The sequence below is a fragment of the Coffea arabica genome, chromosome 1c (genome assembly GCF_036785885.1).
Source record: "Coffea arabica cultivar ET-39 chromosome 1c, Coffea Arabica ET-39 HiFi, whole genome shotgun sequence".
Taxonomy (NCBI): domain Eukaryota; kingdom Viridiplantae; phylum Streptophyta; class Magnoliopsida; order Gentianales; family Rubiaceae; genus Coffea; species Coffea arabica.
Window position 1 is genome coordinate 3,003,174 of NC_092310.1, and position 72,089 is coordinate 3,075,262.

The 72,089-nt window shown below is 37.2% G+C and overlaps 4 protein-coding genes, 1 non-coding gene and 2 pseudogenes across 5 annotated transcripts; 1 reads left to right on the top strand and 6 right to left on the bottom strand.

Moving 5' to 3' along the window:
- Positions 1–13,642: 13,642 nt before the first annotated feature.
- Positions 13,643–16,154, bottom strand: LOC113697561 (UDP-glycosyltransferase 74E2-like; annotated as a pseudogene).
- A 6,181-nt stretch (positions 16,155–22,335) lies between these two features.
- Positions 22,336–22,944, bottom strand: LOC140038317 (secreted RxLR effector protein 161-like). Its single transcript, XM_072083579.1, has one exon. It carries the CDS (start codon positions 22,942–22,944, stop codon positions 22,336–22,338), a length of 609 nt encoding a protein of 202 aa, XP_071939680.1.
- Positions 22,945–26,390: 3,446 nt separating this feature from the next.
- On the bottom strand, positions 26,391–28,321 carry LOC113736231 (uncharacterized; annotated as a pseudogene).
- Positions 28,322–31,916: 3,595 nt separating this feature from the next.
- LOC140038320 (uncharacterized) lies at positions 31,917–37,734 on the bottom strand. Its single transcript, XM_072083584.1, has 2 exons — positions 33,283–37,734; positions 31,917–32,891 (listed from the first exon to the last, which is right to left on the bottom strand). Exons 1-2 carry the CDS (start codon positions 37,732–37,734, stop codon positions 31,917–31,919), a joined length of 5,427 nt encoding a protein of 1,808 aa, XP_071939685.1.
- A 338-nt stretch (positions 37,735–38,072) lies between these two features.
- Positions 38,073–38,903, bottom strand: LOC140038321 (putative UPF0481 protein At3g02645). Its single transcript, XM_072083586.1, has one exon. The coding sequence runs from the start codon at positions 38,901–38,903 to the stop codon at positions 38,073–38,075; it is 831 nt and encodes a 276-aa protein (XP_071939687.1).
- A 29,754-nt stretch (positions 38,904–68,657) lies between these two features.
- LOC113743787 (small nucleolar RNA R71) lies at positions 68,658–68,764 on the bottom strand. The gene has a single exon (XR_003461204.1). It is a non-coding gene; the product is annotated as a small nucleolar RNA R71 (small nucleolar RNA).
- A 640-nt stretch (positions 68,765–69,404) lies between these two features.
- On the top strand, positions 69,405–70,691 carry LOC113736246 (uncharacterized). The gene has a single exon (XM_072083590.1). It carries the CDS (start codon positions 69,405–69,407, stop codon positions 70,689–70,691), a length of 1,287 nt encoding a protein of 428 aa, XP_071939691.1.
- The last annotated feature ends 1,398 nt before the right edge of the window (positions 70,692–72,089 follow it).

Below are 72,089 nucleotides of genomic sequence, written 5' to 3' on the forward strand. Positions count from 1 at the left end.
TTGTGAACGTGTGCACTTGGTCAAAGGAAACCGACAAACCATAGTTGGCTTTGCTTTTGTTTTCGGTGGAGTTGATTAGGTAGGGAAGGAATGTTTTCTTTTGTGAGCGTGGAGTGAAGTTTCGAATTGGCTTGTTTTTATGCAGGGGAGTGCCGCACATTTCCGCAGTCAGTTTTTCTTCTTCTCTTCCGTCTGTGAAGAGAAGTTTTTAGTTTTGGGGTGAAGATTTCTTGTGTGTCTTGTTTTCTTCCGTCTCTTCCATGAGACTATTTTTATTGTATTAGATTACAAAGAATACAATTCTTATTTTTAATTATTAGTAAGAGATAAATGTCTTTGAGTTCAATTGAATTGTGTGAAGATTTTCTTATGAGGCGTGGCTAATTTTCTCCTCTAGTCAAGGATCAACGCGAAGACGCAGTCCCAAATATCTGTGAGATCTAATTAATTTTACATGTTCCTTAATTTGTTAATATTTGCATGTTTTCTATTTTAATTTCCATGGGATTATTTTGTTAATTGGATATCAAGGGCCCGATGTGCAATTTGACTTATTAATCTCTTGTCAAATTAATCAATTAAATCCGTAATTGTTTAGTTGGTTAATATTAGTGACAACTAGTATTTTCACATACTAGGGGGACATGCAATCTGATTTAAATAACCCTCGTAGCGTGTTATTAATTTGGGTTAGGCTTTTCTAGTTTTTAATGCAATTAGGAAATTAATTCCTACGGTCGTACCTAGGAGTATTTTCTGGTTAGGGGTAATCAACGGTCGTACCTTGGTTATCAATAAATTAAGGAAAAGCTGGTCGTTAGAGCTTATCGACGACTATAACTAACCTGTTAATTAAATTAAGTGAACCTTCTTTGCATCAATGATCGGATGAATGGACTGTGTCTGCGTAGTTGTATCCTTGGTTAGAATTTATTTATCATTTATTTAATTGCTATTTACAATTGTATTAATTAATTATTTATTTTTGGTTAATTATTTTTAGTTAAATTGTTTAATTATTTATTTTTAATTTCATTTTGATAAAAATCCCCCGTGTCTCGAATTTAAAAAGAATCAAATTTTTTCCAGTCCCTGTGGATTCGACCCTACTTACTACTATACACAGAAAATTTATTTTTCTTAAGCAGGTATTTATTATTGCACAGGCACGACACCTGTCATGCACTGGACACTCACCAAGTATCAAAAGTCAAAGTTTGAGAAATTAGCTCTAAGACGCTTCGCCGGGAGTTCCCTCGAAGTCCTCTTGAGATCCTGAAGGTATGCAATAATGTATTGTATATCAAATTCCAGGCCATACAGTATTCGCGTAAAGAAAAGAAATAGTCAATTTTGACTCCAAAATTCAAGTTTCCAAAGTATTTTAGTTCATAAGAAACTGACTTTCAAATGAGGTCTCAAGTGATAGGTGAACTCAAGTTCACCATGAAAATACGTTTGAAATGCTCTAAGAGTTGTAAAAATGTAACCTAGGCCCTTAAAAGAACATTTAGGTCCAAATTGGAAATTTTCACTTTTCGAGTCATTCTTGGAAAAATCAGTCCGGAAATTCGGAAAGTCTAAAAATGGAAAATTTTACACCGTCAGAAACTTCATTTGAAACATAACAACTTTGTAGAAGGTCACTTTCCAAGAATCAAATCAGAAACAAGTCAATTTCTCCAAGAAAGTTTACTATTCATTGAAGATAGGTCAAAACAGTCCAAGTTTTTCCAATAATTTTGGAATTTTGCCAAAATCATAGAATGAAAACCAGCCTTTGAAATTTGATATGCAGGTAAAGTTCCAATCCAGGTTTCAAATAAAAAAAATGGAACTCGATTCCGATGTTCCCAGCTCAAGAAATAAAAGTTGAAGTTTCGCTAAAATTCCTGGACTGTTGGCCTTTCCAGAAATTTTCCAGATTTAATGCACTTCGCTAATTAGGCCATATCTCACTCGATTCTCAGTGAAATTGAAAACGGTTGGTGGCTTTAGAAACTACGTTTACAAGGCTATATTTGTGTAGGAGAAATCATTTCCAAAATCCAGACATAAGTGGTTCAAAATCAAGCAACAAAATGGATTTTCTGGCCAGTCTCGGATGAACAGTAATAAACAGGCAGCCAACTTTCAAGACTCGCCACGAATCGGTCGGGATGAACTAGAAAATTATCTTGGTACCATTTTAAAGCTCTAAGAGTCTACTTTCAAATGCCACAAACGGCACTCAATTTCAATCATCGAGAAAAACGTTATGATCTCCACAAGATCACTGGTCAGAAAATTTCTGGACCTAGTCCAGTTTTGCCTCTTTGCTCATAACTCAAAATTTATCCAACCAAATTGGCTAATTTTTTTTTGTAGACAACCACCCCACACATAACACAACATATATCACTCACATTTGTAGCCAAATTATGCACGAAAATATCCAAGCAAAACAGGGCAGCAAGTCCTTGAAATTTCGGACAGTACCTTCTCCAAATTTCTAACTTTCTTCCAACTTCATTCCATCAATCATTCAATATACATGTAACATAGCACAATATCAGCAACCACAACATGTTAATTCATCAAATCAGCCACCAATAAGCATCCTCAAGCCCTCAAGCATGTCATGAAATTGCAAGAAAATAATTACTCAACCAATCAACCCAAATTCTACCATAGGTTGCAAACCCATGCTACCTTTGCTCCATTTGAGCTATAATTTTGCAAGATTAAAGTGTGGGTGAGTGAGTTACCTCAAGAACTTAGTTGGACAGCTTTAGGGCAGAAATGTTGACCGAAATTCCTCCAAGAAAACCGATGAACAGCCCCCTCTTCCAAGCTAGGATCAGAGCCCTCTAATGGATGATGAAATTTGGAAGTGGATTGAAGCAAGTTTGTGAGGATTTTGGCTAGATTTTTTTCTTCCCTTTTTTTTTTCTTCCTATTTTCGGCCAAATAGAGAGTGAAGAGAGGAGAGAGAGTGAAATCAGATTTTGTAATGAAAGTAGAGAGAATTGGTGACTTAATGGTTAAGTCTAAGTGTCAACTCATGCTAGGTCCGTTAAGGGTCTTCGCGTGTCCAATTTTCGCGCTCGTTTGCAACTTTTGTGCACTAAACCTCTGAGGTAATTTTTCTAGTACATTAATAGGACATTACTAGTAGTCTCATGTTCTTAAAATCTCCAATTAATCAAATTAATGTGCCTATCGGGGCCTTTTCGGCACGCTCGCGTATAAAGGTCAAACTTAAGGATTTTCTCGTTTGAACTTGGAAATTCAACTTATTCGATTCTAAAACTCTACAATATGATAATCCAAGTATATATAACAATAAAAATCATGATAAGCAATTCATCTTGAATAAATTTGAGCATTAAAATAATATGCGCTTAAAGAACCAAGCGGTAAAATTTATTTTCGAGAAATTTGTGTACTTTAGTAAATTTTTTTTTAGGGTAACTCGAGTACGAAATATTTTTAAAATGACCAATTTAATAATATTTTGAAATAATAAAATTATGAGTTCTCACATCCTCTCCCCCTTAAGAGAATTTCGTCATCGAAATTCATACCTTAACTCGAAAACTCCAGATGTCTCTTTTGCATCCCGCTCTTATGAATTGTAAAATTTATTCCGCATTAAATATCATGTAAGTCTTATATTCTTAATCTGTTCATGACGAGCGAGATAACAATTCTTTCATGCGGTTCACAGATTCAATTGCCTTAAGAAATTTGTCAATTCAAGAACAAATGATGGTATACGCAATGAACTTTAAATATCTCGCAGATCAAATTCAATAAGATCTTAAAAGCACACAAGTTTTGTCCTACTGGACCTTAACCCTAGTAATCTTTCAAAATAGATAGTAAGAGCCCTCAAGAATCAATAACTTCAAAAATCATATCCGGTTCCATATACATGTATGCAAATATCGAAGTACTAAATGAAACCTTAAATTCAATAATATCTTATTGTAGTCCCCAAGTCATTTACGAGTATTATCACCAATTTTTAACTCAAATACAACTTAAAGACCCAAATCCATCAATGCTACTGGTGTATTAATTACTCCCAATGGCATAATTGAATTTCAAAGTGCTTGATAGGGTGTTAATTGTTAGTAATTTTATTGTTAATTTTCCCTTTTATTCTTGCCAAATATTGTTTTAATTATTAATATTTACTTATATTTGGTATTGGGACTTAATTTCAGGAACAAAGCAGAAAATTACCAAAAAGGAGGGACTTTATGGGAAAATGGAGACTTCTAAGGACCTTGGACTCTTGAATTGGTGGGGACCACAAGCTAGTGCAAGGCATTTAGTCATTTGGGCTTTTCAAAGAAAGCAACGTAGAGAGACTTGGAACAACAAGTACTTTGGAGGATTTGTCCACATGTGCGGGGACCACGGATAAGAAGCATGAGTCATTTGGACTCTAGGAAAAGAAACGTACAAGACTTTGAATTTGGAGTGGGGACCACTAGAGATAGCATTAGACTTCCTTTTGGCTTTAAAAAGGGAGAAACGTACGAGAGGTGGAGGAATCAATAGTTTTAGTTTAGGCTTTTAGCATAGTTTTAGTTTTCTTTTCTGAGCTCTTTCGCATGGTTGTTCTCCATTAATGGAGGACTAACCTCTTAATTCTAGTCAAGGGGACAACTGAAGATTTGGTTCAACAATTACTGTGAGATCTAATTTATTTTAATTGCTTCCTTAATTTATTTGTATTTATATGTTTCCTGCTTTTAATTGCTATAGCTCGTGTGAGTGATTGAATAGATGCGCAATATTTAATTATTCACATAGGCTATTTTGCTAAATAGGGATAATTGAATCCGTAATTGTTCGTTATCTTTATCTCAATAGCAACTGGCGTAATTGGGTTTATGTCAGGGGAGCATACGATCTAACTTAAACAAACCCTCGTAGCGTGTTTGTTAGTTAGGATTGGGCCTTTCTAATTATTAATGCAATCTAGAAATTAAATCCTATGGTCGTACCTAGGGTTGTTTTTGGGTTAGAGAAATAGTTAACGGTCGTACCTTAACTATCGAGAAATTAAGGAAAGGTTGGTTGTTTATCGCGTGCATGACAACTATAACTGGTCTATTAATAAATGTGGAATTATGTGTGAATCAATGATCAGTGCCTGAACCATTTCTGAAGTGTACCCTTGCCTAGAGTTTTCCCTTAACTATTTCTCTTAATCAATTATTTTCTGCAGTTAATTTATTTAGTTAGCATTTAATCCAAAACCCCCCATACTTTGAACTCTAGAAGAAACGAATTATCCCCAGTCCCTGTGGATTCGACCCTACTCACCGCTATATACAAAATCTGTATTTTTCTCGAGTAGGTATTTATTATTGCACAGGTTCGGCACCTGTCAATTTTTGGCGCCGCTGCCGAGGACTGGTGCCAGATTAATTTGTTTCTTTTTGAGTTTATCTTGCTTTCATTTTTTTTAATTTATTTTTCTCTTATTTTTTTTATTTTTTTATGGCTGCTAACATTCCATATTTTGATGATAGACTGGACTTTGTTCCTGAATGGGGTTATGAGACTCATGTTTTTCCTAATGATCAATGGGCTGTTGCAAATTGTGGAACTTATTTTGACTCAGGTTATTCAACTGACACATGCCCCGCATTTCAAGATAATCTAAGTGCTCTAATTGATATTTTTGGAGATTTTCCACCCCAATATCAAACGCAGTATGACCCTTATTCAAACGGGTATGATCAAGGATGGTGGGATAATTTCAATTTTGATTATGCGACCGGACCAATGGATTTTCAACAGCAAGAGTCTCAACAACCATCGTCCATGTCAGGTATGTCTTTTCAGGAATTGGGTGAATTATTTATTAATACATACCGATTCCAACAGGAGACACAAATGAGGAATGAGATGATGAACGATGCAATGAGTTATCTGGCAGATCAACTATGTCTATTGACATCCAGAATAAATCGATGGGCTTCTCAAATGGAAGAATTGCCCTCGAAAACCGTTGTTGATCTGGAAGAAAACGAGAGTGCAATTTGCTTGACTAGTGATGAGGAGATGCAAGAGTGTCAAAATGAGAAATCTGCAGATGCAGTTGAAAAAGAAGCCGAAAATGAAGAAATGGAACCCCAACCGCAACCCATTCAAGTGAATGAATCCAATGAACAATCTCCAAATGCGGTGACATCTTCTCCACTCCTTAATCAATATTTTCCTGACTCCTATTCTTCAATTCCTGTTACTGAAATTGATTTTATTATACCAGAAAATTTGAAATTTCATGACAGGAATAAGTTAAGAGTGGCAATGGAAAATATCTTGAACCGAAGAATGCATGTGATGGAGGAGTGAATGGAGAATGCAAATTATCGTTGACTTGTTTAGCACCATTTACTAGTCCATGGAAGCCCGCAATTCGTGTGCTCAAAGATTACTCCATCTATGAGGGTTACCAGGATCACATTGAAGATGAAGCATTGAAGCGAGCCACAAGATTTTATCCTCCATGAACAAGCATAGCATGTCTAGCCAAAGACATTAAAGAAATGCGCTTTTTGGGAGGCAACCCAATTGTTGATTTTGTTATTTTTGTGTTCAATTTCTTAAATATGTCGTTTCTCACTTGGGTACTAATCACTTTTGATGTTTTCCTCCACTATGGTCAGGACAGCAATCTTGGCGTGCCCACGCGGTGTTTGACGACCTAAAAAAAAATTTTTCAAAAATTCAAAATAAAAACATTTTCCGTTTTACACCTTCAGTTTTGATTCTCACAATTTGAATTTTGAAATTTGAGTGTGCAAAAAAAAAATAAAAAATAAAAAAATCCCAAAAACTATTTTTTTTTCTCTCTTTTCTTTTTCTTTCTTTTTTTCTTCTTTTTCTTTCTTCCTTTCTTTTCTTTCTTTCCTTTCCTTTTCTTCTTCTTCTCTGCCGTTCCTCTGTTTTCCACTTTTCCTTCTCTTCTTTTGTTCGTCCGCCACCGCCCGCCGCCTCGCCACCAACTCGCGCGCCTCCTCCTGAGCTCTGCCCGCGGCCGTCCACCCACAGCGCGGCTCCGCTACCATCGCGCGCAGCTCCTCCTGAGCTCGCGCGCCTCCAACGCCACCAGGAGCCGCCGCACTTCCACGACTCTCCACCGCCAGCAGCCACCTCCATCTTCCTTCATCACACGCCGCTGACCACCAACTCCCTCTCCTTTTGCGCGCGTCGCTGTCCACAGACACGCCACCCCCACCTCACTTCTCTCTCTCTCCCGCGGCCATCATCAGCTCCGCCTCACCTCACGCCAACCTCCAGCAGCTCCACCATCGCCACCTCCTTGCCGCGCGTCACCACCTGCCCAAAATTGGCAGGTGGAGGTATTCCAATTTCCACCTTGATTAGTATTTCTCTGGTCCTTAAATTGCTGGAATTTGCGTTTTTGTTTCTTAGGTGTCTTGATGGATACAAGCAGGAGGTGATTTGGGCATTTTCTGGGGCTAATTTTGGGTGGAATTCAATTTATTTGCTACCCCATTTGGGGGTGCTCTCTGGTATTGATTATATTGTTGAATATTGTTTGGGTTTTGACTATTTGAGATTTCTATTGCATCTGGGAGATAAAATTTGACGGCTCTTGTGCCAGTTCATTTGTTTGGGAATTGTTGGGGTTGATTTGGGAGGTAGTTTCCAATTGCTTGTCATTTTGATTTCTGCTCATTTTTGGTGCTACTTGGTGTGTTCGGATTTATTAGGTGCAGTGGGTTGGCCATTTGATTTAATTTTTTTTTTCCTGTACCTGCAGCGGAGGTACTGGTTGTGGTGTTGACTAAAATTTCTTATTCCTTTATGCTTGACTGCCTACTTGATTCTTGGGTTTTAGTGCTTAAATTGTTTCTCAAATTCTAAACGGTGGTTGCTAGAATTGCCTATTGCTTGGCCCAATTGCTAGGTTTGGTCGCATAAAGTGGGTAATTGAATGTCCAATTGGTGACATTTGTTGAGTTTCACTTGCTCCATTTGGTTAAATTCTTTGCTCTATTGGGGTCCCTGTTGGTATCACTTGAGTTCTGCTTTGTTAGTTTCTGTATCGTGCCCCTTGATCTTATTTTGACTGAATGGGAGACCCAGTGCATATTCATTCCATTTGCTGTGTTGTTAGGGTACTTTTCTAGCCTTTGGGGTGCCTTAGTTGTGCATTTTATTAATTGGGTTGACCATGTGGTTCCCTTCTTTCCTGTGCATGCACCAGTGGTATTGGTTGTGCTAATTTGCTTGCAATTTCTTATATCGATATGATTGAGCATCTGTGACTGAGTACCCTTCGATCTTGCTGCTTTGTTGGGATCGTTTGTGGTGTCAATTGAGTATCATTTGGTACTTTCTGCCTGGAGTCTATTGAGTTGCCTTTGTTTGGGTTTATTGCATTTAATTGGTGCATTGGATGGCTCCTGTGCCATTTCCGTTGCTTATTGAAGTAGGTGCCTCTATTTGCCTTGTGTGGGAGTATTTAGTCCTTATCAATTCAATTGCTAAGCCCATTGGAGCACTTGCAGCGATTTTGAGTTGCATTATTTCTGCATTGACTAACATTCGGACCACCATTGCTTATTGTTTGTAATAGCTGCTTTGTTGAGACTTTCGCCTATTTTGACTGCATTTGTTCATTCTCCTTGGTTGGCTGCTTGATTGAAAGCTCAGAGCTTGTGACTAAGTTGTTATTGCTTAAATTCTAACCTGCTATTACTAGACTTGCTGAATTTTAGGGGACATTTGTTGCGATTTTGGGTAGAATTGAGTTCATTTGTTGCGATTTGTTGATTTATTTAGACTCTATTACCGCTTCTAGTCTGTTTGATCGCCATATTCGTTGGAATTGACTGCGTTCAAGCACATTGTTGGACGTCCTCGGCCATTGATTGAAACTGCTGCATTGTCTGGAAATTTGCTGGTTTGATGTTCTCTGTGCACTCTAGTTCGCCTGGATCAAGACGCACGTCGGAGCTCTCCTCCCCTCTGCAATCTTTCACTGCCGCGCACTACCGTAGCACTATTTTCACTCCACCGTTCCCACCTATTCCATAGCTGCCCAAGACCTTCCACCACGTATTCAGGGAAGTGTAGTTGTCCTATTCGCTTTTCTTTACTTTATGATCTCCATTGAGGACAATGTCGGATTTAGGTGTGGGGGGAGAGCTGTAGTACAGCTGGTATTTCTGGTGTTCAGTTTTTAGTTTTTTTTTCCTTTATTTTCGTTGTTATTTGTTCTATTTTTTCGTTTATTTTCTTTTTTACTTTTACTAGTGATCAGTTTTATATGAATACCAAGTTTTGATACTGGATTGCTGTTTCTAATTCTGCTATTGCCAAGTTTTAGTAATAAAAGGATATCAAGTTGATGTAGTTGAGTTCAGGAACATCTCTTTGGTGAATATCAATACTTGCTTGACTTTTCCAATTTTTGGTTAACTCTTCTAGGCATAGGGAATGATTGTTGGCATTCTTCATGTGAATTGGTCCAATTATTAATTTTAGTTCTCCATGTTTGGAATTTGAGGCTGGCTGCTGTTATTTTTAGTTGTTGTGTTATATGATTGTAAATAAGAGTTGACTGTACTCCGCTAGTAGTTACTACTGAGTAACAGGGGATCTTCACCTAAAGTGTTGATTTTCGCGTCAAAAGGTAGTAGTTGCTATGAGTGCATGCTCTCGTAGCGATTGGAGCTGAGTAACCGGGCTCCTCCATCTATCAAATGTTGGAGTTCGCGTCAAAAGGCTCTAATGGCTAGAAACTAAGTCTTTTGTTATTATTGAAAAAGAAAAAAAATAGTAAAAAAAAAAAAAGAGAAAAATAGAAAAACGTGATAAAAAAAGGTGAAGGTTGTGTAAGTGTGTGTCTAAAGTCAGCTTACCGATCTATGGGTTAATGTTGAGATTTGGATTAATAGTTGGACCATTTGCTGATAAATGTGAGCAACCATTCCTTTTTCTTAGATTAGTTTGCTTTAAATTGGAGGAGTTGGTAGTTTAGATGCTAACCGGAGTGATTTTTCTTGGATCTTGACCTGTGTCGCTTGATATATGATTTTCTTGGTGTCTTGGCAATACGGTAGTTGGAGTAACAGCCATGGTCGAATTTTGGTGTTCAATTGTTGTTCTCATGCTTGAGGGCAAGCATGATTTAGGTGTGGGGAGAATTGATAGGGTGTTAATTGTTAGTAATTTTATTGTTAATTTTCCCTTTTATTCTTACCAAATATTGTTTTAATTATTAATATTTACTTATATTTGGTATTGGGACTTAATTTCAGAACAAAGCAGAAAATTACCAAAAAGGAGGGACTTTTATGGGAAAATGGAGACTTCTAAGGACCTTGGACTCTTGAATTGGTGGGGACCACAAGCTAGTGCAAGGCATTTAGTCATTTGGGCTTTTCAAAGAAAGCAACGTAGAGAGACTTGGAACAACAAGTACTTTGGAGGATTTGTCCACATGTGCGGGGACCACGGATAAGAAGCATGAGTCATTTGGACTCTAGGAAAAGAAACACAAGACTTTGAATTTGGTGTGGGGACCACTAGAGATAGCATTAGACTTCCTTTTGGCTTTAAAAAGGGAGAAACGTACGAGAGGTGGAGGAATCAATAGTTCTAGTTTAGGCTTTTAGCATAGTTTTAGTTTTCTTTTCTGAGCTCTTTCGCATGGTTGTTCTCCATTAATGGAGGACTAACCTCTTAATTCTAGTTAAGGGGACAACTGAAGATTTGGTTCAACAATTATTGTGAGATCTAATTTATTTTAATTGCTTCCTTAATTTATTGGTATTTATATGTTTCCTGCTTTTAATTGCTATAGCTCGTGTGAGTGATTGAATAGATGCGCAATATTTAATTATTCACATAGGCTATTTTGCTAAATAGAGATAATTGAATCCGTAATTGTTCGTTATCTTTATCTCAGTAGCAACTGGCGTAATTGGGTTTATGTCAGGGGAGCATACGATCTAACTTAAACAAACCCTCGTAGCGTGTTTGTTAGTTAGGATTGGGCCTTTCTAATTATTAATGCAATCTAGAAATTAAATCCTATGGTCGTACCTAGGGTTGTTTTTGGGTTAGAGAAATAGTTAACGGTCGTACCTTAACTATCGAGAAATTAAGGAAAGGTTGGTTGTTTATCGCGTGCATGACAACTATAACTGGTCTATTAATAAATGTGGAATTATGTGTGAATCAATGATCAGTGCCTGAACCATTTCTGAAGTGTACCCTTGCCTAGAGTTTTCCCTTAACTATTTCTCTTAATCAATTATTTTCTGCAGTTAATTTATTTAGTTAGCATTTAATCCAAAACCCCCCATACTTTGAACTCTAGAAGAAACGAATTATCCCCAGTCCCTGTGGATTCGACCCTACTCACCGCTATATGCAAAATCTGTATTTTTCTCGAGTAGGTATTTATTATTGCACAGGTCCGGCACCTGTCAGTGCTTACTTTTCTGATGAACTAGCCTTAATCACATCTTCCTCTAGAATCCTCAATTAGTTGTAGTCCTGTATTAAATCTAACTTGGAAAGTACTACTGTCTCTTGTAGATACTCAAATGATTCATTTATACAAGGTAAAAGATATTTATTCCTAATACCCACTTGATTCCAGCCTCGATATTATAGACATGGCCTTCTCACAAGGTTATAAGCGTAACAAAATTTAGATATACGAATAAGTCATGAAATTGATTAAATGCAAAGTAAACTTTCATTTGCTATAAAAGACCATAATAGTTTCATCAAGTTAGGATAAGTTTATCAAATCATTTCAAAAGAAAAAGGGAATAAACAAGATTGTACCAAAACATGCTAAGTCATCCATGTTCAAAGCAACAAAAAGATTTCATCCCTTACACAAAAGATTACAACCTTCAAAAGTCTCAGTATAGGCTAGGTTATAATCATAATCCCTGTCTTTAAGCAAAGTCAGATCCATCTTCACTTGTAGAGCTTCTAATACTTTGGTTCTTCTCATATCCATTAGTATTAACCACTCCCTCTAACACTCGACTGTTTTGCAGCAGGCTTAACTAGCTGCTGAGGAGTTCCTCGGGCAACTTTAAAACTTTATGCTCAAGACTCCCGCAGAGCAAGCATTTCCTTGTTTCCTCTAGCACATAGTCTCAGTGTGATTAAACTTGTCACAGTATCTACAAGTTACTCTAGAAGTTACGGCCTGATTAGCTTGAGAATTCTCCTTTTTCTTTTTCTTCTTTTCTCTCTGCTCCACAACAAATTCATGTTCACATGTCTCTTTACATTTCCCTTTTTCCATTATGGGAGTTTCCTTCACTACCCTTAACTTGGTTGCTAGAAATATATTGAGGTGAAACTTGAATAGTGGATCACATCCCCTCGAGCTTTTTTTTTTTTTTTTTTCTGAAGTTCTCCAATACGCCTTCGTGTTTCTTTTTCAATTCCAAGTTCTTGTTCCATAATTCCATCTTCTCTACAAACTCTTGTTTGCATCGTTCTTCCCAGAATTTAACTAATTTAGTTTGGAATTCCAACTCCTTGCAAAGAACTTCTATTTCTATACGCATCTCTTCCAAACTTTTCATTTCATCCATTTGCTTAATCCTAACTGTCAGCCTATCAACAACTCAAAGCATCTAAATGAGTAGCAAATCAAAACTTGAAACTTAACTATCCACAACCTATAAATTCTCATGCATCTAAGTCATCCAGGTCTATTTACTCTTACCTCTCCATGAATTTGATACTTAAGGAAATCCACACACACGAATAAAGTAATACCCTTTGATATAATGATATGTACTTCCATTCTAAGGTCTTCCTCACGTACATAGTGAAACCATAAATCATACGCCATATGAAACAAGTTCCAAACCCTGACTAAAAACTGTTACGCACTAGCAGGACCAGAATCCTTATCCTCAAAATTTTGTCTAAAACAAACCAATCATGACCTACAAGATAAAGTTGAGACTTTTGATGTATTTTGAATGTATCTGTGGCAAAATGCGATTCAAAATTTTCAAAATTAGCGTTAAAAATACAAATTTTCTTCATGATCCAAAACTAAATTTTCTTAGTAAGAGATTTCAAATAATGTTTAACCACAATCATCAATACATTTTTCAAATCATCAATACATGCTCTCACAGAACATGCCATATCCAACAACCACAATTCTTTACACGTTCGTATGTCCACTCACACAAGCTAGAACTACCCCATCCACGAGCACTGAACGGCTGTGGTACCTCCAAACAGTCCGTACTCAAGTCTCCCGGTGAGAGCAATTGATGAAAACTTACAGATAGGAATATTCATGAACCGGATTATCAATCCATTTAAAATTTCGTTAATCCTAATCGAATGTATTGGTTCTGTAAAATTGTATTCGATACCTTGATTCAGTTCAACCGGGTAATCAATGACCAATTAATTTATAGGATCGAATCAGATATGCAGGATAACCTAACCTTCTTCTTCTTATAGGGAAAGAAAGAATTAGATTAACAAATCAAGTAATACAACATTTTTTCAAATCAATAAGAGTACTTAATCCTGCAACTCTAAAAAATTATCAACAAAATAGAAAATCAACACATCAAATAATTAAAACACTGAATATTCCAAACATTTTATTTTCATTTTCTCTATATCTTGAAAGCTATCAATTTTTTGAATTTTGAAATAGTCTCACATTTCATCAACCAGGCATACAAATTGAGATAGGTTATACGGTACCCTACACGTCAAAATACATTTTATAGAATTCAATAATACTACCGCAGATGATTGCAAACTCCTGTGTTCACATTGTCTTGAACTTGCGTGCACTACTTGGGACAATATGTGCCATATCCTCTTTGCTACAGTCTACTTTCTAGATATCAATTGCACTGGAATACCACATTTCTACTGCAGTTGCTGACGGAAATCTCCTAACAAATGTGTAGTTACTCTTCGTAAAATTTCATGTGACAGTTACCTGGTTGCCGTCGATTATCTTTGAAGAAGACAAATCTACTTTATTATCTCTTCAAGTCTGAATCAATTTGGATAAGATAGATCTACTTTATTATCGCTTCAAGACTGAATCAATTTGGAAACAAAGTCTTTAATGTTTTTATCTGAACTTCCTCCCTCATCAAAGGCATGTCTCGCCAGATCCTTCCATTTATCTGCATTTTTCCTAATCTCTTGTCCTTTCTCCCCCTCCATCACTACGCTTATGCATTGACGAATGACATCTCTTCTAACAATTCCATTTTCATCTGACTGAGCTTTGATTCCCGTTTTCCAGATGTCCGTTACAAACTTGGCATTTGTGCTTTGATCTGTCCATCGTGGCATGACTACCATTGGGACTCCCAAACTTAAGGCCTCCAATGTTGAATTCCATCCACAATGCGTGATAAAGCACCCTATAGATTTGTGTGCTAAAACTTCAAGCTGAGGACACCATGAAATGACTAATCCTCTATCAGATGTTTCTTTAACAAGATCTTTTGGCAGCTTATTTGATTCTGATTCTCTAACCACCCATAGAAAATAGTAGTTGCTAGTTCTCAAACCCCATGCTACTTCTTCCATCTGCTCAGCATCAACTTCTGCTATACTTCCAAATGATATATAAACAACTGAACTGGTTGATCTTTCATTTAGCCATGGCATGCAAGCATTAGTCATTGGGTTAAAAAGACTGAGACCATACTGCTTGTCATCTTAAAGGCGCTTGTCAAGGTACATAGATGGAATAGTTGGTCCAATTGTCATTATTGGTAGGATCCTGGATGTCCAATCAATCACCTAAGCAATATATGAAACAAATTGATCAAAAATCTAGTTTTTTGTTTATATTCTTTCCTCTATAACTGAAAAAAAAAGCAAAAGAAATATGACGTAGGTAAGATATTGTGATACTACTTTTTTTTTTTTTTTTGGAGCAGTGGATGTCACTCATGCCATGTGGTTAGTGTACTATTATTGTCTCCATCTAATCGTGTGATACTCTCAGAAGTAAGATGGCAGGGAGGATAAATCTGGTGGCAAGGACTATCCAATGAGAACATAGATAGGCACATCCACATTGGAAATTTGGAAGCCTAGCTTCTTCAGGGTCATTAAGGAATTAGGTAGCAGTAATGTACAGGTAATATAGAGATAAATCCGGGCGTGCCTTTACCTCTTCCTCCAACTTGTAAAATGTGTTGTAGATGATCGAGTCAGCTTCATGAATGTTCTTCATTTGATCATGTGTAACCAGCTGAAAAATTGGCGGATATGAACCGTAACTAGAAATAAAAGAAGGCAGATCTGAAGCTGAAAGTGGTGGTAAGCCAGGAATTTCCACTTTAGACTCCTCCAGAGGAAGTTTCAAAAGGCCTGTGTAAACATGGTAGTAGATCTTGTTGACAGCACAAGATTGAGTGAAGAACACAGCCGCACGTAAGCCAAGACTCTTGGCCACACGCGGAGCCCAAGGAAGGACTGCATCATGAACAATACAGTCAACAGGACAACCCGAATCTTTAAGCTTCAAGATTAGCTCAGTTATAGTTTCTGAGCCAACCTTTTGAAACGTAGCGTAATATGTATCAACGGCAACTCCATTTTCTCCTTCATCAAATCCATCAGAGATGGTCTCCACTGTGATAGAACCGGAGACTTCGTGCAAGGTTTTGAACACGAATTTAGTTGTAGCAAGTGTAATTTTGGTGCCTTGATGTTGCAAACGCTTAGCAAACTGGAGCATAGGGTTTATATGTCCTTGCATGGGATATGGAAATATCAAGCAATGAGCTTTGTGAGTTTCCATTTGCTCTAACCACGAGACCAGAGTATGGATTCTCTAGAAATTCACAATCTTTGAGAGCTCGAATAATGGTGCTTGTTGCTGGAGTGAGGAGTGCTTGTAGCTTGCTTGCTACGAGTAAATATAACAATTAAATATAAGAATTGTTTCACCAATGTGGTAAGTGGGTATGGTAATCGTTTGTGGTTTGGAGTGCAATAATATGATTGAATCAAGCTTGCTTCCTTGTGCTTTAGGAGTAATTACACATTACCACTTTGAACCTTAACAATAAATCTTTGCTCCTTGAACGATTGTTGGGTCAAGTGACAAGAGCTCAATACCTCCAAAGTATGGTTATGGATTTTGAGTTTTGTGGATAGAGAAAACAACCTTAGAATCACCCTTTAAAAGGGATCCGACAATGCTTAATTCTAAATTAGTCAAGGCATAATGTGGTCATGGGACATTAGGAGATTAGGAGATATATGTCAAAAGTAAATAAATAAGCTCTTTGCTCCTATGAATTTTAGTCAGTGTCAGAAATTTTAACTCATTAAAACTTGTTCAATGCATACTCAGAAAAAAATTACAAAAATTTGAGCTTTTCTAATATTAGTATTTGGACACTTATTAGTGCACCTAAATTAAACAAAAAATTACTAAGTGAATGTACAAGCTCACGTCCATTTACAAACCCTTACAAAATGAAAGGAATGATTTCGCATTCCTCAAACATAGAACCTACCGCCTTATAAAGACAAAAGATAGTTACTTACTTTGGTTGCAGTGCTCTTTTATTTGCTTTGCCTTTCGTACGATAAAAGCCAAAATTTGATAGCCAAGTTGTCGTAAAGGATTAGATTTTTTGGCCCCAGAAAGCAGTCCCAGGAACTTTATTAAATGTGCGAAGAAACATGAATACAAAGGCATTGTCGGTTGGTTTGAGAAAAAGACAATGGATGATAAACCAAGCGAATCTTGTGAATTCATCAAATAACATTCAATCCCCTTTGGGGCTTGAATGTCTTATCAAATAAGAAGCTGTAGAGCTCCAAATGCCTTTCCTGACTGCAATACAGATGAATGGATTTTATAGACTAAAATAACCTCTTATCCAATTAAGCATTTAAAAGCAAATTAGGCTTATTTACAGATGGTACTGGTGTAGGTGAAAAAATATACATCTTTTAAGGAATAAAGAAAGACCAAATTATTTACACATGGCTGCTATGTAGGGTTCTTTGAAACGTAAGGACAAAGATTGAGCATACCTCAGAATTTTAGTATTGGAATAAGAGAAATGGCTTGAAAGCGTGTTACAATATTGCTTCCTTTGCAGTTGGAATTCACCCTATCATAATTGGTGTGCAGATTATCATCACAAATAACTTCTAAAATACAATGAAATCTAATTAACGATTGACAAATTTTTTTATTTTATTTTATGAAGAAACAGGAAGACCATGAGAGTCATTTTAACAAGAATCATCTTATGCTTTATAATTACATAACTGGTTTTTACAAGTATTTGTTTTGGAAACATTTTCTTCAAAGCTGCCACAAATTGAAGGTTTGTGATTGCATCGATCCCCTTTTTTCTCATCTAACAGAGCTCACAACGAAAAATATTTATTTATTTATTTTAATTTTTAAAATTTTTTCCTGTTTCTCTTGCCAATTCTCATTCAACAGCAAATTAAAGAACCAAACATCCAAAAAACAGGTAGGTTTTACATTAAACAACAAATTATGTCTTTGTACCTTCTTAGCTGACCACAAAACACACATCAATGTGACTATATATACCACATATCCACAAGTAACAACAATTGCAGATGGAAACCTGCAGATGTTGACTGCCAACGTCATTGGCTGCGCAAGTTGAGCTTAACAATACTTTGTATCATTGCAATCAGCAAAATAGTCAAGGATTTGATTAACAGGTACTGGAGGGCACTCATTAAAAGAATTTTATATATTAATTTTTTGATCAAAGTGAAATTAATTTCAAAAAAAGTGTTCAAATATTGCAGGTGCAATGGAGGTGGATGTGTGTATTTATATAATAAATTCTATATAATTTAGGCGTATTAATTAATACTCGAGAAAAATTTATAGTTAAGAAAGCGTGCTTAAGAATTGGTTCAGATTGCCCACTGAAACATACATCAAATGTGACCTCGAATTTGGGAGTTAAGTTTCTTAGATCTAGTGACCGTATTTGAAGGGAGAGGTGAATTCGTGAAAATTTATTTGTGCCACAGCCAAGTATATTTCTGCTGCAACCCCATTTGCTCCTTCAGCATATCCATCAGACATGGTCTCCACTGAGATAGAACCTGAGACTTCTTGCAAGGTTTTAAACAAGAATTTGGCTGTGACGAGTGTAATTTTGGTGTTTTAGCAAATTGGAGCATTGGGTTTATGTGGCCTTGGATGGAATGGGACAATATTAAGCAATGAGCTCTGTCAGTTTCCATGTATTGCTCAGTATAGACTGTTTGGAGGAACCACAACCTTTAAGAGCTCGTGAAGCGGGTACTTCTAGCTTGTCCGAGTGAACATAAGAATGTCTAAAGAAATGTGGTTGGGTGGATATGACATTTTCTGTGATATGAATCCAGTTATATTCTCTGTTTTGGACTTCTCTCTCTTTTTTTTTTTCCCTAAGATACTCCATTTTAGCAGCCCAAGAACAATGTGATCTGCATTCTACATTTCAAATATCAACAGTCAATAGCCAATGGATCGAAATCTTAAATAATAAATTAATTTGTCCTTTCACATTTTACCAAATGAACAGTAGTTAGGTAAGACATCTGTAATTCCGAAAGTTACACAAGAACAAAACGATGTAGTATCCGCATCCCACATCGGAAGAAAGCAAATGAAAAAGAATGGTTCAAGGACTTGGGCTCATGGGTTATCTTTGTAATTTGGGTTAACTATTTTGGATCAGTAGATTTCGGTCCAAAAGTTACTTAGGCCAGTCTTTGGACTCGAATCGTAACAGGTGATATCAGAGCGAATCTCGCGTATTTTTTGCTTGGAGAGAGCTTGAGCCAGCTAGCGGGGTAAGATTGTAACTACGCAAGGATGCAAAAGTCTTAGAGAACCCACCACCTCTAGAATCTGAGCATGACCAAGTGGACAATCTGGATTTTGACGGGTTTTGCAAGGATGCAAAAGTCTTAGAGAACCCGCCACCTCTAGAATCCGAGCATGACCAAGTGGATAGTTTGAATTTTGACGGGTTTTGCGAGGAGGCAAAAGTCCTAAAGAACTTGCTGGATTCTGTGCGGGGTTAAATGCTATGTCGGATGAGGGCCACCTCTAGAATTTGCATCCTCAAGGACCTGCGAGACTAAATGCCACGTCGAGCAGGGGCCACTTCTAAAATAAAAACATAACCAAATGGACAGTTTGGATTTTGACGGGCTTTGCGAGGACGCAAAAATTCTAAAGGTAGGAAGAATGAGGTATCTCACATCGATAAGAGAAAGAGAAAAAAGAATTGTTTAAGAACTTGGGTGCTTGGACTACATAGTAATTTGGGGTTAACCATTGTGGTCCAATAGATTTCGGTCCAAAAATTATTTTGGCTGGCCCTTGAACTCGGATCATTATAGTTGGTATCAGAGCGAATCTCACGTAGTCTTTGCGTGAGGTGAACTTGGGTCAACGAGTTATGATTCTGATTACGCAAGGAAGTGCAAGGAGCTAAGTGCTATGCAAGGTTAAGTGTCATGTTTGACGGGGGCCAACTCTAGAACCTACGAGACTAAGTGTCACGTCAGATAGGGGCCACCTCTAGAGCCCGTACGAACCACCTCTAGAGTCCAAATATGACCAAGTGGACAGTCTGAATTCTAACGGATATTGCAAGGATGCAAAGTGTTAAAGGTGGGGAGAATATAAATCGACATCCCACATGGGAAGAAAGCAAAGGAAAAAGAATGGTTTAAGGACTTGGGCTCATGGACTATCTTATAATTTGGGTTAACCATTTTGAGCCAGTGAATTTCGGTCCAAAATTACTTGGTCAGCTCTTGGGCCCGGATCATGTCACACGATGTCATAAACTTTCGGTTGCATTGATTTCTGGTGGAATAATTTTACTCATTGATAACTGTTTATTTGTAGCTTTTAAGAGATTATTCATTTATACATGCTTCTAAGTTTTCTTTGACGTATACATACGTAATTATGAGGTTTTATGTGGTTATTGTCAATTTATTACATTTTTTGGCTTGATATACATTCTCCAATGATTAATTCTTTCATGCATTTTCTTGATTGGAGTAAAAAAAAAATAGTTTGACAAAAGAAATCTTCTTTGGAATAAATCTCTTGAAAAATTACACCGCATATTCACCATATGGGGTAAAACAAAAAGGAACAAATCAAATTTATAGAGTTAATCTTTGGTGTATAAACAATTACACATACATATAAATGCAAAGAGATATCATGTGGAGTGATAACCGGTTCCTCGCTTTGCTGCGATCAATCTAATTCTTTGTACATTGATATCGTCAATTTTAGGTAAGTAATACAAATAAGAATAACACGGCAAGAAACTGGCAATGCATGATCTCTTACCTCACAATCCAAGAGAGATTGAGTTTTTTTTAGGTATAAACTTACTTATAAAAAAGTTTTTGGTTATATCATAAACACCATTTCTCAACCACTTTTTGTATATTTTCAATCACTTTTTTATTTGAAATATATAATATCACAAAAAATGCTATAGTATTATTCTAAATAATTTTTCTCAATGATCCACTATCCAAAAACACTCAGTGATTTTTTAATATCTCATTATTTTTGTTAAGAAAAAATCTCATTATTGCACGTGGTGCTAATTAAACCTTTGATTTGACAAACATATCTGAGTTTTTTTTTCCGTGATAATGCCATTCTTCATCATTTGGCTAACAAATTATAACAAACTTAAAGTCCAACTTCTTTTTATTTTGGTAGGAATAAGAGGAGTTTTAGTATATTTACATGGATTTATTTACTGCAACTCTTTCCATTGATCACCTAAAAAATATACAAAGCTCAAGGGGCTTAATTAAACCAAGGCCTATAGCAATAGATTGTTGATTGCACTCAAATCTCTGTTCTCGATCTAACTCTATGTATGACCTTCAATATTTACTTTATTGAAAGGAAAGATAGACCAAAACCATTTAAATGGTACCGTTCCCTAAAAAAAAAAAAGCATTGCTTTTTGGTCCTATATCGTTGGCATGCCAACGAATGTAATACTTTTTCTATCACAATTAACTAATTTGATCCCTTATCTAGATAAGTTACAGCCAATGTAATACTCTTAATGGCGAATTGGGAAACCTTACAGATCAAGTTATGTGCAATGCACATGCACCAAGAAAACACAAGGGAAAATCACCGAAATATTCTTTCATTCTAAAAGAAAAAAAAAAGAGTCTGGTTTTGATTGTTCAAATTTAAAATGGTGCGAAATGGTTCCTCATGGCTTCACTTATACAAGATGTACCCTTTTGGTCCCAAAACTCATTCAAGGGCAATTTTCTAACTAAAACTCGAATTATGTTATCAATTTATGATAAAATCATCAGCCAAATTACTGCTTTCGATCTACAACTCCAACCAAAAATTCTAAACAACAATATCATTGTTTCGCTCAAGACAATAGTTTTATGAAGTCATTGAGTAAAAGAAAAGGCGAACAAAAAAGGAGAAAGAAAACCTGTTGAAATCCGGATGACTTTATTTAAATTCAAAGTTACAGTTGGCTCATCTAAACAGAAGAACATTTTGTATAATCCCAAATATTGCGGTTTAGTCAGCCAACAATATTGTAGGGTCATCTAAGAGAAGTTGCTTTTCTGAGTCTCAATGTTAAAACCGATGCAGCGGAACGGAAAGAACAAACAAGAACAAGCAAGAACAAATTTGGAAGAAATCCAATTTTTTTTATTAGGGTTCGGAATGTATCAGATGTTTTTGTACATAATGGATATAAGGTATATATATACAACCAAATAACCAAAAACGGATTGGATCATTAGGCCCAAAAATCGAGACCCAAACTAAAACGGATACGATATCTAATATATACCGTAAACTCAGCGGGGGTCGAAGATCTGATTCATGGTATTTCAACAAATCTCAACCTTGACTTGAATCTTCTCGAAAACAGATGTAACAGACGCACTGATGAAGTGCCAAACGTACTCAAAGTCTTCTTTTACCATCAGAATTGTCTCTAAGTACCATTAGAATGCCCATAAGGGCTATCAGAAACTTAGGACATTTAGCAAATCCAAACAATGTTCGAACTTGTGATAAGGAACCGGCTTGGTGAACATATCAGCAGGATTGTCAGCAGTGCCAATTTTCTTCACCTTGATCCTTGTCTCAGATCTCAAGAAGTGATATCGGACATCAATGTGTTTAGTCCTCTCATGATGAACTTAATCCTTGGCTAGACATATTGCACTGAGACTATCACAATATATATTAGCCTGATCCTAATGTAGGCCAAGATCTCCAACCAGCCCCTTTAACCAAATTCCCTCTTTAGCAGCCTCCGTCAGTGCCATATACTCTGCCTCAGTAGTGGACAGAGTCACTGTAGGTTGTAGAGTTGCTTTCCAACTAACTACAAAACACCCAAGATTGAAAACATAATCAGTCATCGACATCCTACTATCAACATCTCCAGCATAATCAGAATTTGAATAGCCTGTAACCAAACACTCTGTATCACCTCTATAGATAAGACCAACATCAGATGTACCCCTCAAGTACCGAAAAATTCGCTTCACGGCCAGCCAGTGCTCCTTCCCAGGATTAGCCATAAATCTGCTAATAACACTGACTGCATATGCCAGATCAGGTCTAATGCAGACCATGGCATACATCCAACTACCCACTGCACTAGAATAGGGAACCTTAGCCATATACTCTATCTCGGCTTTTGACTGTGGTGCGAGTGTAACTGATAGTTGAGCATTCGCTGCACTCGGAGTATTCAAGGGCTTTGCTGTACACATGCCAAATCTAGATAGTACCTTCTCAATATAGCTCTTCTGTGATAAGAAAAACTTCTTCTGACTTCTATCCCTGAAAATCTCCATTCCCAGAATTTTCTATACTGCACCTAAGTCTTTCATCTCAAACTCTACACTGAGAAGACTTTTCAACTTCTATATATCAACTTTGTTCCTCGCAGGTATGAGCATATCATCTACATACAGAATCAAGTAGATCATCGAACCATCTTCAAGTTTGTTGTGATATACACAACAATAATACTGACTTCTGTTGTAGCCGAGCTCAATCACGAAGCCGTCAAATCTGTTGTACCACTACCTTGGGGATTGCTTTAATCCATACAAGGATTTCTTCAACTTGCATACATAATCTTCTTTTCTCATAACATGAAATCCATCTGGCTGAATCATATAAATCTCTTCATCTAACTCTCCATGTAGGAAAGCTGTCTTCACGTCTAGCTGCTCAAGTTCTAAGTCCTGATGTGCAACCATTGCTAGTAGCACCCTGATAGAAGTGTGTCTGACCACCGGTGAGAAAATCTCATTGTAGTCTACTCCTTCTCTTTGAGTGAACCCTTTTGCAACAACACGTGCTTTATACTTAATGCCCTCAGCTGGAGAAATTCCTTCCTTCCTTTTAAAGACCCATTTGCAAGCCATAACCTTTCTCTCTGCTGGCCGTTTGACCAATTCCCAAATGTCGTTCGTGTGTAACGATTCCATTTCATCACCCATTGCAGCAAGCCATTGAGCTGACTCACTGCCTGAAATAGCTTCTCTATAGGTAGAGGGCTCAGGAGAATCCACCTCCTCAGCAACCTGAAATGCATAACCTACAAAATCCCAATACCTGCTGGGAGCTCGTACTCCCACTCTCCTTGCACGATCATAAGCAATACCGTGCTGCTGAGTTTCTGATGCAGTATGGGATATAGATGCCAACTTTTCTGCTGATGTAGGTTCTGGAGACTCTATTTTTGCAGGAGGTTCAGTTTCAAAGGATAGCTGTTGATGATCACCAAATTACTGCTATGATTCAAAATCAATTTGAATGATTTGTAGCTCCACCTGTTTATCAACACCTGCATTTTCTTCAACAACAGTCTTCACAGGGGGGTTAAGTATAGAGTTTTCATAAAAAATTACACTTCTACTAAGTATAACTTTCTTTTCTGAGGGTGACCAGATTTTATACCCTTTAACCCCGTCTCTATATCCCGGAAATACTCCCTTTTTAGCCTTTAATTCTAGTTTGCCCTCACTGACATGATAATACGTAGTACAACCAAAAGCCTTCAAATTTGAGTAAGTAGGGGACATACCAGACCACACTTCATAAGATATCTTGCAGCCTATACCTGTATGAGGTGCACGATTGATCAAGAAGCAGGCTGTGCTCACTGCTTCCGCCCAGAACCCCCTTGGCAACTCAGCATTGAAAAGCATACACCGTGCTCTCTCTAAAAGTGTTTGATTCATGCATTCTGCTACACCGTTTTATTATGGTGTGTGTCGAACTGTGTGATGCCGAGCAATTTCTTCATCTTTGCAGAACTCATCAAACTCCTTCGAACAGAATTCCAGACTATTATCAGTTCTCAGCTTTTTGATCTTCTTTCCAATTTGATTCTCTACTAAGGCCTTCCACTGTTTGAAGTTCTTGAAAGCTTCACCTTTTTCCTTCATAACGATTACCCAAGTCATCCTTGAATAATCATCAATCATGGATAAAAAATACCGACAGCCTCCCAAAGACTCAACTCGTGAAGGACATCAACAGTCAGAATGGATATACTCAAGTGTGCCTTTTGTCATGTGAATTGCCTTCCTAAACTTTTTGCGATGTAGTTTACAGAAAGTACAATGTTCACAGAATCCAAGATCGGTGACCTTGTGGCCTTCTAGAAGATCATGTTTAGACAGAATCTGCATCCCCCTTTCGCTTATATGACCAAGTCTAATGTGCCACAGCTTAGTCATATCAGACCTGCGATCTTTATAAGAAGCAACAGCAGCAGCGGCAGAACCTGTTAGCGTAGAACCCTGTAAGATGTACAAGGTGCCATGCTTAACTCCTTTGAGAACCACTAATGAACCTTTACTGATGCACAACTCTCCACTTCCTCCGCTGAACCTGAAACCCTTACTGTCAAGAGTACTAAGTGATATCAGATTCTTTGTCATTTTGGGGACGTGCCTGACTTCATTAAATGTGGCAATTTTCTAGTATGTATCCTGATCTTAATCGAACCGATCCCAATAGCCTTGCAGACAGCGCTATTAGCCATCACAACATTCCTGCCATCTATCTGCTCATATGTTGTAAACCATTCCCTGTTTGGACATATGTGATAGGATGCCCCAGAATCAAGAACCCACACATCAGAGTGATGTGTTGGTTCGTTTGCAATTAGGGCCAGGTCTTCTTCTGAATTTTCCACTTCCTTTTCTACAACTGAAGCTGAAGCATGTTGTTTTTCCTGTTGCTTCTTCTTCTTGGGACAATCAGATTTCCAATGACTCTTTTCCTTGCAGTAGTTACAGACATCATCCGGCTTGGGACCTTTAGAGAACTGCTTCTTGTTTCCAAACTTCTTTTTTCCCAATTTTCCTTTACCACTGCTGACAACTAGCCCAGCAGCCTGATTATCTGTAACATTACCAGCTGCCTTATGGTGCAACTCTCTACTATGCAATGCTGATCTTACTTCTTCTAAAGTCACTGTATCTTTACCGCCAATAAAAGACTGAACAAAATTCTCATACGATAACGGTAGAGACACTAACAGAATCAACGCGGCATCCTCATCCTCAATTTTAACATCAATATTACGCAACTCAAGAAGAATCGTATTTAATTGATCTAAATGTTTTCGAAGAGGAGTACCTTCCTGCATACGCAGACCGAACAGACATTGCTTTAGGAGCAACTTGTTGATTAAAGACTTCGTCATATAGAGATTTTCAAGTTTAACCCACAAACCCGCAGCAGTTTCTTCACCGGCGACCTCAGTGATGACATCATCTGCCAGGCACAGCATGATTGTCGAGTGAGCCTTTTCCTCCAGACTCATCGACTCTTCATCAACGGAATCCGATTTCTTCTTCGTCAGCGGACTCCACAGACCCTGTTGCTTTGACAGAGCCCGCATCTTGATCTGCCACAAACTGAAACTATTTCTCCCGGTGACCTTGTCGATCTTGATGTTCAAAGCAGACATGTTGTTGCGTGATCTGAGCCCTAGGACAAACCTAGAGCTCTGATACCAATTTGTTAAAACCGATGCAGCGAAACGGAAAGAACAAACAACAACAAGCAAGAACAAATTTGGGGGAAATCAGGTTTTTTTTATTAGGCTTCGGAATATATCAGATGTTTTTGTACAGAATGGATATAAGGCATATATATACAACCAAATAACCAAAAACGGATTGGACCATTAGGCCAAAAAATCGAGACCCAAACTAAAACGGATACGAGACCCCCGAACAGGTCAGTGGGGGTCGAAGATCTGATTCAAGGCATTTCAACACTCAATATTATCATAATCATCCTCCAATGTTGTTAAAGATTGATAGTCAACTTTTCCAGATAGCATTTTGTACAATATCAAATAAAGACACACACCAAATAAGATCCCAATGGATTGTTCTTGAATGTGGAGGAAATTGTTGAAACTAAGGCTGGTAGCTCAATCGTTTATTCAGAATGTAATTGAGAATGGTTTTCAAACAAATTTTTGGTATGATGCATGGCATCCTGTGGGACGATTATTCTTGCAATTTTCAGAAAATCTACTACGCTGCTTTGGGTGCAACTCTCAAGATACAGTGGCCAGATGTATTGAAGATGGAAAATGGAAGTGGCCTCAAAGTAGGAAAATGTCAAAGGAAGTAGAACGGCTGAAGCAATTAATTCCTGAAAGTTTTGTTCCTATGTCAGATTACGAAGATCAAACTAGATGGACTGCAAGTGGCAATGGTGTTTTTTCTACTAAATCAGCTTTGAAGGCAATCAGATGTAGAAACCCAACTGTGGAATGGTACAAATTGGTTTGGGGTAAAAATCATATACCAAGATGCTCCTTTATCTGATGGCTACTTTGCAAAAGAAGATTGGCAACAGTGGACAGATTGAGGAAGTGGGGCTTGAAGGTGGAATCAACAACTTGTGTTTTTTGTGCAACAATTGAAGAAAGTATGGATCACCTATTCTTTGATTGCACAGCTACTCAAAGAATTTGGCAAAATGTGCAAAACATGTGTGGTGTATTTAGAAGTAAACTCTCTTGGGATTGTGAAATCGCTTGGCTTGCTCATTACTGGTCAAAGGATTCATTCTGCAATCAATTAGGAGGACGGCTTCAGCAGTAATAGTGTGTACCATTTGGAGAGTTCGAAATGAAATTAGATTCTATTAAAAGCAAAGATCGGACGTGGATATTCTTGATGCCATTATTAACACAGTCCATTATGCAGCCGTTTCTTGGGATAGGATCCTAAGACTAAGGAGAATTGGAGGATGTTGGTGGAGTGTGGGATCCCTACCAAAATTTTGATAGAGCATGTATTTGTGGAGTTCCAAGAATATACTGTAGGGAGGAGTGTAATAGTTATGTTAAGAGGATCTGTGTGTAATCTGATTTCCTGATATTAATAAAATATACGATTTACACAAAAAAAAAAAAAAAAAAAAAGACACACATCAAAAACTGTAACTCCAATTAGGTACCAGCTAGACTGAATGTTCACTAATGATTTAGCCCTTTCAAGGGCTTCATCATCTTGGCAACTGACAATATCGTGTCCATATTCCGAGTTTATAAAACAGCCTTTGGGAATATACTCTGGTGTGTAAAGCATGACTCCCATGACTATCATCCAAACTCCTTGAAACAAGACGCCAAGAGACCTTACGAAATTATTCAAGAAACTCTTTGGGTAACCTATGCCTAAAAGGGTAGTGAAAAAAAAAGACAAGTATGACAATTTGGTGAAACCAGTGGGACTGCCCTTCCACACCCATGTGATCAGTCGAGTGGAAATGGAAGAGGAGAAATTGTTGGCCCAAAGAAATGGCTCCTATCATTAGAGTTAGGCCATATTGAGCTGGGGGCTGGATTTTGTCAAGAATGAAGGAGAAAAGTGCATAGATAAAGAGAGACAAGGCTATGTTTGTGTGCTCAAAGTTGCAAGGATGGTCCGATGGGATGGTGCCATCAGAATCCAATGGTTGGTGCCTGGCAGGACCAACGAATAGTTCCATAAATATATAGGCAACGCAGCTTCCCATCAGGAAGAAAAGTTCCAAGTACCTAATTTTTGAAGTTGGAAACCATGGCAAAGATATGTAGGATTTTGGATGGAGAAAGTGAAGCCTAATATGATTAACTAAATGCCAGAGCCCAAACAGAAAGAAGCCTAATCAAGTGATCACATGTCCCACCAAACTGCCCATTGCTAGTGCCTTGTGTTTTGCTTGCTTGATTTGTATGTTTTGTTTTAGGAAATAAGGGTGCAAGGAGGTTACAGGGAAACCAGATTTCTATGTATTCAAAGTATGTTTACCATACTACATTATGAGCCTATATATAGGCTTACATACAAATTAAAATAAGAAAATTAGGTAATACGAGAAACCTCTTGCTAATCATGACAATCAAGTCAAATTTAATATGGATTAAAAATTTTACAGAAACAAATCAGATCAAATATTTATAATCTATAGGTAGGCTATTTTATTTTATGCTCTAACAGCACAAGATATATAAGAAGTGACCTTGATCACTCCTTCCACTAAAGGTTATTCTTTTTCGCACTATTCTTTGTGCCTGCACACAAATGGAAAAGAAAATAGAAAATAGAAAAGAAGCACTATACAAGCAGATATTAATTTTAAGCTCAAAAAATTCTCTCCCCCAGGTGGCAACGTGGCTGAACAGAATTTAATCATTTCTAGATCACAATTAGGCATTTCGATATGTCTTACCACATTGAGAGCTTATGCACTGTTAGAGATTCAGGCACTCAACAAGTTAAATGAAGATTTTTTGATCAGTTGATTCTTTGACTTAATGGCTCAATATATGTTAAGGTGATCAATTAGGTGGGAAGAATGGACAACGAGATGCTTCATATTTTACCCCGCTGACCATAGATTTGGCTTCGCCACTGCTACTGGCTAATGGTTGGAAAGCTAGATATGTTGAATACATTCTTTGCTAATTGTAGTATCTATCAGTCTCAGTATTTAATTACGAAAGGGAATAATTCAGTTTGAGGAACAACCAAATTCAGCAATCAAACGAAATTTTTTGTTGGGCGCTTTCATGATTTATTGAGCTTACCGACTTTCTCTTTCAAGTAACATTCGTTTTGGTTGGTATCAATGCAAAATCAAGTAATCATCATACGCAACCAACTGAATAACACCCTTAAGCGGGATTACCTTTGAGATGTCCTTCAAAATTTTCAAAGTTTCAGGAACAGGAAAATAGAAATGTTGTTTTAGAGTTTTGGCACAGCTTGTGTGATTGAAGAACGTTAAAATATGGTATGCTCCTTTAACAAAATTGAATATGGAGTCGCACAATTATTAAGAGTACTACGTATTCTTTGGGATGGTTTAAGGGTGAATTCAAACTTGCACTGTTAGGCACCGTTTGGATTGAGGGAATTGGAGGGAAAGCAAAGGAGAAGAATTGGAGGGATTTGATTTTTGTTGTTTGGTTTGACTTTGAGGAGAGAAAGGAAAGGATAAGAGCGAAAGACTCTAGTTATTTTATTGAGTTAGTTTCCACCCAAAAATGGGCAAAAACGGAGGAGATGAAACTAAATCAATTAAAATAATTAAAACTTTTTAAACGATAGTTTATTTTTTATCTTTTCCAGTGAATTAACACTTGCATGTCCACTTTGTGTTATCTGTTTCGGTTGCAACAGTTTTACTATTAGCTACATATTGTTATATTCATGGAAATTTTTTTATTGATTTTTTTTAAAAGTGAGACGTCTTGAAGACAATCCCTCACATCTTACCGCTCAACCCAATTCTCTCCTGTTATACTCTTGAAAATTGACCTTACAGTATCTAGTTAATCTCTCTATCAATTAAACTGAATTTTGGGACAAAATATTTAGGGTGAAAACAATGAGATAAGAAGAGCCCGATTTTTTTTTATGGGAATATTCTAAACTTTACAAGAGTGAAGGGAAAAGAGGAGGAATTGTCGGATCAAGAATTTTACAGATCATCTGACTAATGTCCCTACTAGTTAAATTGGATCTTAAGGATTCTGCGTGTGTGTGTGTCTATATATATATATATATATATATATATATATATATATATATGTGCATGTGTGTCTATACACACACTACTGTATATTCCTGTAAATTATGCAAATTGACACGCAACAACTAAAAATGTAAATAACGTGATTTATATTAATTAATTAAGCTTGGTTTAGTTTTTAATAGATAATTGATATATTCTTTAACAATGTGGGTATAATACTGTATGATGTTGGAAGAAATGTAATCTTAAACGTTGTATGATATGCTATGACATACACAGCACTGGAAGAGCTAGAAAAACTTTTCAGTGGGAATGCAAATTAAAATAAATTCTTTTAGTTCTATAAATAAAAGCGAATAATATTTTGTAATAAGTTATTAGCCAATTTTTGTATGTTGTTTTCTAAATACATTTCCAGCCATTTTTTACTCTTGAACTGACTTTTTCATCTTATTTATTAATCCATCTTCAAGGTTTCCCACTTTACAAAGCAGACTTAAGAAAAAAAGATCATTTTCAATTACGTTACCCAGAGAAACCGATGCCATAAGGCATGAAATGCAAGAAATTGCTTTCCCCGTCCACATGGAAGACAGTAGCATCACTTCACAAAAGTCTTATCAGTGAAGAATACAAATAAGATGCATCAAATGATATTCAAACAGAAAGAAAAAAAAGTGACTACAAATGTATTTAATAAATAATATAAGAGGATATTCGAGAACTAAACTGTTTAGGGCATTAGACTTGTAATAATCATTAAAACGATGATTCAAGTCTACTATTTGTTTGTTTGATAAGAACTGTTATCAAGTTACTTAAAAATACATATGCAAATTTTATTTATGTAAAATTATTAGGTGTAAACACAAAATTTTTGTAAATCTGAACACCTAAATTAAAAGTTTTTCCTTTAGACCCTGTTTGAAAACTCAATTTGATAGTTAAATTTAATAGATTCAGATTTTAACATATTAGACCGTTTGATAATAAAAAATTGGACATCTAAATTAATTATGTGGTACTAAATTTTCTAGGCAAAACTTGTTCCCAAAATTAAGTGATAAGTTATTCACTTATCATTGAATTTGATATGTACTTAAATGTATTAGATTTAATATTTAACAATTTAATAATTTAATGGATTCAAGTTTCAGACTTCAGATTTCAGATTTTAATTTTCAGATTTCAGTTTTATCCAACGCACCCTTCGCTTGTGGAGGCACATTTATAAATTAATAGAATACATTTAATATTTTTCTAAAAAGTCTATGTCTAATGTTGAAAATTTCATTTGTCGAGTGGGGCACAGGACAATGGAGCTATCACCGGAGAATAAATCAAACAGCTCCGCCCCGCCCTGTCTCCCATATGATATCTCGGAGTTATAATATTGTCTGATGATGGAAGATAAAAGATGAAGAACGCCCTGAGCCTTTTCACACACAAAGAAATAGTAAGCAAGCAAGCCCTGAAACAACGAAAATAGCTTCCCGTTGCACACAGTAGAAAGAGAATCAGATGAGGATGAATTTTCCAGCAACAACTATTTGTGCTGGGAGTTTCTTCAAAGATTAACGAACTTGACATGCAAGATTATTGGAATAGCAAATCGAAACAGCTTATTATTGATAATCAGCAGTAAATGACAAGGTAAAGGGAACAGCAGACTTGCAGAGACAGATGAATTTGGAACGGCTGAAACCTCAGGCAGGCCGGTTGGCCGGCTAGAACTCACCGTCTGGCCGCTCTTTTCTTAACTGGAATAGCGAAGAATTTTTCGGGCTGACATGAGTTCTTGACCTTGACTACCAGTACTGTTGAAGCTTAGAAATGATGAGGCATCTCTGAAAATTTTGCCGTCTGACAAAATAGGAAGACTGAAACGGCGGCAATCATAGATTTGGCAAAATGATTGGAAGAGAAGCAGCAGCACGATCAATGCTGGGACGAGTGGCTTCAAGAGATTAAAGAAAGGAACAATACGATTCTTTATCCAGATGCAGGTCTTCACAAAAGGGTTATTACTGAATTGTTCTCGGAGAGCATTGCCAAATTCATCAGCTGTAGACATTTCATTCTTGTCACCTCCGTTAGCGATGATGGATTTCCTCAAGTTAGCGAAGAGGCAGACGACTTCATCATTTTCCATTTCCCCTTTGACAATCTGAGCATTCCTTAGAATCTTCACGTCCTTCTCACCTCTTATCAATCCAGACAGGAGATAAATAAAATATTGAAATACTGACGAAAGATCGGGTGCTGAAGCTTCGAATGCCAATAGATTTCTTAACATCACCTCTGAATTTTTACCCAGTTTCAAGGTTGGGAGGAAGAATACATTCTCGGTGACATCATATACAGTACCTTGGATACCAGATGCCGGCAAAAGGCAAGTAAACGTTGTTTCACAAACGTCATGCAGTTGTGACACCGATGGAAGTAAGTTCCCTTGCAGCTTATCTTGATCAATACTAGTATTAGGACTTAAAATTTTCCGAGCATTTTCAGCCGTCGTGAGAATCAAGCCAACTTTTCCTGGCTCCTGAAGACCCACAGATTTCGAGCTTTTAAACACGGCCAACAATTCATCTACCCCCAGCTTAATAGTCTCTGTTAGCCTAGACAGAACATGTTGCGTGACTGCCCATATATGCTGTGCAGCTTTCACTTTGCCATCATAAGCCCGCTTGTATGTTGTAATGATATCACTGATTTTGATCAGAGTTAACTGGAGGTAGGGAAAAGTGACCGAGAGAATTGGGAAGGGAAGAAACAGAGAGGGAAGGTATATTGAAAGGGATTGAGAAAACTGAACTCGTTCTGTTTGATAGCGTGCCCCATCCGTCCTCTTTTAGGCTTATTTATACAAGCTTCTTCCTCTAGATCCTTCTGCGTTCTAACCTCCTAACTGAATGAGCATGCATGCAAGCATGCTATTTTTGGATGTCTAACAGAGTAACTAACTTCTGGATCGCTAACTAACTTCCTAATAAGGAAAGCATAGCAGATACATTTCTGCTAAAAGTATTTATAATATCTAGGGTCATTACAATACCTTCCCCTTAAGAATCCTAGTCACTAGGATTGAGCTGAAAATTTGGAAACTGTGATTGTATCACCGTGACATCCTCCCAAGTTGAGTCTTCAGTGCCTAGGTTCATCCACTTGATCAGCACTTGAGTCATCTTCTGTTTTTTTCTTATGATTTCACGAGTGGCCAGTACACTTTCTGGTGCAATCTTGATCTGTCCCTCAGCCGTAGTCAAAGGTAACTCCTGAGTTATAACATGATTCTTTGCAGATGGTTTGAGCAAGGAAACATGGAAGGTAGGATGTATCGCAGAGCCAGCCGGTAACTCTAGTTTGTAGGCTGCATTTCCAACTTTTTGAAGGACCTTATATGGCCCATAATACTTGGAAGATAACTTCAGATTCTTCCTGATTGCTACCGAAGTTTGTCTGTAAGGCTGCAATTTCAAGTATACCCAATCACCAACCTGGAAATTCCTTTCAATTCTGCCCTTATCCGCGAACTGCTTCATACGATTCTGAGCCCTGATGAGATTTCCCCTCAGCAATTCATTCCATTTCCTCCTATCTCCCAACCACTGTTCCACAGCAGCTACTGGAGTCTCTAAGGCATTCAGGCCTAATTGAGAGGGTGGATAACCGTACAGAGCCTGGAAAGGAGTCATTTTCAAGGCTGTGTGATGGTTGGTGTTGTACCACCATTCAGCAGCTGCTAATAAGAACTTCCATTTATGAGGTTGTTGGAAACATAAACACCTCAAGTATGTCTCAACGCACCTATTCAGCCTCTCCGTCTGCCCATCTGTCTGAGGGTGGTAGGCAGTGGAGTAGTGCAGCTCAGTACCTAGCTTCCCAAATAATTCCTTCCAGAACATGCTAGTAAACAGCCTATCCCTGTCTGATACAATGCTCAGGGGTAACCCATGCAATTTGTAGACATTATCAAAGTACATGTTAGCTACTGACTGTGCTGTATACTTAGGAGGTAATGGTAAGAGGTGGCAGTATTTGGTGAACCTGTCAATGACTACCAGCATTCCTTCATATCCCTGAGACTTGGGCAATCCTTCCACGAAGTCCATTGAAACATGCTGCCATGCCTGCTCGGGTACAGGAAGTGGTTGCAGTAGGCCTGGTGTTTTGCAATGTTCTACCTTGCTTCTTTTAAACACGTCACATTGCTGCACCCAACTTTCTACCTCCTTCTTCATTCCTGGCCAGAAAAATGGCCCTTTCAACCTCTGATAGGTTCCCAGGTTGCCTGAGTGCCCTCCTAGGTGCGAGTCATGAAGGCAAGTTATCAGCTTCTGTCTCAAGCTCCCTGATGCTCCAATGTAAACCCTGCCTTTATACCTGAGTAATCCCCCACTCAAAGAGTAATTGGGAAGAGAGTCAGGTGTAATGGTCAAGGCTTCGGTTAGCTTAGTTACGGCACTATCCCCCTGGTAACTCTCCAGGACTTCAGATAGCCATGCAGGTTTCATGACCGAGAGGCTGTGTGTAGAGCTGTCTTCTTCATAGCTTCTTCTAGACAGTGCATCAGCCACAAGAATTTCCTTACCTCTCTTGTACTGTATTTCATAATCCAGTCCCAGCAACTTAGTAAGCCACTTTTGCTGTAGGGGAGTGGTTATCTTCTGCTCTAGTAGGTACTTTAAGCTCTGGTGATCTGTCTTGATAATGAAATGATTCCCCAACAAATAATGCCTCCACCTGGATACAGCTGTGATAAGGGATAACAACTCCTTCTCATATATTGACAACCCCAAGTTTTTAGGCCCCAAGGCTTGACTGAGATAAGCAATAGGCCTTCCTTGCTGCATGAGTACAGCTCCTATAGCCTTATGACTAGCATCTGTTTCCAGAACAAATGGTAAGGAAAAATTAGGGAGTGCGAGGACAGGTGTGTTACTCATCAGTTGTTTGAGTTTTTGGAAAGCTAGTTCAGTATGTTCACTCCAGTGGAAGTTTACTTTCTTCAGCAACTCCGTAAGTGGCTTGGCAATGAGCCCATAACCTCTCACAAACCTCTTGTAATAGCCTGTGAGTCCCAAAAATCCTCTCAAAGCCTTCACTGATGTAGGTGCAGGCCAGTCCATCATGCTTTTGACTTTTGAGGGGTCAGCCTGTACTCCATTACTACTGATAATGTGTCCCAAATACTCCACTTGGGACTGTCCAAAGATGCATTTAGAAAGCTTGGCAAATAAGGAGCAAGATCTGAGTGTTTCTAGGACAGTTTTGAGGTGTGAAAGGTGAGTGTTTGGGTCAGGACTATACACAAGGATGTCATCAAAAAATACTAGCACAAATTTTCTCAAGTAAGGTTCGAATACATGGTTCATCAGGCTCTGAAAAGTTGCTGGTGCGTTAGTAAGGCCAAATGGCATGACTGTGAATTCATAAAGTCCAAGGTGAGTTTTGAAGGCTGTTTTTGGAATATCATCTAGGTACATTCTGATTTGATGGTAACCGGCTCTTAGGTCGATCTTAGTGAAGATCTTAGCACCATATAGCTCATCGAGCAAATCATCAATGATTGGTATTGGAAATTTATCTTTGATAGTCAAGTCATTTAATTGTCTGTAATCAACACAGAATCGCCAAGTTCCATCTTTTTTCTTAACTAACAGAACTGGAGATGCAAATGGACTATGGCTGAGCTGAATAATGCCACTACTAATCATGTCTTTTACCTGTTTCTCTATTTCATTTTTCTGGTTGTGAGGATACCTATAAGGTGCTAATTTGAATGGTTTGGCATTGGGTATTAAAGGAATTTGGTGGTCACAATCTCTGGAGGGAGGAAGGGATTTTGGCTCCCCAAATACATCTTTGTAGTCCGCAATTAGAGCATCTAGGGGCTGTTGAAAAGCAATATCCAACTGAGTTACAGAGTGTACCTGAGTTCCACTCATCTTCAGCCCACAGGCATGCTTCCAGATTTTGGTGCTTAGTCCTTCCTTCTCAGCATTATCTTTAGGAAGCTTAAGTACCGCCTCCTTCGACTCTCCTTGTAGCCAGATCCTTTCCCCTTCCTTATCAAATGTCATGTTCAACTGCCTGAAGTCAAAGGTGATGGGGCTGTGTGCAGCCATCCAATCCACTCCTATGATCATATCATAAGGTTCTATGTTAATGATAAACATGTCATGAGTGAATGGTTTACCTTGCATTTCCCAGTTCATGTTTGGAATCATCCTACTACAGGTCAAATACTCCCCATTAGCCACCTTGACCTTGAAGGGCTTGATTGACTGGACCATCTCTGGAAAGAGTTGAGCCACAGTATTTTTGACAAAGCTGTGAGTACTTCCCCCATCCACCAAGATTGACAGGGGGGTTCCTTTGAGCAGCCCCTGCAATTTGATGGTATTGTAAGTCATTTTCCCCGTCAGTGCATGTATTGCCATTTCCACTCCTCTGGCCGACTGAGCCCCTTGGTACTCAATTACCTCCCCTTCCTCCAGATCCTCAGGCCTATCTTCTACTGCGACCATCAAATGAATCTCCTTCTGCTTGCACTGGTGACCTGGACCAAACTTTTCTCCACACTTGTAGCAAAGGTGATGTTCCCTTCGGTACTGCAGCTCTTCTGGTGTGATTTTCTTGAAGTGTTGGGGTGTTTTTTTGACAGCATTGGCAATGACAGGTTTGGTAGGTGCCATAGTTTGCTGAGCAGCAGCCTGCGTGGAGTTTCCCCAACCCATGGCCCTTTGATGAGGTTTGTGCTTCCTGTGGTAGGCTTCAAAGGCATTCTCCTGTAGTCTGGCCAACTCAAAGGCTTTGGACAGTGTCCTAGGGTCGTGAGCTTTCACCATTGATCTCAATTCATCTGGCAATCCACTCAAAAAACAGGAAATGTAGTAGTTTTCTGGAAGGTGTGGGGCTCGAATCATTACCTCTGATAACAGCTCCTCAAATTTTTCTTGATATGCTAGGACTGTGGGAGAGAGTTGCAACTTGTTGAATTCCTCCACTGGATCCATCTGTCCTAAGGTTCCAAACCTTTTACACAGCTCTTCAGAAAACTCCATCCATTCCACCTTGTTACTCCTAGTAGATCTGAATCCTTGATACCACACTGCCGCCTTCTCCTCCAAGTGGAACTCTGCCAACTCCATCCATTGCTCCTTGGGAATGTGCAGAAGCTGGCAATATTTCTGCAGTTTCCTGATCCATTCCCTAGGATTGTTTCCCCTAAATGCTGGAATTTCCAATTTAGGCGTACTAGCGAAGAAGGCACTCCTAGTGTTCCTTTCTCCTTGATCTCTACTCCCCAGGTCGGAGCTTCTGGAGTAACTTCCTTCTGGAGATCCTAATATGCCTTTCTCTTGATTTCCACGGTTTAAGCTGGAGAGCTGCTGCGAGATGGCTGACATGAACGCATCTAGCTTATTGCCCAGCTCAGCACTCACTGCATCCAGCCTCTCCTCCATGCTTTGCTTGTCTGCCGCCAAGGATTCCAGAATTCCGTGAATCTTGCTTTCTTGCCTGCGGAGCTGTTCCTCCATCGTCTTCATCCTTGTTCCATCCGCCATTGTGATATGTCGATCTAAGCTTCCTAGTCCAAGGACCGGAAGCTCTGATACCACTTGTAATGATATCACTGATTTTGATCAGAGTTAACTGGAGGTAGGGAAAAGTGACCGAGAGAATTGGGAAGGGAAGAAACAGAGAGGGAAGGTATATTGAAAGGGATTGAGAAAACTGAACTCGTTCTGTTTGATAGCGTGCCCCATCCGTCCTCTTTTAGGCTTATTTATACAAGCTTCTTCCTCTAGATCCTTCTGCGTTCTAACCTCCTAACTGAATGAGCATGCATGCAAGCATGCTATTTTTGGATGTCTAACAGAGTAACTAACTTCTGGATCGCTAACTAACTTCCTAATAAGGAAAGCATAGCAGATACATTTCTGCTAAAAGTATTTATAATATCTAGGGTCATTACATATGTCTCCTCTTGTAGCTCTTCCAACTCTCTATCTACTCCTAAGCAGATATCGTACACATATTGCAGAATATGATTCCCTCTGGCTTTGAACATTGCATAATCAAGCTCCGAATTCGGGTCATACTCGATTTCAATTGGAGCTATGTCGTAGCATAAGCGACACAATGCTTCTCCAATATCTTTGCCCTGGGGAACAGGATACTTGTATTGGAGGACCTTAGGGATTTCCTCCATCAACAACGTGGGGATTTGGTTCTCCAGCATCACTATATCTCCAAGAAATGATTCATCTGAGGAAGAAGTAGAAGAAGAACAATGATCAGACCGTTTCTCCGAGTAGGCTTGAACGAGATGCAGCAAGAATATGGCGTCGATGATGACAATCCAAGCCAAACTCTCTCGATCCAGATCAATACTTCTGCTGTAACAGGAACGGATCTTTGCTTCAAAAGATATTGGACAATTCTCGACTATCCTAATAAATTCCTCAATGTCTTCGATTTTCAACAAATCTTTCACTGTATCTCGCTTTTTGTTGGTCATCAGTTGGAGATCAGGGCGAAGATGATGATAAGGTCCTAGGCCGACTTTCCGAGGAGCATAAGCGTCCGGCTTTGTGTCCGACAACCTCTTAGGAACCTCAAAAACGCTAGGCCCGATATCAGAGGGATGCCGGTACCGATCCTTTGTCTGTTCAGCCCAGCTCCTATGACTGCCATTGGAAGTGGAACTATTGCTACTGAAATTGGATGACATGTTCTCTCTCTTGGTTGTCAAGTTACTGTTAGCAACATGTATAGATCAAAATTCGGCACTAGTTAAAGAGGAAGTTTTATTATTTATAAGTAAGGTATTAAGTTTTTGCTTATTCTTAAGAAGACCACCACCTCGTTTAATTGTATGCTCGAACATCATGGTTTATAACAAAATTATGGAGAGCATAAACTGTGCTCCTTCTTTTATTTTTTATTTTTTCAATTCCTGAAACCAAAATCCTTTAACAATTCGCTTTGCAAACTAAACCATTTCATGCATCTTATACTATTTTTCTTTGTTGACAAACAATTCATCTATTATTTTTTGGTCAAGTAATTCATCTATTATATTAGTGCAATTTTTAATTCCATGATAATATATTAATGTAGAAACTTCTTTGGATTGGGAAAAGGTAGATTTTATTGTATAATATTGCGGATTAATTACTTAAATAATTTAATTATTAGATATGATTTTTTTAATTATTTACTAGTGAAACAGCAATAATAGACCATTCATATTATATTTTAGTAACACGCAATTTTCTGTACATCTATCTCTACCTCTTCATCTTCTTTTCTTTTTGTTACCACTACGATTTCCATGAAAGTATACAAAACATTACAAGATTTTTACTAGAATACGCATTTGATCCATTGAAATATATTGGGGCTGCAAGTATCCTTGAAAAGATGATAAAGTTTTTCCGAAAACCTAAGCGCTATTGGGCACTTGAGTTTTTTGCCAAGTTTGTCTGTTACAAGTTTTTTAAAAACTTTAGTTACAATAATATAAAAAAAAATTTCAAAGTCTTTAAACTATACACTTCAAAATATTAAAAAATTTACATATTTCAAAATTTTTTTAAAAACTTCTATAATAAATTAGAGTAAAGTTTTATACAAATACTCAAACAACTCACTTGCCAAATGGGACCCTAATTTTTGGATTTAGTGCAGTACTGGTGGCATCGGTGGAATGAAGAAATGACAGCAATTTGTTAACTTTTTTTTCATTTCAATTGCTAAAGACCCGGTTTAATTGAATATAGTATCCTACTTATATAGCGCCAAGCGCTCCTTATCTCAATTAGAGCTTGCCTAACCAAATGTTTTCAAGGTAAATTATGTACAACCCCCTTGTTGTTTTGTATAATGTTAGATGACCCTTTTAAAGTTTTAAATTGCCATATAACCCTTCTGTAGTTTTACGTAAAGTAAAAATGGACGGAATATACAATCAGTTATGGCAATTATACAAAATATGCCCCAAAAATGTGTGTGATGAAATCACAATATCTACCTAACCTCTATATTGTTTTCATAATCATCCACTTTGCCCCCTATGGTCTTTGCATTTATCCACGTAATTCCCGGATGGATTTATATAAGGTGATTAAGTCATTATTTGATTTAGTATTTAAGTATGGGTACTATTGAAATTTTAACTAATGATGTGATGGGGTGTTAATTGTCGGTTATTTTATTATTAATTTTCCCCTTGTCCCTGCCAAATATTGTCTTAATTATTAATATCTATTTATATTTGGTATCTGGACTTAATTTCAGGAAATGAAGCAGAAAATTACAAAAAAGGAGGGACTTTCTGAAGCAAATTACTTCACATGTGGGAGTCTTCTGCAAAGCTCCATCAACGTGGCCCACAAAAGGGAAGAAACGGATATTCATTTGCTCTTGCTGATGAGGAGTGGCTGGTACAAGGAGTCCTACTATCAATAGGAAACAAGGAGGAATTTCGGTAGAGCTCCAATTCTTTGGCTCTTTGACTCTCAATTCTGCGGGGACCACAGGGATAGCATTAGTCATCTTTCTTTTGGCTTTAAAAAGGGACAATCGTGCAGAGGCTTGGGGGGGGGGGGGGGGCTTAGTCTTTAGAATAGTTTTAGTCTTTTCTTTCTTTTTCTTTGTTAGGCGCATGCCTACTGTTCGACAATATTCCCCAACGGGAAAAACATCTCTTATTTCTCGTTTCCTAGTGAAAAATTTGATGCCTTTGCAATCAATTGATTTGCATAGAGATTTATTTATGCGGTGTGGCTAAACCTGTCGTCTAGTCGAAGGCCAACTTGAAGGCGCGGTTCCAAATATCTATGAGATCGAATTAATTTTATTTATTTCTTTTATTCATTGGTATTTGTACGTTTCCTGATTTAATTGCTTATGCTTGCTATGTTATTTGAATTTCAAAGGCCCGATATTCGAATTAACCTAGTGATCTAATGCCAAATTAATTGATTGAATCAGTAATTGTTCAATTGATTAATACCAGTGGTGACTAGCGTGATTGGTTTCATGTTAGGGAAACGTATGATCTAACTTAAACAAACCCTTGTAGCATGTTTGTTGGTTAGAGTTGGGCTTTTCTAATTATTAATGCAATCGGGTAATTAAACCCTACGGTTGTACCTAGGGTTATTTCTTGGTTAGAGAAATAGTTAACGGTCATACTTTAACTATCGAGAAATTAAGGAAAGGCTAGTTGTTCATCGCATGTATGATAACTATAACCAATCTAGTAATGAGTAATTGAATTATCTTTGCATCGATGATCAGTTAAATGGACCGTGTCTGAAAAGTTGCACTTTTGGTTAGAGTCGTATTAGTTATTGATTAATTCTTGTTTATTTCTATTAGTTGTTTCAGTAGTTAGTTAATTAGTCATTTTATACCAAAATCCCTCATGCGCTGAATTCTAGAAGAAACGAATTATCCCCAGTGTCTGTGGATTCGACCCTGCTCACCGTTATATACAAAATTTATATTTTTCTTGAGTAGGTAATTATTATTGCACAGGCTCGACACCCTGTCATGATATTACGTAGGTTATTTTTCCTCAAAATTTTACTTTACATAAGATCATAGAGAGATGAAGTGAATATTTTAAAACTTTAAGAGGATCATGTGGCAATAAATGAAATCACAGGAGTTATATGTAATTTACCCATGTTTTTTTTATCTAGGCAGGGTTGTATGTGACATGTAATATGGTATTAATTGCAATTTTAAACCTCTTGTTGTCACTTAGATGACTTTCATATTCTATATTAATTGCAATTTTAAACCTTAAAGGTTGGTATAAGATAGATAGTCAATAAACCATGGATAAAGGCGGGTCCACGTTCTATTTGTCATCATCTCCTCTATCAATTTCTTCCCCTCTATCATTGCTTGGACCTGATTCCGCAGGTTTACCAATTTTGGCCGATCATGGTCTTGAGTAACACTGTGAATTCAGTTCACTCATATTTCTGTATGGTTGGTAATGTATTCATACCTGTCCCTGTGTATGAGCATATCGACAGTGTAACGCATTAATTATTTCAGCAAATCACACCTTTATTTCTCTCTAGACACACTATTATAGCAGGAATAAAATATTGTATCAAAATTGAAATTGAGATGTTAAATGAACACTACGCATGTGAGATGTACCTGTTCTATTTTTATCTGAAATCTTTTGGTAAGATGTCGATGTAGATAATTTTCCCCTCATTTTCTGGTGCATACCTATTTGTTTACTTTTGTTTTTGGAAGAGATCTTTTGAATACTTAGAGGGAGTTTAATAACCCTATTAAGTGCTTAAAATTAATGGACCAAATACTTTTCAATTAAGCTTGTTGGATAACAGTATTTCTCTTACATTTGGATACAATTAAATCCGTTCATTAATTTTTTTTAACAAAATTGCAAGTAAAATAAGCCTTGTATCACGTTCTTTGCTGATTTATTAAATAAAATACCTTTTTTGGATAACGTGCAGAAAAAATTCAAATTTCATCAAGAACCTCAAGCCGGCAAGAATTAATTCTGGCCGCCCTTTTCTCTTAATCAGCTTGAATAGCCTAGAATTTTCTGGCCAGACATGAATTCAGGTTGACTGGTGTTCAAGCTCAGAAACGAAGCATGTCTCCCTTTGAGCAACCATCTGACCAAACAGAAAGATGAAAAAGCTGGCAATCAAAGATTTGGCTAAGCAACAAAAGCAGCACTTCAACAAATCCTGGGTGCTGATACCAAGCGATACAGCATTAATGGAGTTGAACTGCTGATTTTGGAGGAAAACTCCACATCTATAAATATCCAAAAATACATCAAATTGGTAACAACCTTTTCCCTCGACAAAGACATGACATTTCTCTCCTTTTATACAGCTTTCTTAGAAGTCATATACTAGAATTAGGATTTCCAAAGTTTTCTTAGAAGTATTAGGCTAATTTCTGGGATTTCCAAATTTTCATGCAATCATTTTGTTTTTAGTTCATATTTTCAGTAGTTTCATGTCTGTCTTTGTACAAATCAGCAAGACTAGTTTGAATGTTATTTCCATTTCCGAGCAATCTTCATGACTTTTCTAGCATATTTCATGTTTTATAATTCATTAGCTTTAGCCATTGGTCATTGTTTGTGTATTCTTTCCTTCTTAATCAGTTATTCTTGGCACAAATTTTTAAGTCCTTGAGACTGCTCAAGGCAGAATGACTAGCAATTGTCCTAGAAGTTAGCATAATACATGCATTCTCATTTCACCCAATCGGTTCATTCATAAGGTTTTCTTGATTTTCCTTCCACAAACTAGGTGACATGCTAGCGACCATCACTTCATTGGCAACAGCTTGTAGATAGGTAAAAATTGGTGCAAATAGTATCATAACACATTTATTCATATTTTTATTATTTTTTAGCAGGAAAGAGTAAGATTTAAGAAGGAAGGCATAGAAGGATTAAACAGTCAATAATATTTCATTATTATCCCATGAAAAGAAAATAAAGTAAAGATTAAAAGGAAGAGTGAGAAAATGTTGTATACTATTTTTCATAAATTGGAAGGATAAAGTGCAAAAAAAAAATTATTACTATTGTTGGAATTGAGTTTTATCCCACCAAACCCAACAACTATTATCATATAACCATGGAATTCTATGAACCTCTTATATTCGAACATCCAAACAACGTGCAGAGTAGAAAACAAAATGGATGAAAAATGAGTCTACATATCCCAAGAGTACTCAAACCTATGCATAACCACAATATGAACCAATATCCTATTAAACTAATTGAATATATTTTATTTTTTAAGTATCCTTGATTTCACTATTAGTTTTTGGTAGAAATCAAAATGAAATTTTAGTTTGTTCACACTAAGCATTATGGGACGGAATTATTATTATTGACCAATGGGATAAAACTAAGGTAGTCATCAATGGAAAAAAGTTTAAAATTTAAAATTTAATTGTCTTCATTTTGATAGTAGCATTGATTGAAGGAAACAAATAAGCTGAATTTGATTTTTCTTTACACTAAAATTTTCAAAATTTAGTAATAGTAACTTCTAATATATAATCAAGCCAAATAATAATTTACAAGACGTGATTGGAGAGAAATAATAGAAAATTATAAGTTGATTGATAAAAAAATTTAGAAAAGAATAATAAATACAAATGCATATAATGTGGAAAATAATAAATTAATTGAAAATTGTTATAAATAAGGAAGTCAAAAAGGAAAGAGAATAATTGTTTCAAAAAAAAAAGAAAAAGAATAAAAATATCAAAAACCATAAACATTAAATAGGTTCATGTACTAGAAAGATAGATATTCCACTTGGTAGAAGGTAAAAGTAGCTAAGTCAGCAACATTCTAAAATCAAATCTAAATACACACACACACACACATATATATATAGACACACACACACACATACACGTATATGATAATGCTCACTTATTGAGAGAGAAATGAAATTGAAAAAGTATTGGAATTAGATAAATAGGTGAATAGCTTTTTATTATATATACGGACGATAGAGTGTATCCTTTTCTAATTGTTCTTAATTAAAAAAATAAGGAACAGTTGTATATTCTAGTTTTTTTTTCTTTTCTTCCAGAAATGAATTTATGTTGCAAGAATCAAGCTTAATTAGCATTGATCCACACCAGCATAGGCATATACTTCATTAAATTAATGAGCAAGAATTAAAAATGTATTATTGAAGGAAAAGATAGAATTGCATTTAAATAAGCTTTATAGCTAGGAAATTGTGTAAGCACAACTGGCATGCAATGAGCATGTATACCATGCCGGCTAAATGAATATGTATAGGCATACTACCAAATATGGAAAAAAATAACGAGATATATTTATTTATTTATTTATCTATGGAAATTAAATCTAAATTCAATTAGAAATCATAACTTGTTACATCGGATCCTAATTGCTATTCTTAATCCTTTTCCCTTTTTTCACAAATAGCAAGTTAGAATGGGAAATAGTAACAAAGTTGTTAAGACTTACCATAATTTCAATGTTAGGCAAATAGTAAAGGCCAGAAATCTACAAAAATATAAATGGTAACAGATAATTCGAATTGGGCAACAATCCTGCAAATTGGTTACTTTGAAAGCTTATAAATTTACCTAGTCATGAGCTCCAATACACACTAATGACCTCAAAACTAGTTATGGATCGCCAATTCTGTATTGTGAATGCAATGAAGGTATTCTATTGCCTTATTCTATTATCAATGGTAAACTTTTGGGATGCCTCAAGCAAGAAGATTCTGGTGAAGAAAAAGCTGAGCCACCGAACGAGAGCCCTGTCAAGGCCATCAAGGTTGTCCCTCCTTGTGTAGATGGCACGTGAATGCTTCCTGATTCATTTCGGATTGGGCTTGCATTCATGTTCTTGTGTATGTACAATATATGTGTGTGTGTGTGTTTTATTTTTTGTGCACTTTTCTATTTTGGTCCTCTATTCACTTGTATAATTTATTGAAAATTTAAGTGTGGTTTTTATATTCTAAAGTTGTCACATTAGTAGCTTCATGTGGCCGAGCCCAGATGGTGATATTATTGACTGCATTCATATTTATGATCAGCCAGCATTTGATCATCCTTTGCTCAAAAACCATACTATTCTGGTGAGCATTTTTGTTCTACTTAAAAGCAATACAAATGAAAATTCTGGTGAGCATTTTTGTTCACCTTAAAAGAAATACAAAGGAAAATTCTCTAGAATTATATGTAAACATTTGAATACGTTTGGTAATTGTTTTATTTGATGAAAGCAAAATGTATCTGTTTGGATGTTGCAGACGAAGGCTAGTTTTCACCCAGAGAAAGGTATTATTGGTGAGAATGATGCTTTCGATTTTGAAGACCATGGGGAGGATGATAAAATCACTCAGTTATGGGGTGAATTCTTAGTTCATGATGAAAAAAAAAAAAAAAAAGGCATTCTACAACTGGGGCGGTTTTTGGAGACAGTTCTACAAATGGGGTCTTCGCATTCCGGGAATGCGAGGTCAGTGAGCTCGCATTTGCGAAATGCGAGCTTAGTGCCAGCTCACTGAGCTTGCATTCCGCTAATGCGAGCTCACTGACCTCATATTCGCGGAATGCGAGCTCAGTGCGACCACCGAGCGTGAAGACCCTATTTCGAAAAAAAAAAAAGAGAAAAGTGAGTCAAAGAAGCAGAACGCAATATCGAAACATAGCTGTCGAACAGCAAAACAAAGAAAACAGAGCTGGGTTCTGCACATCAAAGCATCCAAAGACCGGAGCTGGCCACCATTTATCCTATTTTGTGCTGCCCAAACGCCGGACGGCAGAAATAGGAGGAGCGGCGCCACCATCTCTGTTGTTCTGCTCCGCCGGAAGCCACGCCTCCTTCTCTTTGTGCCTCACTGAAGCAAGCCCTCCAGATTGCAGCCGGTTTGTAGAGCTTCTTCAACCACCAGATTGCCGACCCATTTGCTCCTTTGACCACCCACTGCCGCCCCATTGCCGATCCAAAATTTGCCAGCCTTGTCGTCCCATTGCGACTCTCAAACAGCATAAAGGTAAGTCTTTTCCATTTGCAATGCCTCACTTATAGCATTTTAAGTTTAATTAATACTTGAATCCAACGGCAAGTTCAGATTTGTTGTGAAATTTGGGTTTAAATTTGATGTGGGTTGTGCTTATTTTTGCAATTTTTGTGGTGGATTTGAGGATATACGTTACATTTTTCGAATTCTTGCAATTTTTCTGTTTCCAATTTGTTGCAGTTTATTTGCAGTTTCTGCAATTAGTGCAGAAAAAGCATGATCCGAGCTCGGATCCGACTCTACCCAGATGGATCCGACCTTGGATCCTTTGAGGATCAAAGGCGAAATTGGGTGATACGACCTCAGATCCATAGTTGTTCACTCAGATCCGAGGGCTCGTCTGATCATCTGTTCAGACGGATCCGAACCCTGTTGGATCCGAGGGATGCCAGAAATTATCCGAGCTCGGATCTGTTCGCGGACATAGCAGATCCTATGCTCTATTAAGAGATGCGAGGTAACTGACCCCGCATTTCATAAATGCGAGGTCTGGTTTTCTTTTTGTTTTTTTTTTGGATTTCGTTGTTCGAAAATTCGAGGAGAGTTCGCATTTAGGAAATGCGAACTCACGGAGCTCTCATTTGCTGAATGCGAAGACCCTTTGGACGGAATCCCATGCTAAAAATGCCCCATTTGTAGAATTTTGTTAAAATTCATCATAATTTTAGAAAATTCTCTTTCATCATAATTTTTTTAAAAATGTCTATTTTTTTGTGTTGAAGAAGATAAAACAAAAAAAAAGAAAAAAGGGGCAAGTTCCATTTAAAATAGAAAATGGGTTCTAATTAAGGGAATTAAACATGAGATGCAAATGAGAAACGAATTTCTCTAGGGCAGCTATTGGTAAATCGTACATTAGAGTTGTGTTCCTAGAGAAGATTTTAGAAAAATAAGGGCCTTGAACTAAAATGGAAAAATAAATTTTGCTAAAATTACAATATATGTTAGCGTGACCCAAAATTTGATGCCGAGCATTGAAGTTGTTTTGGATGCATTTCCGTTGCTTTAACAGTCTTAGCATGCCATTTAATTATTTTTTATATACATTTAGACACTATTGTCGTACTTTAACAAGTGTATATAAATATATTTGCCCAAGTACTTATTTTTCACTAATGTAGTTATCAAAGCCATTTACAATAATTAGTACTTTAATACGCCCTGTATAATTTGAAATGATAATAATTACAATAATTAGTACTTTAATATGTCTTGTGTAATTTAAAATGATAATAATTAATCATCTCTGACTAGTTTAATGTACAAAATAATTCTCTAAAATGCTAAGCACATAGTAGACAAAGTCTCTAATACTCAATGTGGGGGCAAGGGTTATGTACCAAATTTGGGTGGCAAGTGCCCACTTTTCAGTTTTTGTTTTTAAAATCTATTTCGCAGCTATTATTTTTGGTCGAAACACTATCTACATTAGACATTGTATGTTTTACAATTGGAGTTTAGAAATTTTATTGACATTATGTAGTTTATAGATTGGAGATTCTGAATTTCATGGATATTTGGATTGTTTGACAGGGAGTTTTAGCCCATTTATAGGGGAGACTCTATCGAATTTTTTGTAGAGTTTTCTTTGTGAGGGCAACTGACTATTACAAATACATGTCGCAACTTCTGTTTTTTTAAATGGTTTTTTGTTGTAAATTATTTCTTCATATAGGTACATACAAGGTTGGTGACACAAGCTTGGGAGGTTTAGAGGCTGGAGTTGGTACCTCTAAGATCCTGACCACAGAAGTTGGCTAGATTCGAATTTGATACAAGTCATTCGGTAATATATTTTATATTACAACTTTTGAATTTTTGACGTCGAATTAAAATAGTATGTTTTGTTAAACTTCTGGATGTAGAAGAGGGCGTTAGAACACGTTAACGGATTTATTTTAAGTCGAATCGATGGATTTAAAGTTAAATCTAATCTTGTAGTCTGTATTTACAATATATGCATGTCGAGGTTAGGGAAATAACAGATAATGCTGTCAAGTGGCCTTTGGATATAGCCAAAAAAATCTTATTGTGTTGTTGATGAAAATAGCATACGTATATGAACATAGATCTTGTATAGCTATATGGATGTGGAGCCCAAAAATTGATTAAATATTCTTCCAAATCGCATGTCAATCAACTCTCTTTTGCAATTCGTAGGCGGCTCATAGTTGTTAGGGTTCTAATTATAGGGGACATATATATTATACAGTGTGGTGTTGATCGATTACAACTTAATATAGACCATGTTTGTATCATTGGTACAGTGAGTTTTAGCCTACTTATAGGGGAGACCTTGTCAATTTTTTTTCAATATCTTTGTCAGTTTTTGAATATTTATAGCAATTTCTGTAGGGGAGACTTTGCCGACATTTTTAAAAATTTTTTGTAATCCTCGTTAACTAACTATTAGTAATTGGGATGCAAATAACTTATATGAAATGGTTTGCATATTGAGCAATTGTTGCTTCATATAGGTGCATACAAGGTTGGTGACACAAGCTTAGGAGGCGTAGAGACCTGGGTTGGGAAGTCCGTCGTCCAAACCACAGAAGTCCATCTTTCGAATTCGATACAAGCCATTTGGTATTAATTTTTAATTTACAACTACATATTATGGACGTCGAAACAATGAAATAGTATAGTTTGTTAAAGCTCTTCCTAACCACGAAGGCGTTAATGAAATTAAATGGATTTATTTGAAGACGAATTGATGGACTAAAAATACTTTAATACGTCTTGTGCAATTTGAAATGACAGTAATTTGGATTGTTTGACAGGGAGTTTTAGCCCATTTATAGGGGAGACTATGTCGAAATTTTTGTAGATCTTTCTTTGTGAGGGCAACTGACTATTAGGTAATTTATTTTATATTACAACTACCATTTCTTTGTGAGGGCTACATTCGGATTTGATACAAGCCATTAGGTAATTTATTTTATATTACAACTATTGGATCTTTGCCGTCAAATTGAAATAGTATAGTTTGTTAAATTTTGTTTCAGTAGAAAAGGGCGTTAGAATATGAAATACGGATTTATTTTAAGGCGAATTGATGGATTTAAAGTCAATGACCAACCTTGTAGTATTTTTTGTAATTGGCAAAATCTATAATGCTAAAAAAATGGCAAAATCTGCTACAGGGAAAAACATTAATTTTCTAAGGTTCATTGCTAGAATATCACATCATTGTGAATGTGGATCTTGTTATGCGGTGTGAATGTGGAGCCCAAATATATATAACTTCCCGTACTTTTCTTATACTTGTACTTTGAAAATTATAGGGTCTCTTGACAATATGTAGTGTGACAAATGTCATTACAACTTCATATAAACCCTGTTTGGATTGGTTGACAGGGAGTTTTAGTCTATTTTGTGGATTGGTTGGCAGGGAGTTTTAGTCTATTTTTTGGGGAGACTCTGTCCAAATTTTTTAAAAATTTCGTTGGGAGTTTTAGGCTATTCCTATCATTATTTATAGCATATTTCATACCTGTTTTTAATTTTTTTTCATAAGCATCTGGATCGAAATTAGTCTATTTAATAGTTCCAATTTCGACATAGAGTCCACCCTCTTGAAATTTGTTTGGACCCTTGAACCACTAATTCTAATTTATTGTCCCCAAAATAGGGATTCATTTCACAAACATGTCTGTAGAAAGATCTCTGCGGGTAAACCTATAATGGGGAGGAGAAATACATTACAAGGGTGACTTTGTTTGTTATTTGTCCCGTACTTTCAACCGGACATTTACTTTGAGACATAGAATTGGATACGGGGAGTTGGTTGACAGAATTTACCACTATATTGGGGTCGATAAAGGGATGTTCAAGCTGAAATTGTTTCTTCGTCAACCGTTGGAGAGTTCCAAATATACTGTTTCCGCAGTGGTGGATGATGAAACTCTAAATGTAATGTATGATCTTTGGATCGAAAGAGTTTCATACATGGCGGAGATTTATATCGAGAAGGAAGAAATCGTCCAAATGCCTGTAGTTAATAGCGTATTCACTGGACCAATAGGTAATGTTGGTCCAATGATGTCGCTTGTACATGAATTCATGGATCCAACAAAGTTTAACTTCGGTTCTAGTTCAATCGTTCCAGAGATTTCATCGGCATCTCACTATATGCATGATGATCGATCTATGAATTCATTAGAACCAATGCTCACATCAAGGTCCATGGGTGCCCAGGAATATTTTCATGGCCTAGATTCGATTCCAAGTTTTGGAGATCCAGGGCCATCATGCCATATTTCTCCACATGGGATCGAGTCTAACCCTGGTCAAGGTTGTCGCAGTGCAGCTGAAGATGATGTATATGCTAGTGGGCATGATAGGCTCCTTGCCTCTGAAGAAGATGATCCGGAAGAAGATGACCCGAAAGTTGATGCGGAAGAGGTTGAAGAGTCGAAGTCGCAAGATGTGTCTGGTAGTGACTCGGATGATGAGCATGAAGGTGGGAGTTTAAGAGTAAACCTCGATACCCAACGACCCTTTGTTGGATATCGGGTTGCCAACACAGAATGCAGAGATATCAGACGCAATAGCACAGCTGGCAGCTCTGCATATGTTCCAAGAAGAATGTCATTTTTCTCCGATCTTGGGAGCATAGATGATGATGATATAGAAGAGGAGGATGGATTGGAGCGTATTGTCGCATTCATTGAGGAGAATAATAATATACGTCTCCATATGAGATTTGAGAGTAAGCAACAGCTCAGCCGGGCAGTTAGGATGTGGTCCATCAATCACAATAGGGAGTTCAGAGTTATTGAGAGTAAGAGTAACACGTGGTTTGCTAAATGCAAATCATCAATTGAAAGAACTCCTTCCACTTTAACCGCGCCATCGTATCCACCATGCGACTGGTGTGTTAGAGCCGTAAAGAAAAAGACTCATGGAATGTGGCAAATTACAAAATGGGTCAATGACCATAACTGCTTGGGCGACATGATTAGAAATAACAATACAAGCCTGACGGCTTCCGTTATTTCAAGGCACATACTTCATAGCATTGAAGATGATCCTGGATTAAAGGTCAAGAACATACTAAGTTTCGTTAAAGAAAACTTGAAGGTTGATGTGTCTTACAAAAAAGCCTGGTATGCCAGACGTAAAACAATTGAACTTGTGTTTGGATCTTGGGAGGTGAATTTTACCGAACTACCACAGTATCTCGATGCCCTGGTGCAATCCAATTCAGGCACCGTGGTGGAGTGATCATATCATTCGGATAGTTCGGATCGAGTTAAGACTTTTAAGTATGTATTCTGGACATTTGGACCGGCTATTGAAGCATTCCACATGTGCAGGCCGATTATATGCGTTGATGGCACTCATTTGCGTGGCGAATATAAGGGCAAACTCCTTGTTGCAGTCACTCAAGATGCGAACAACAAGATTCTGCCAATTGTTTATGCCATAGTGGATGAGAAAACGATTTCCAATTGGTCGTGGTTCATGGAACAATTAAGATATAATGTGGCACTTAATCGACATCCTATCTGTGTCATTTCCGATCGCCACAATGGTATCATCTATACCATGACACACTTTGACTATTAGGAGGAACCTTTGGCCTACCATAGATTTTGCCTGCAACATGTTAGGAGCAATTTGATGACACTTCAAAGGTTTACACCTTAAAAAGTTGTGTTGGGTAATGGGAAGGGCAAGACAATTACGCAAGTGGCGGATGTTCAGAAGAGAACTACGAAGCATGTTTCCAGATGCTTGGAATTATTTGTCTGCCATTAGTCCAGAAAAGTGGTGCCTAACACACGACGATGGCCGTCATTGGGGTATTCTAACTACCAACATATCCCAAAACTATAATAATGTCTTGCGCTGGGCACGCCATTTGCCAATTCGTGCATGCATTGATATGACATTTCATCGGACAGTTGCGTTATTTAAGACGAGAAGGGAAGATGCTTCACATTGTCACAATCCTTTTCCCCCAAAGATATGGCGGCGTTTTAAGAATGCTGAGTTGAAGGCAGGTGCCCACAGAGTCATTGAGTTCGATGGCCCATCGGGCGTATACAAGGTTATTACAGGCCGGCGTGTCGACGGTAAAAAAGGCAATACGCAAACCATCAGATTTTTTGATAAGACATGCTCTTGTGGAAAGTGGCAGAATTACAGGTTTCCTTGTTCACATGCTTTGGCGGTGTGCAGGAATAGAGGTGACAATCTGGAATTGCTTGTGGATCAGCAGTTTACAAAAACAAGGTGGGCCGTGCAGTATTCAGGGAAGTTTAATCCACTGCTGCATCAAGATACTTAGCTCCATCTTGGGTGGGAACTGCAGGCAAACAGAAGCAAATTTGTTGCACATCGGGCAGGGCGGGTTTGAGCTAGCAGAATTCTGAATGAGATGGATGAAAGGGATCCAGACAAACCAAGAAGATGTCGAAATTGTCATCAAATGGATCACAATAGGAGAAATTATCCGAATTATAGGTCTTGATTTGATCAAGTTCCTAGAAATTGGAAACTCATGTCAGTGCACTCGAGTTTGGGCGTAGGGTTCATTCTAGTTCATTTGTGTTTGATTCATGATTTATTTTAAACAATTACATTAGTGACTTTCATTGTTCATTTGTCAAATGCATGTTTCGCTCTTGACTATGATAAGTATTGAATTAACCAGTTTAAACGTGCAGCCCAACAGTTTTATTCATTTATCGCTAAATCTCCTATCCATTGATTTGTTGACATATCTGTTAAAAGAATGCTCGGATGACGTGTTATATGTGTTAATGCTCTTGCATATACAGGATATGGTATTTTGATGTTTGATTGACAGGGAGTTATGGCCGCTTTATAAGGGAGACTCTGCCAAATTTTTTTTAAAACTTTTAAAATATAACTACAAATAGATTGCTGCAGTATATGAATACATAGAGGGATAACAAATGTTTCTCAAAAAAAAAAATTGATAGGCATGGAGTTTTAGTCGATTTATAAGGGATATATGGTCAAAATTTTCTCAAAAAAAAGTCTTGAGTGCGATTTATAGGTCAAAATTCTATACATAAACTTTTGGATTTTACTTATGCATAACTATTGTATTTAATCGATGCAGATATTTGCTTGGGATTATGGCCGACACTCCTATCCCTGCAAGCTTACATCCAGGACCATATGTGCACGACATTATATCGGCGGAAACTGTACACCGGGCACATTCCATTTTTCATGGACATATTGAGGGCAATCAGTTAGATGTCAGACGGTGTGATAGAGGATTTTGGGAGTATACGCCTATTCCTAATCGGATTTGTCGTTATATTGCCTTGATTGGATTTGAAGGGGTGCTTGATAGTGGATATCAGATGGTTGATCATTCTTTGATCACAAGTTTAGTGGAGAGATGGCGGCCCGAGACGCATACATTCCATTTACCGGTTAGAGAGGCTACCGTGACATTACAGGATATAGAGGTGTTGTGGGGGTTGCAAATCGATGGTCCACCGGTTATAGGGATAGACACATACCGCAGCATTCAGGAGTGGGGAGCCATTTGTGAGGAGTTCATTGGATTTTCTCCTGCAGTTGGATACTTTGATGGACAGAGGCTAAAATTGAGATGTTTAGCAAGAGGCTTGGATACAGAGTTGCCACCCGATGCTTCAGATGTCAAATGTAGGCAGCGTGTGCGCATCTACCTCTTACTGATATTAGGTGGACATTTATGGTCCGATGAGTCCGGCAACAAAGTTCCTTTGATGTATCTTCCATTACTGCGGGACTTGAAAACTGTTGCGCAATATAGTTGGGGTAGTGCATGTTTGGCGACTCTCTATCGGTCACTTTGTGATGCCACGAATCCTGCCAAATCGGCTATTACTGGTCCATTAGTTTTGCCACAGGTATATTGCACCCAATAATGATATGTCTTCGATTTTTTACATATTATCATTTTGTAATTTTAACATTGATTCTAATTTTCCAACAGCTCTGGATTTGGGAACATATACCAACCATGCGTCCGGACCGAATCGTGTTGTTGGGGCATTACCCTGATCCATATGGAGGTAGGTGCGCGTTTCACCCTTATTTCGGTTGTTTAATGACATTTGTTAACGAAACAACTTTAATTTGTTCTAAACATGTTCCTACTTTATTAAATATAGGTGGAATAATGACTTGGACGTACACAGAGTTGTTAGGCATGTTGTGCCCGCATTCCGAGATCAGTTGACAGGCCTGCGTCCTGAAGAGGTATTGTACATATGTCCGGACAATAGAAATATTTGAAAATCATGCCAGTAGTCTTGTCATAATATTTCTTGTCAACTGAAAGCATAAGTTTGCCAGATTGCACTTTGTAAATGGAAGTTGAGTTTGTTGGCAGGAAGTTAACCGAGAGTGGATATAGGGGAGATTCTGTCGAAATTTTTTTAGTAATTAAAAATTTTTTTAATTGACCGGAGACTAGCACTTTTTTCATAAAATTGTCCAATTTGAATATTGGGAAGTTGTATTATTTTTTAATAGAAAAAATGAACCCACTTTGATTTTATATTATTTTCAGTTCATATGGCAGCCATGTTCGGAGGACGTTCTCGCTTCTCTTCCTGCGTATTGTACTGCAGGTCGGGACATTTGAAGATCCGTAACGTATCTTATTTGTTGGGATGTAATTGAGCCGCACCTCCCTCATCGGATTATGTGGCAGTTTGGGTTTCATCAGTCCCTGCCTGATATGAGGTTGACAGATAATCAGGCAGCTCTACATACTCTAGATCGTCGTGGTAGGATGAATCAAGACTGGAGCACCACGCATAGACAATATATTGATATTTGAACTGATCGACGTGTGCATGTACAAGATGGCACTGTAATTGAAGATACTACATATCCATCAGATGAGTATGTTCAGTGGTATCGGGAGCGGACGGTGGTTTATATTTCAAATCCGAGTCGATTTTCCACTTTCCCAGAGGGCTTTTAGGGTGATAGCGCTAGGGCACAATATCTTGTAAGTTTATTTCCAATCCACTTTTAATAATTACTTTGAGTTTGCTCACTTTTTAAACTATTTTTTACCACAATATCTCCTTCTTATTCTATATTTGTTTCTCCAGAGCGATGCCATGTCTCACATGTATTTCATGGCACAGGACTCTCTTGCAGTTAGTGACGAACAACACAGCAGATATTTTCAAGAGTTGAGGGACTTTGCATCCACATCTTTGCATCATGTAGGAGAGTCACGCCGACTTGCATTTCGCCCTCCACACGTACCACAGGAGATCCTATTATATGCTGATCCATGTCGTGTTCAGCGAGCTCCTAGAAATACCCATGGAAGTCAGCATGACGGTGGATGACGTCGTAGACTCCGATCACCAGAACCCGCCATACAAACTGGATTCCATAGAGGTTCGATGGCTACTGAAGACCAAGTTGGCACATCTATTTTTGTCACACCTCAAACCGAAGTCATGCATGAGAGAGGTGTATCGATTGGGCATTCTAGGTCCCCTGTGACTTTTTCAGAGTTTACGACCGATAGGGACTCACATCGGCTTACTTATGAGCAATGTGAAGGAGGTGAAGGCACAAGCACTCAAATTCAAGATGCTACACTGTTGACACATATTACTCAAGTCCATACAGTAGTGCCAAACCAACCACGTCGAAGTCAAAGAATACCCAAACCAACAACATGTGATAATCATGAAAAACTTGGGCAGCATTGATGGCACGCTACTTATATCGTTATTGTATAAATAACCTAACTTATGGATTGCATACTTTTTTTGTGTCGAAATTGTATATATTCTAAAATTTCACGAATATGAGTGGAACAATGCCATCACGCGTATCTTATTTCTCACTTTATATGAGTACTCTTTTAAACAAAACCAAAAAAAACGGCTACATATGTAAACCAAAAAAGGTAAACTATACTAACATCTCCTCTAGTTCATACACGGTAAGTTAGTTACATGTCGGAACTTCTCGGTAAAAAAATTAAACATACTATTTATAATATATTTATCAATTGTTATTTTTACCTTTTGTTATTCATAGTTTCCCCATTAAATATAGGGAACAAACTTTAATATTCTCATATGGGCAAGTTAAAAATAAGATTCCAATTTTGTTCATGAAAATTAAGCCCTAACTTATTAACAATTTAATTTTATTTTATATTGACCTTGAAAATAAAGAAGCAAGATGTGTAGTTATTTCCTTAGTATAGTTGTATTATAATAAAATTATTGGTTCACCACATGGTAGATTGGCTCGGAAATTTCGACCCATGGGGAGAAAATCGCTCCCTAATGTTCTAAAATGATTCAATTTTTTTGAGTCGAGCCAACGACTATAAACGAAACTGCTTGTTGGGAGGTAACCCAGTAATAATATTATAGTTGTGTTTTATGTGTTTCTTACATTTTGGTGTGATTTAATTGACTAATTAGATATATTTCACTTGTTTACAGGCGGTACCGGAGTTTCATCATTATTTTGGTGATACAATTGAGGAACAAGTGTAAAAAGGGAGGTTTTCTTACCAAATTGTGCTTTAAGTGTTTAGAATTCCCGAGCATACATACAATGTTGCATTTTCAGTATATTCAAGTGAGTTTTGGTGATAACATGTTTATACATGCTCATGGACTCATTTGATGTGCATGTAATGCCCAAAAGTTCCATTTTTATGTAAAAATGCAAAAATGATCAAAGAACCTCACCCCTCGATTTGCAATGTAGATGTGTTTGATGTGTTTTAAGAGATTGGATATTGTACTTTTGGTATATTACATGTGCGTGGGACGTTAGAATTGATAAAACGTTTTTCCAACGCGTGTTTTGGAATTGGCCGGAAAAAGGGAGAAAAAGATTGAAAAATTGCAGTTTCTGCAATTAGTGCAGAGAAATACAGATCCGAGCTCGGATCATAAGTGCCCAAACGGATCCGACCGCAGATCCATTGATCCGAGCTCGGATCCAAAAAATTTCATATATATCCGAGGGCTCGTCTGTGCTTCTGGCGGTGCGGATCCGAACCATGTCGGATATGAGGGCTTTCAGTAACGAACCGAGCTCGGATCGGTTCGCGGATATAACAGAAACGAAGCCTCGTTTCTGCACTTTTCAAAATTTTCTTCCCTCTTTTCACCGAACCCTAACCCTCTCGCTCTAATCTTCCATTTCATCCGTTCATTCCCTAATCTTTCACCTCAAAATCATTTTCCAACATCTTGTGATCATAAACTCTCAAAGATTTCATTTGAAAAACATCAATTTTTGGGGATTTCAGGTGTTAAAATCGAAAGGAGGGCCGAACTGAAATCTTCAAATTTGGAGCGAATTTGGACTGTTTTCTTCCTCATTTTTCAACAATATCTTCTTCTATCATCACTCTACACATTTGAGGTAACAATTTGCAACTTCCTTTGAGATTTTATATTTCCTATTTTTGCATTTTTCTAGTTTTTGGCCATATTGTGATAAATGCATATTTGTTGAAATTTCTTGTTATAAATGTGCTACATTGTACTAGAATATGTTGTTACTACTATTTTTATGCTTAGTATGGAAAAAGTTGTGTATTTGGTGATATTTTTGGTATATTTTTTTAATTTATTAGGCTAATGGCAATTTGGTTCTTTAGGCTTGTGAATGTTGGTTTCCATTGAATATATAAACTTGTTTTGAGGAGTATAAGTCACTGTTGTACCAATTAAAAATGATATGCGATTAATAGAACCAATTCCATTGGGTAAAAGAGTGTGTTTATGATTAATTTTAGCACATTCAAAAAAAATTTTTTTTACTTGAAATCTCTTATCTCTTTTAGTTCAATTGTAATTGTTTTGGTAAATTTGGAGCTCATTCGTATGCACTTTATTAAGAATGGGTATAGTCAATTGTGGTGTGATTCGTGGATAAAGTTATGAATATATCGGCTTGTTCATTTTTGAAATAATGGTTGAGGTTCAAATGATCGAACTCTTTGATGAGATTCTACCTGAAAATATGCATTTGAGTTTGAAATGAGTTAAATAGGATCTTTGGTTGTTTTTTTGGTACATGTTGGCAGGGAGTTTAGCCATTTTATAAGGGGAAATTCTGCTGAAATTTTCTTAAATTCTATGTGAGCAAGTTTATATTGTTCTAATGAACGTTCATCTTGTTTTTATACAGAAACTATGGCTCGCACAAGGAGGGCTCGTATTCGTACTCCTACACCATCTTCAAGCGAAGAATGCACTCCCTCGCATGAAGAGTCGCCTGAGGAAGAATCTCCTTCGCCTGAGCCACCACCTCGGTCTCGCCGGAAGACCGCATCCACTAGCCGCGACGAGACGCTTCCAGATTATGACACCACTAGATTCACGTCACTCGAGAATTAACAGTGGTACGAAGCAGGCTTAGATAAGGAAATTATCATTGAAAAGCACCTGACACCGGAGGTGGATGCACACTACCACATCTCTATGGCATTCAAGAAACTCGGATGGGAAAACATCTTTCAATTGCCCAAGCACTACTACCCCAATCTGGTCCGGGAGTTCTACGCCAATGTAGAAAACAAATAGAGTCACAATGGCAACCTCATCGTCTCCTGGGTTCGAAGAAAGAGAGTGGCTCTTAACCGGGATACAGTAGCCAAAATCGTCAAACTCAAAGACGAAGGAGTGGATGTTAAATTGAATAAGGAATTCAAGGCACGCGACCCTTGGCAGGTGGGAGAAGCGGTAGCACGTCTAAAGGGTCAATATAGGGAGCGAGGAAGTTCAAAGAAGATCACCGTATATGCCGACTCCTTCGAGCATAGGTACCACTTGATCTTCTATCTCTTCGCCTTCAATGTGGTACCCAAGAGGAGTGGAAAACGGGAGCTCCGCAATAGTGACCTCTACTTCTTAGATAAGATGATGCATGGTGTGGGTGGGCAGTTGACTGGTATTCCTTTGCCCAGCATCATCATCAGTTACATGTGGACCACAGCTCGCATGAGGGCTGGCGAAACTTGCTTTGGATTCCCTCGACTGCTATCCCTCATTTTTGAAAAGCTCAAGGTTCCTCTTGGAACCGAGCGAGCCATTGTCACTAGGTCCGCCGACAAGGTCAGTGCCTCGATACTCAAATCCTTGAGTATCTCTACAGATTTTGGAGCTGCTCTGGTTCGAGACACTGGAGAAGCTTTGACTTCTGCTCAGCCCTCACCTCACACTCAGCAGGAACCAGAAGCTCAAGAGATAGGGGCACAGCAGACTCTTCCTCCACCCGTTTCACGACCACCACCTCCGCCGCGATCCAAGTGGCAAGAGCTCCTCAATGCCATCTGCTGTATGGAGACACGAGTCGTTGAGCGCATTGACCAGACCGAGAGGATGATGACAGAGTGACTCGACAGACATGATCGCCATCTTCGTGCGATCGAGGATCATTTCCATATCCGCCGGTCACCTACTCCGACGCCTTAGCAGGAGGAGGGGCATATTGGTACATCACAGGGTCCTCATTTCCATGAGGACCCTGTAGACCCTCGTTCTGAGCAGCTATGAAGATCTTTAGTTGATTACATCTTTTGTTGCTATATTTTTCTTTTATTGTGTTCGGTTTAAACTTTGTAGTTTTCATATTGGATTCTCTTGTGCTACGCATGGTTTTTTGTACTCTTTTGTTTCATTGTGAAGAGAATTTGGATGATCGTGAGAATTAATGGATTCAAATTGAATCACCACTTATTTTGAGGGAAGTTTCAGTTTCTATTACCTTCTTCACAATGAGGACATTGTTAAATTTAAGTGTGGGGAAGGGATTACTTTATCTTATGGGGATTGTGTCTTGAAATGCATGATTTGAGTTGTCTATGACTTAAAAATGTTGAAATTTTATTTGGAAATGTTGTATTGTGGTTAATTTTCTTGAAATTGAGGTTGTTGACAGGGAGTTTTGTCCATTTTTATGGGGAAATTCTGTAAAAAATTTTTAAAATATTTTCCAATATTTCAAGTTAATGGCCAAAATGTTCAATTCTGAGTAATTGTGAGTGGATTAATAAGTGGATTAAATGAGTGGATTAATGCATTAATTTTATGAAATTGTGAAGGATATCGATATATGAAGTTCATGCACGAGCTGACAGAAGTGTAAGGATTGTCCAGAGGATAAAGTACACAAGAAATTAGGAGCAAAAATGAAGAAAAAAGGAAAGAAGCGAAAAAACTGAAAATTTAATGCCACGGATCCGAGCTCGGATCCGTGAGACCAAAGAGAGATCCGATCCCTCGTCTGTACTTCTGGAGGAGTGTATCCGAGGTCAGAAGATCTGACCCCGGATCCATCATAGGAAGTCCTCGGATCCTAAAGATCCGAGCTCGGATCTATATTCAACCCTCGGATCTGAGGCTCGGATCTGTCTTTCTCTTCAGCAAGTGGCACAGCCGTTTTCCTTTACCTTTCTCACAACTTTTCCAGCTATTTTGAGAGACAGAAATCGGTGGCACATGCTTCTGTAACAAAAGAGAAGACCAAATGAGTTGTAGACAAAAGAAAATATCATATCTTTGGTTCAGCTACTGACTACATTAGAGATAGCACTCAAGGTTTGAGGCTTTTAGGATTCAGGGTTTTAGGGTTTTAGAGATCAAGATTTAGTGTTTTAGAAGAATAGCACTTTCGGGTTTAGGGTTGTAGGATTTTAGTTTGACAATAGTGTGCCTTCATTAGAACTTTAGATTTTTAATTAAAATAGTAATCCTATCGTGCCATTAAAATATTTTTTAATGGATTTTAATAAACCCAACAACCTTGATTTAATGTTTTAGGGTTTACAAGGATTTGGTTTCTAAGATTTACGATTTAGTGTTTTACGGCTTTAGCACTTAGGGTTTTAGGATTTTTGCATGACAATAAATTTGCCTTGATTATCGCTTTATTTTTTTAATCAAAATAGTAATCCTGCCAATAATTGTTAAAGGTAAAACACGCAAGATTTAATCACTAGATATTTGATTTACTTTTTTTTCTTTTCCTTTTCAACTACCAAACAAATAACATGCACTTCATAAAAATAACTTATATAATTTTTTTAAATAACATTGCGTTATTAAATTTCTAAAATTACAGTTGAAATTGTAACAGATATTAATGACTATTAACTATTACATTCTTATAACTAATATTCATCGGTGTCAACAAATAAATACGATTCATTAATAACAAAGGAAAATTAGAATTTGATAAAAAAAAATTTATTTGATAAAAAGGAAAAAAAGTTAGTATTTTTTTCATAAAATATAGTCAACACCTTACATGTTAACAATTTCATTCTATTTTTACATTGATATATGAAATAGAAAGAACTATGCATGTGTACTTTTTCCACCATTTAAATGTATTATAATAAAATAACGTATTTCCAACCAACCGTACAATTACCAATTTTTTTTAATATAAAAGAAATATGATTTTTTTTAGAGCACATATTTGATGACTTTAGGCACGTGCAAGTTTTAAAATAAAAAAAAATTTATTCCTCTGCTAATTACAGATTTTTAAATAACATTTCTCCGAAATATAAGATTTTTGTAGAGCTTTTAAAATAAGATTTTACTACCGACAGCATTTTAGTAAAGGCAAATTCTACAAAACAAACAACATTTACAGTTAATTTTATATTTTTTTGGGAGCTCGTAAATTTCATTTAAAATTTTTTTTCTAGCAAGTTTGAATTTAATTTTCTGAAAGTCATACTTATAAATGCGAAATCTAACAAAAAAATTAAATACAATTTTTGGAGGTCAAATTTATCAAATGCGAGCTATTTGAAGAATTAAAAAAAAACATTTAGGACCTTGCATTTAGCTCTTACTATTTTTTGGAAAAAATTCTCTAGCTCCAAAAAAAAAACAAAAAAATTTAAAATATACTTAAACTCGCATTCCTCAATAAGTAGAGCTCGCATTCAGGGAATGCGAAGACCCCCCTACGGAATAACTCACAAAAATCACCCCTTTTGTAGAATTTTTTTAAAATTCATCACAAAATTGAAAATTTCTCCTCATTTATGACAGTTGAATGGGAGGTGTCCTGAGGGTACCATTCCTATCAGAAGACACCAAAATCCAAGCAATCTCAAGAGATATGCCAAGAAGAAGCACAAAAACATTCTCCAAATTTCTCCAATTGATGTGAAGGCAAACATCAAGAAAATTCTTGTTTAGATAAAGGTATTAAATATTTATACGTTCCTATAATTATTAAAGTTCTGATGCAAATGGTACAATCACTTGAAACAATTGTCATTGCACTGTAGAATATTCTTGCTACTCAAACACCATTAGGATAACATTGGCCAGGGGCGGACCCATGTTACCGGGTTGGCCCGGTAAGTTTCAAAAATTTTTATTTGTCTCTCGTAAAAAATTGAATTTTTTTTTAAAAATTATTCTTTAAAATTTTGAACTTTTAAACCAACAAAAATTTAAAACCGTTTTACACTAGTATTAAAATTCATCCCGCCAATGTAAACTTTTCTCGATCCCTCTCAATATTGGCTGTCTAGTTTTGTATATGAATAGAATCTTATCAGAGAACACTAATTGTGGAAGAATTTTAATTCATTAATTTTTGTATTTTAGTTTGATTTTCCTGTTCTTTGAATTGTTTCCGTTTAAATTTTTAGCGTGCATTTGCATACGTGCAAGGTGGCAAGTACTTTGGGACAAAGGCATATCTAAACCTTTGGAAACCCCACGTTCAAAACGAAGACTTTAGCTCGTCTCAAACCTGGATTCTTGGAATTCCTGATGCAAAGGTCAACTCCATTGAAGCTGGTTGGATGGTACTTCATCCCTATAATTTTTTTTTTTCCAAACTACTCATTTTCTTGTTAAACTATAAACACTTGAGCATTTGGCTCATATTCCATGATTTGCTTAATTTGCTTATTAAAATAACAGGTACTCCCAGATCTTTATGGAGATTAATACAGCAAGACTCTTCACCTACTGGACTGTAAGCCATTACATCTAATCTAAATTTCCTTATTAATCTAAGTTGTATAAACCAATGTTTTAAAAATCAGATCAGATCAGTCGGTTCAACCGGTTGAACAGCGAACCGATCATGCTTCCGATCCAATTCAATTAAAAAATCAAAGTACCTTCGAGTGTTAATTTAACTTTGTTGGGAGTTTCCAATTATCTCGACAGTTGAAAAAAAAATTAAAAAATCAAAGAATTAATTGAATCGATCAAAATCGGTCATGAATCGGTTGAACCGGTAAAAATCAAAAGGTTCAACTGATTTTTATTAAATATTTATTTTCTAAAATAAATAATTTAATTTTATTCAAAATTCTTAATACTAAAATGGATAAAAAATTATTAAACTTTTGAATTGGGATCGAATCGGTTGAATCAATCAAATCGTGAACCGGAACGTTTTCGGTTCACTCTCTGGTCCAAATTTAAAAACATTGATGGGCTATCATTCCAACGGGTGTTACAAATTGGACTGCCCTGGCTTTGTTCACACGAATCCAGACGTAGTATTGGGAGGCGGCATTTATTGGATTTCTACCCATCGTGGACCCCAACACGAACTCGGCTTCCGTTTTCGGAAGGTAGCAAGAATAAAAATGGTTGAGAAATCAGCATAGATTAGCTGTCAAATGGTTTGCCATCTGATAATTAACATACTTTTTCCTAATCATCCTGATTCTTGCTTCTTCCTTTGCTCCTAATTGCTTTTTCCTCGTACTTGAAAATTTGATCTAGTGGGTAAACTAAATTTCTTTAGGACCCAAAACAAGATGTTTGGGGGCTAGCATGGAAAACGGCCGATAAAATAATTGGTTACTGGCCTGCCTCCCATATTCTCAGACCTGGCTGAAAGTGCTTCAGTGATCGGATGGGGTGGAGAGGTGCTAAGCTCTGCAATTATAGATGGGCAGCACACTACAACTCAAATGGGTAGTGGCCATTTTGCTCAAGAAAAATTTGGAGGATCAAGTCTTATCAGAGCCCTTCAAGTAATCGATGAATCAAACAATTTGAAGCCTGCTGGAAACTTTAAAGTTCGCGTCGACAATCCAAATGGCTACAATGCAGTGCTTGTAAAGAAATATAATTGGGGAGATACCATTTTCTTTGGAGGACCAGGAAAAAATAATAATTGTCCTGGCATTGATGAATGATGTAATCTGGAAAATGAGTGAATGATTATGCAAAAGACACTACTTCTTCTTCTTTTCTTTACACGAATTAAATTTCAGGATTTATATATAAAAAAAAAGTTAAAGAGAAGCGCTCAAGTGCATGTCTACATATTCATGTTTGGATAAAAGAAGGTAATTGATGTTTTAATTAGAAGAAAATAGAAAACATGGTTTCCTTTATTCTTTTAATCGGAGCACAATGAAACCGAATAGGAAGTATTTGAATTGCAATTGATTGAAGCCAGATAGGAAATGAGGGTAGTATAATTTTTTTGTATTAGAGGGTATTTATGTGTAATTGTCAAAAACATCAGGGGAAGTTTTTGAAATTATCCACATATATAAATCTTAGTATTTTGATAGCTCTTAGTATTGATTTTGACCCAGGATTCAATATATACCCATAATTCATTAAATACTTTTTATGAATGTCAACTACGTATTTTAAGTAAATTGCTCCAGATTGTTCAATCAATTGATAACCAGAGTCATTCTTTGATAAATGATCACTATGAGTCAAACTCAATAATATGTATGTATGTATGTATTGTACGAGGGATTTTCAGGTCAATTCTCTCATTAAGCATCTTATTCTCCATTCTCTTTTTTAACAAAATTGATTTAATTTAATCATTATAATTACTTTTAAACCTATGGAATAGATACTAACGTAAATACATTACTTAATATTAGAAAGTGTCCACCTATCATATGATAATCTATTTAAATGTCCTAACCTTACCTAATACAACTTTAAAAAAAAAGTTTAAAAGTAGACAATTTCAAACATGGCATGCCACATAGTTGCCTTTGATTTTACAAAATAAAATAAGACCATAAATAGGTTTACCAAACTTATAGCGAACAATCAAACGTTAGAAACGTCGTAATAAATGAAACCACCATCAATTTCCTTAGTTTTACTTATTAACCATAACAGAAATAAGTACGACTATCTACTAACTATAATACCAAATTAAGGAAAAATGTTTAGAATTAATTAAGTTCCCTAACAATACAATAATTTGGTAATGTTTAGAATTAATCAATTTCAGTAACAATTGTAAACAATACAATAATTTGAATACCAAATTAATGGCATTATACATAATTATATAATTTAAACACTAAATTAAGTAAACTTTCACCAATACCAATTTTTTTAAGGAAACTTCCCTATTTCTCATCAGTTAAATATCACACATGCTTTTAGAAAAAGGATCTTTCTGATGAGTACCTATTGGGCACTCATTAATGCACATAAATTCCATCTAAACTACTATATATTGATAGGTTGCAATTTTCTCATTTATTTTATTATTAATTTTCTCTATTACCTGACCCGATGTGGATTAATTAATAGTTTCTACTCACTTTTAGTATTTTGCGTTTATCTTAGGGGGCAGAATGAAAATATGATAACAGGTGCCAATTTGACAGAAAAGAAATTCAAATGATAGAGCTTGTTCCAGGGGCATTTTTGAAAAAGAGACGCAAGCCCTTTTTGGTCATTTGGCCGAAGTCTTCCTCCGGAGAAAATGGGAGCTGCCGCACGGAGATTGAGGAAGAGATGAAAAAAGGAGAAAAAGAGGCAGAGGATTTTGGCCTCCCGGAGCTTAGCCTCACTTTTGACTTTTCTTCTTGGCCTTTAGTAGTCATTCTCCACGGTTGTGAGGAGAAACGATGAAGAGCTTTAGTTTAGCATTAGATTTTTCCTTTTAGACTTTTGGTTAGGACCTCTCCTATGCATGTCAGAGGAAATTAAACAACTTTGACTTTTCCATTTTCCTTCCTGGCGTAGTCTTCTCTTCGTACGCCTGGACAAGTAGAAACCATGGAATTAGTTGCTGTAGCTTTGCTATCTTTTCAAACATTTGGACGAATTGGACTCTTCTAATTTCGAAGGACAATGGCCGCAACTTTCTCTGCGATTTTCTGTGGGTTTTGTTCATCAAATATGAACTAATTTTTCAACTCTAGTCAAGGGACAATGAAAGCTTTGATTCGCCTAAAAATTGTGAGATCGGTTTAATTTTATCTTTTCCTTTTATTTATTGGTATTCGCATATTCCTTGATTGCAGTGCTTATGATTGTTCAATTAATTGATTGTTTTGGATGCTGATACTTAGTTAATTTGATAATCTATTGTCAGTTAGGGCATTAAATTCGTAATTGTTTAATTGTCTTAAACTAGTGATAACTGGCATAACTAGATTTGTGTCAGGGGGATATGCGAACTAATCTGAAACAGCCCTGGTAGTGCGTTATTTGATTGGAATAGGGCTCCTCTAACACGTAAGGCAATTGGGGAATTAAATCTTATGGGTGTACTTAGGATTATTTCTCAATTAGAACAGTGATTAACGGGCGTACCTTAATCACCGACACAGTAAGGAGGGGTTGACTGTCATCACTTGTTTGGCAGTTATAACCTATTTATTAATAAATAATTGGAAGTGCTTGTGCATCGATGATCAATTAGGTGAACCAATGCTGAAGTTATTCCTTGGTTAGATCTTTAATTAATATTACCTTGATTTTAATGAATTGCCATTTGACCTTTAGTTGCTTACTTTATTTTATTCTTAATTGTTTCTTGTTTTAATTGATTTAGCCCTTTAATTATTGTTACTCTAAGTTCAGTGAATGGTTGTTTAATTTCTAGTTAGTTATTTATTTTTATTTTCTTATTTGAATTTATCTGATTATCGTCCTTCCTACAAAATCATCCCCTATGTTACTTTGGATTTCTTAAGAGACAAATATACTCAATCCCTGAGAATACGACCCTACTTGTCTTGTTTACAAATTCATAATTATTTGTGAAAAAAAGAAAAATCATCCCATTCGAGTATATCGGATCAAGCAAACTCTTCGGGAACAGGGTGAATCAAGTAACCCATTGCACACCTAAAGTCCCTGCTCCAGTACTTGGAATTGGGTTTTGATCATTTTAACTGGCAATTAGGTTTAATTTTATTATTGTACAGATTTCGACATCCTGTCAATTTTTGGCATCGTTGCCGGGGACTGGCGTTATTATTTGTTTCTTTTTAAATTCATTTTTTATCTAACTTTCTGGTGCTTTTCAAGTGTATGCCTCGTTCTTTTCATACAGGTGAATTAATTTTCGACCCCGAGGTAGAGAAAATCGCACGTAAGACAAGAAAAGAGACCAGACAACTCAGAGAGGAGCACTCCAGTGCTGCATCTCTGAGACCTGAGTCGGAAGTTGAACCAACAGATTCGTTTGGTGACACTTCGAGTGACTCTGATTAGGAGGAAGGCACCATGGCTGATTCACGAACATTAAGGGAGTTGGCTGCACCTGATTTAAATCAGCAGCCTTTATGCATTACTTTTCCCACTTTAAATGATAACGTTCTATTTGAGTAAAAATATGGTCTAATTCATCTTCTACCTTCTTTTCATGGTTTATCAGGTGAAGAGCCGTATAAACATCTGCAGGAGTTTGATGTCGTGTGCAATAGTATGAAGCCCTCGGAAATCACAGAAGAGCAGGTAAAAATAAGGGCATTTCCTTTCTCCTTGAAAGATTCTGCAAAAGACTGGTTGAACTACCTACCACCAGGTAGTATCACCACGTGGGATCAGTTAAAGAAAAAATTCTTAGATAAGTATTTACCCGTGTCTCGAGCTGCAAGTCTAAGAAAGGAGATTTGTGGTATCAAACAGCACCCAGGGGAGTCGCTTTATGAGTATTGGGAGCGATTCAAGAAATTGTGCATCAAATGCCCCCAACACCAAATAAGTGAGCAGTTGCTCATACAGTATTTTTATGAAGGATTTCTTTTCAGAGACAGGAGCATAATTGATGCTACAAGTGGAGGAGTATTGGTGAACAAAACCCCTCGGGAAGCATGGGAGTTAATTGAGGGGATGTCAGAGAATTCACAACAATTCGGTACGAGAGAGGATATCCCAATACACAAGGTGAATGAGGTAGAGACATCCTCTATCCAGCAGCAGCTAACTGAGTTGACCTCGTTTGTTAGGCAACTGGTTGTAGGAAATGCATCTCAGGCCAAGGTGTGTGGGATTTGTACTGGTATGGGTTATTCTACAGATATGTGCCCAGTGATTCAAGAAGAAAGTGCAGAGCAAGTAAACATGGCTGGTCACGCGCCCGCGCCAAGAAGGCCCTATGACCTGTACTCGAATACGTACAATCCCGGCTAGAAGGACCATCCGAATTTCAGTTATTGAGGAAATAGGCAGTCCAACTTTGTACCGAACAGACAGCAAGGGCATCAACAACAGTACCACCCTCGGCCACCACCACCTCCTTCGAATTCAAGTCCGTCTATGGAGGAGATGATGAAGCAACTACTTGCTAATCAACAAAAGGCGGACTCCGAAATGCAGGACATAAGAAATCAGATGAATTAAATGGCCAAAACAATCAACCGCTTGGAGTCCCAAGTGCAAGGTAAATTGCCGTCTCAACTTGAATTGAACCCGAAGAATGTAAGCACGATGACCCTAAGGAACGGAAAGGAAATTCAGGGGCCTGAGCCTGTGATCCCTAAGGACAAGGATGAAGAAAAAATCGAAAATGAGCTTGAGAGGGAGGACAGCAATGGTGCAAATCCAAAGGTACTTCCAAACCCAATAATTACAGTTAAAACTAACCCGCCTCCTTTCCCTAACAGGTTGGAAAAATCGAAGAAGCAGGATAAGGAGAAGGAGATCCTGGAAGTGTTCCGCAAAGTAGAGATTAATATACCCCTCTTAGACGCAATCAAACAAGTACCGAAATATGCCAAGTTTCTAAGGGACTTGTGTGTCAACCGAAGGCGATTGAGGGGAAATGAAAGGGTCATTGTTGGGGAAAATGTGTCTACAGTCCTGCAAAGAAAGCTTCCATCAAAGTGCAAGGACCCAAGTATGTTTACTATTCCCTGTAGGATAGGCAACACTGTGATTAGACGGGCCATGTTGGATCTGGGAGCATCAATTAATGTCATGCTTAAATCTATCTATGCTTCTCTAAAACTAGGTTCATTAAAAGAAATTGGGATAATCATTCAATTAGCTGACCGAACTAATGCATATCCTGATGGATTGGTTGAAAATGTGTTGGTAAAAGTTATTGATTTGGTGTTTCCAACTGATTTTTATGTACTTGATATAGATGATGATCACTCACCCGATCCCTCACCTTTGTTATTAGGTAGACCCTTTATGAGTACAGCACAAACAAAAATTGATGTTAATAGGGGTACGTTGTCCATGAAGTTTGATGGGGAGATTGTGCATTTTAATATCTTTGATACTATGAAATATCCCTCAAACTCTAACTTTAATTCTATTTTTTCTGTGAGTGCTGTTGACCCTGCGGTACGGGAAGTGTTTGAAACTGTTTGCAGGGATGAATTGGAAGTTGCTTTAACCAAGCATCTCGAGTTGGAAACAATTCCTGAGATAGAGTGGAGTGAAGATCTGAAATGCACAATAGGGGCATTACACTCATTGCCAACCTCCACAAAAAGGTACGAAATTTCACCTATATTCATTCTCGAATCTCATCAAAGGGTATTACCATCGGTGGTGCAGGCACCCGTATTGGAGTTGGAACCCCTACTGGAGCATTTGAAATATGCGTATCTGGACGACAATGAAACATTTCAAATATTATCTCAACTGCACTCTCGAAAACTCAAGAGAAGAAGTTGATCCGAGTCCTTAGAGAGCATAAAGAGGTGATTGGTTGGACCATCGCAGACATCAAGGGGATCAGCCCCTCCATCTGTATGCACCGAATTAGACTTGAAGAGGATGCCAAACCTGTACGATAGGTTTAAAGGAGGCTCAATCCCCTCATGATGGAAGTGGTGAAAAAAGAAATTTTGAAACTGTTAGATGTGGGGATCATCTTTGCGATATCAGATAGCCCTTGGGTGAGTCCGGTCCAGGTAGTCCCAAAGAAGGCAGGAATGACGGTAGAGGCTAATCAAACGGGTGAGTTCGTGCCAGTGCGCAAGCCCACTAGATGGAGGCAGTGTATTGACTACCGTAGGTTGAACGCCGTCACCAAAAAAGACCATTTCCCCCTCCCTTTCATTGACCAAATAGTTGAACGTTTGACTTGTAGAGCTTACTATTGCATTTTGGATGGATTTTCAGGATATTTTCAGATAACAATTGCACCAGAGGATCAAGGGAAGACGACCTTCACATGCCCGTTCAGGACCTTTGCTTATAGACGAATGCCCTTCGGGTTGTGCAATGTACCTGCAACATTTCAGAGGTGTATGGTAAGCATTTTCTCTGAATATATAGAGAAAATAATTGAGATTTTTATGGACGACTTCAGTGTGTATGGTGATAGTTTTGATACATGTCTAGATAACCTGAGATTGATCTTGTTAAGATGTATAGAGACTAATCTCGTGTTTAATTGGAAAAAATGTCATTTTATGGTTGAACATGGGATAGTTTTGGGATACATGTCTAGATAATCTGAGATTGATCTTGTTAAGATGTATAGAGACTAATCTCGTGTTTAATTGAAAAAAATGTCATTTTATGGTTGAACATGGGATAGTTGGGATATCGTATCTTCTAAAGGTATTGAGATCGATAGGGCTAAAATAGACATCATATCTGACTTATCTTACCCCGCGAGTGTGCGGGAGGTGCGTGGACATGCAGGTTTTTACCGAAGGTTCATCAAGAATTTTTCAAAAATTGAAACCCCGTTATTCTAACTTTTACAAAAAGATGTGACCTTTGAATTCGATGACAAGAGTGAGAAAACTTTCGACAAGTTGAAAGAGCTATTGACCGTACCCCCGATCATCCAGCCCCCCGATTGGAGTTTGCCATTTGAGATTATGTGCGATACCAGTGATTATGCTGTAAGGGCTATATTGGGGCAAATAGTATGAAAGGCAGCTCACGTCATCTACTATGCATCCCGAACCCTGAATGGGGCCCAATTGAATTACTCCACTACTGAGAAGGAGTTTCTTACGGTTATTTTTGCTTGAAAAAAATTCAGGTCATATTTGATAGGTGCTAAAGTAATTGTATTTTCTGATCATACATCATTAAGGTACCTAATGACTAAGA

What these genes read in the sequence shown, in the direction of transcription:
- LOC140038317 (XM_072083579.1), bottom strand. Translation starts at nt 22,944, where the DNA reads ATGGAGATTTTCAGGGATAGAAGTCAGAAGAAGTTTTTCTTATCACAG.
- LOC140038320 (XM_072083584.1), bottom strand. Translation starts at nt 37,734, where the DNA reads ATGGCGGATGGAACAAGGATGAAGACGATGGAGGAACAGCTCCGCAGG. An exon ending in CAACTTGGGAGGATGTCACG is followed by an intron (nt 32,892 to 33,282) that starts GTGATACAATCA and finishes CCCTACCTCCAG; the next exon opens with TTAACTCTGATCAAAATCAG.
- LOC140038321 (XM_072083586.1), bottom strand. Translation starts at nt 38,903, where the DNA reads ATGTCATCCAATTTCAGTAGCAATAGTTCCACTTCCAATGGCAGTCAT.
- LOC113736246 (XM_072083590.1), top strand. Translation starts at nt 69,405, where the DNA reads ATGGCCAAAACAATCAACCGCTTGGAGTCCCAAGTGCAAGGTAAATTG.